General features: G+C 46.3%; 1 protein-coding gene across 2 annotated transcripts; it reads left to right on the top strand.

Moving 5' to 3' along the window:
- The first annotated feature begins 27,074 nt into the window (after window positions 1-27,074).
- On the top strand, window positions 27,075-47,354 carry LOC141117382 (acyl-coenzyme A thioesterase 1-like). Of its 2 annotated transcripts, none has more exons than XM_073610227.1 (3): window positions 27,075-27,843; window positions 32,201-32,403; window positions 43,514-47,350. In XM_073610227.1, the coding sequence occupies exons 1-3, from the start codon at window positions 27,183-27,185 to the stop codon at window positions 44,111-44,113; spliced, it is 1,464 nt and encodes a 487-aa protein (XP_073466328.1). In that variant the 5' UTR covers window positions 27,075-27,182; the 3' UTR covers window positions 44,114-47,350. The 2 variants fall into 2 exon arrangements, with proteins under 2 accessions (XP_073466328.1, XP_073466329.1); XM_073610228.1 differs by lacking the exon at window positions 27,075-27,843 and adding an exon at window positions 27,929-29,020 and having other exon boundaries at window positions 43,514-47,354.
- The last annotated feature ends 17,689 nt before the right edge of the window (window positions 47,355-65,043 follow it).

Here is a 65,043-nt window from a genome sequence, read left to right as displayed (position 1 = left end):
TAGACTTGAAAGACGCCTACTTTCATGTCCCAGTGGCAGCAGACTTCCAAAACTTCCTTCACTTTGCTGTAGGCGATCAACACTTAGTTTACCTGCCTTCCATTTGGTCTCACGACATCACCTCGGGTGTTTACCCGAGGAGAAGATTGTGGTGATCCGGGACAGGATCCGTTCACACTCGCTTCATCTCACCTATCCGCTCTTCAATGTCTGAAGGTGATTGGCACAATGGCAGCCACCATTCCCATGGTGAAGTGGGCACAATGGCACACTCGTAAATGACAAAGAAATTGGGGAAATTGGCGCTGCCCTATTTAAGTGATGTTTACTAGATAAACAGAGTCTACCACATCCGCAAGAATAATTAACAAAAATTAAAAATTATACAATAATTAGATTGAAAATGCAAATCCTCTGTAATGTATAAAGGTAAGTCCCGTGTAGACAACACGTCAATTATTAGGTGAACATTTACCTACATGCATAAAGAATTGGGTGACAGTGTAACACCCCCTAAGTGGGGCTAATATCAACAATAGTGAAAAATAAATAAACTAATTGAATTACAATTAAATGGAAAATACAAATCCTCTGTGATGTATAAAGGGTAGGTCCCGTGTAGAAGACACGTGAGATATTAGGTGATCAATTACCCGAATACCAAAAAATAATAAAGTAAAAAATTTTTGGGTGACAGTGTAACACCCCCTAAGTGGGGCTAATGGCATCAGTAGTGAAAAATAAAAAATAAATAAATGCAGACGTAATAAACCTTGCCAGCAAATTAAGTGTTAACGTGCACTAGTTCTAATGAAGTGATCCAGAAATTCCTGGGACCCTATATTTATCATGTATCAGACCCCAATGGGATACAGATGATAAACAGATTTTATACAAGCAGATATATGTATGGTTCATATGATAAGCAAAATGTACAAGCAGATGTATATATGGTTAGATGGTAGCTAAAAAAGCTATTTATGGTTGCATAGCATAATATATATAGTCTCTGTGAGGAAACAGGCAGCTTCAATATTTCAATGAAAAAAAAAAAGGCAGTTCTATAGGAGCCACATCTATATGCGATTATAGATGTTATAAGATAAAAGATGGTGACTTTCGTGCTCATTCACGCTGGTGACTCCAGGTGCTCCCCCCCCCGTGCTCCCCCACTCACCAGACTCAGTCACCCCTGCAGGTGTACTATGCAAAGGAGTGGGTATCTTGGGATGGCTGTCACTGTAGTTTTGCTTCGTTCCTCCGTGGGGTCGCTCCAGTGATCCGACTCAGGGTTTCAACCTGGTGCTCCAGGGCTGGGCTCCTCCACAACTCCCCACCTCCTGTCTACTTTATCCTCAAAAGAGAGTTCCGGAAAGAACGCAGTTGCAGAGGTGTCCAGGGGGGCCCCCAGAGTTTACTGCCAAAACAGTCCAGAAAAAATTGCCAGATCACCCGTAGGGAAGGATGTATATTTTGTAGTTGATAAATCAATCATCCAGAGATATAGCCATATCAGCTCCTTTCGCCCACACTCTCGTGTTGGGCCACAAAGCTTTTTTCCACACAGAAAGGGGAAATAAATGGTCTCCAATAATCCACCTTTACATATCCAGAGTGTAATGATCAAAAGCTCTCGAAGATGGATCCGGATGGCTATGTTCTAGATTTTCTTTCCACGCTTGGAACAGATCCTGAAAATCCTCTATCAGTTAAAGACCTCACACTCAAGACCGTCTTCCTGGTGGCAATAACTTCAGCCAAAAGAGTGTCTGAAATCAGGAACTTAGGTTCCAAAGAGCCTTTCCTGACCTTTTTTTCCGGATAGAGCAGTATTAATTCCCATGTTGGGCTCAAACCCTAAAGTGACATCTATTTTTCACGAAAATCAGGAAATTGTGTTGCCTACCTTTAGCACAACAGAAGGTCAAGATGTCCATCCCCTTGATGTGGGACATTCTTTGAGTCAATACTTGGAAGCTACGGAATCGTTCAGACAGACAGACTTTCTTTTCATTCTTCTACGGGGAAAAAATAGAGGAAAACGGGCCTCAATCAGATCCATCTATGCTTGGATAGTACAGACCATTCAAAGGGCTTATAAAGCGAAGGGCTTGGCTCCTCCAGAGGCAGTGACTGCACACTCAACTCGGAGTATTTCAACCTCGTGGGCGGCTTCTCTTCATGTCGCACCCGAAGTTATATGTAGAGCGGCTTCTTGGTCATCTATCAATACGTTTGTTTCCCACTATTGCGTTGAAACAGCAACTTTGTCATCCATTAATTTGGGTTTGAAAGTGCTGTCAGTGGACAGTGTTAAATAAATTTATTTTCTTGCTCAGCATTGTGCCCACCCGGGTGTGTTTGGCGAGTTATTTCCCACACGTATGCTGCCATGGAGCCTGTCAGGAAAACGGAAAATTTATATCAAATACTTACCGTCATTTTCCTTTCCTGGCTCCATGGCAGCAGGAGTCCCTCCCAATGCTTGGAGTAGGCTAGTTACGAAACACGGCTGGGAGCCCAGAGCTGAAATTTATAGGGAGGGGTCCTATTGGGTAGTTATGGAGGCGGGGTCAACCCACACGTATGCTGCCATGGAGCCTATCAGGAAAGGAAAATTACGGTAAGTATTTGATATAAATGTTCCGTTTTTCGTGCATAGTGGCATTCTTTGCTTAGTGACATTTTTCGTGCATAGTGACATTTTTTTTTAATTGCATAGTGACATTTTTCGTGCATAGTGACACCCCTCCACTCTGTACGTAGCACACTCCTGACCCCTGCACCCTGTACGTAGCACACTCCTGACCCCTGCACCCTGTACGTAGCACACTCCTGACCCCTGCACTCTGTACGTAGCGCACTCCTGACCCTTGCACTCTGTACGTAGCGCACTCCTGACCCCTGCACTCTGTACGTAGTGCACTCCTGACCCCTGCACTCTGTACGTAGCGCACTCCTGACCCCTGCACTCTGTACGTAGTGCATTCCTGAACCCTGCACTCTGAGCGTATACATAGTCCTACAGATACAACCGGCCCTTCAAGGGCAACCATACTGCTGATGCGGCCCCCGATGAATTTGAGTTTGACACCCCTGCCCTAGACGGTGTCCAACTACAAATCTACCCAGATATCTCACAAGCAACACTGGATAGACACAGGAAAATGAAAGAAATCACATCTGTTCTTTCCTCAGCCAGAATCAGATATAGATGGGGTTTCCCCTTCAAGCTGATTATCCCTCACAACAGCACACAACATATATTGCCACTTCTATCCCAGAAGGTCAAGATATCTTGGTTAAATTGGGGCTTGTAAACGCTAATAATCTTCCTCGCACCCCCTCTACTTCTCGTCCAGCTCCAATATGGAACTCCTTCATTGTATGGAGAGAGACACAGATCTAGACATCAAGCAGGGCAATGGAGCCCTAATAATATTAGCCCTAATATTAATTCATGTCACCTTATTGGGAGTGACCAGGAACTTTTACCAGCATTCATTTTTTTTCCCCTATCATTAGACTTATTTTTCTACTTTTGATTTCCCGGCTTTTGCTATTCTCCGGAGTAAAATATAAGGTCCTTCTGATCCTAACGGACATTCCTCATAGCTGTAATTGATAAACTAATCTAGCTATTTCTGTATGTACTAACCATTATCTTTTGCAGCTAAAAATTCTCTATTCAGCCCAGTAAGAAGTCAACACTGACATCTACAGCCTTAAACTGGAAATGTAATTACGCTCTATTCAACAGTACTTGAATTATTTTCCTTTTTTTTTTTTTATTTGTCCCAATAAAGGTCCAACACTGACACCTAAACTTAAAAACAGTATTGCGGACCCCATACGACAATCCAAGGAATTACAGCTTCCCACTATTCTCTCACTCAGCATTCCATAATTTAAAAAAATAAATGGAAGTTCCAAGGTCTACAAGGTATGGAAGAGCCCTGGGGCCATCATAAAAAAAAAACAGAATTCTGACTTTGAAACTCAGAATTCTGTGATTGAAATTCAGAAATGTAAGTTTAAAAAAAAAAAAAAAAAAATTCTACAGAATTCTGAGTTTCAAAGTCAGAATTCTGAGTTTCAAAGTCAGAATTCTGAGCTTCAAAGTCAGAATTCTGAGCTTCAAAGTCAGAATTCTGAGCTTCAAAGTCAGAATTCTGAGCTTCAAAGTCAGAATTCTGAGCTTCAAAGTCAGAATTCTGAGCTTCAAAGTCAGAATTCTGAGCTTCAAAGTCAGAATTCTGAGCTTCAAAGTCAGAATTCTGAGCTTCAAAGTCAGAATTCTGAGTTTCAAAGTCAGAATTCTGAGTTTATAAATATAGTAGTCTCTATTAGGAAGATTTTAGGACCATTGAGCAATAATGTAGTAACACCCACAGATCATCATTCTGCAGACATACAGGTCTTCTGCTCTGTATATGGATATGTAAATCTATCTTAGTTACAGCACACAGTATAGGGAAGCAGGCAGTGCTGGATTCTCTGGTTCCTCTGCTGTCTTATCCTTCTCTGTCATCTGCTCCAACCTAAAGAGCCATGCTGAAAACATGTGTATTGTGTGTGAGTGGGGGGGACACAGCTTCCATAGATAACAGAACACAATGGCCAGCACAGCACAGCTCTGCACCCCAACTTGTAGGAAACATTGCACTTTTGCCCCTACATGAGGGAATTGTGAATGGCTAGAAAGCAGCAGGACAATGTGTGTCTATGGTCATAACGGATTGATCATAACAATTACTTGTCTGGACTAATAGAGGTGTTTCACACACAATTAACCTCATATTAAACATAAAAGCAAAGCCAAACAACTATGGAGAGATAGCTTAGTGGTTAAAGCAGCTGACTTATATTGGTGAAGTTGAGGGTTCTAATAGAAATGAGGGAATTTTTTTATATATACGGTATATATTTTAAAATATGAGATAGTGAGGGCTTAAATTGTATTTTATCAATATATCCAAAATTGATTTCAAGGTATATTACCAAAGACACACTGATATATTGAGCACACAAAGTTGTAGTATATGCTGGCTACTATAAATTAGAGAGTAGAGATTTCCAAAAAAAAAAACTGTGTATATATTATTAGGGTGATCAGATGGGATCATTAGGGTGTCATATTCAGTTTCCCCTGGGGGGCAGTTCACAATTTCAGGAGACTGGTCATAACGAATCGATCATAAATCACTTGTTGGATTAATACAGTTGTTTCACAGAGAATTGACCTCTTATTAAACATAGAAAGAAAATATTTAGAGCCCTTAAGTGATAGTATAGTGGGTAGAGTACCAGGCTTATATCATTGAAAGCTCTGGTTCTTATCCAGTTCAGAGCATGTTTTTTAATTATATATATTTTCAATATATTGATTTTATATTAAACATATTTTAAACTATAAGTTACTGAGAACTTAAATTGTATTTTATTGATATATCCAAATTGATTTCAAGGCATATTAACAAAGACATATTGATAAAATTGTTGTATATGCTGACTACTATAAATTAGAGAGTAGGGATTTTTTACAAATCTGTGTATATATTGGGATGATTTTGGTGACATGGGGCCAGTTCTCAATTTCAGGAGGTTGTCCCTGGAAGCTGCATGATAACCATCATGTCTTATAATTCAACCACCGATGCAGGGTCATTTTTCCATCCAGTGACACCACCGATGCAGGGTCATTTTTTTCCATCCAGTGACACCACCGATGCAGGGTCATTTTTTTCCATCCAGTGACACCACCGATGCAGGGTCATTTTTTTCCATCCAGTGACACCACCGATGCAGGGTCATTTTGTTTCCATCTAGTGACACCACCGATGCAGGGTCTTTTTTCCATCCAGTGACACCACCGATGCAGGGTCATTTTTTTCCATCCAATGACACTACCGATGCAGGGTCATTTTTTTCCATCCAATGACACCACCGATGCAGGGTCATTTTGTTTCCATCCAGTGACACCACCGATGCAGGGTCATTTTGTTTCCATCCAGTGACACCACCGATGCAGGGTCATTTTGTTTCCATCCAGTGACACCACCTATGCAGGGTCATTTTTTTCCATCCAGTGACACCACTGATGCAGGGTCATTTTTTTCCATCCAGTGACACCACCGATGCAGGGTCATTTTTCCATCCAGTGACACCACCGATGCAGGGTCATTTTTTTTCCATCCAATGACACCACCGATGCAGGGTCATTTTTCCATCTAGTGACACCACCGATGCAGGGTCATTTTTTTCCATCCAATGACACCACCAATGCAGGGTCATTTTTTTCCATCCAATGACACCACTGCTGCAGGGTCATTTTGTTTCCATACAGTGACACCACTGATGCAGGGTCATTTTGTTTCCATACAGTGACACCACTGATGCAGGGTCGTTTTTTTCCATCCAATGACACCACCGATGCAGGGTCATTTTGTTTCCATCCAGTGACACCACCGATGCAGGGTCATTTTGTTTCCATCCAGTGACTCCACCGATGCAGGGTCATTTTGTTTCCATCCAGTGACTCCACCGATGCAGGGTCATTTTGTTTCCATCCAGTGACTCCACCGATGCAGGGTCATTTTGTTTCCATCCAGTGACTCCACCGATGCAGGGTCATTTTTTTCCATCCAGTGACACCACCGATGCAGGGTAATTTTTTTTCCATCCAGTGACACCACCGATGCAGGGTCATTTTTCCATCCAGTGACACCACCGATGCAGGGTCATTTTTCCATCCAGTGACACCACCGATGCAGGGTCATTTTTTTGCATCCAATGACACCACCGATGCAAGTCCTCGGGTAGAGTAATGTGAAGCCCTCGGGCTTTCACACTGGAGAGAATGCTGCAGCTGTTTGAGGGCGGATTGCAGGCGCTATTTTTAACGCTATAGCTCCTGCAAAACGCCCTCGGTGTGAAAGGGGGTCTTACATACTACAAATATATATATATATATATATATATATATATATATATATATATATATATATACACATACACACAGATACAGTATTTTGCTCTGCATGCCACTATTTTCCCAGAATCCCCTCCTGAGAGGGGAGGGGGCACAGTAACCAGTGTATATAATGGCAGTGCAGAGCAGGCCATGACCTGTATGTACTGGCAGTGATTAAACACAATGTAGTGTCAGGGCAGTGAGCAGAGTGTAATAGCAGTTCTGTTCAATCAGCAGTATATGATGGCAATGCCGACATCCCAAGTCTCCCATAATTGATGGCGGGGCTCACAGACACCCGCGATTGCGGCACCATCTCCCGGCTGTCAACCACAGCAGCCCGAGCCGCCCCTCCTCCAGGCCAGGGGTAGCCGTGGTATCGTTATGGAGATCGATTGTATGAAAGCAGCTGCAGCACAGGACTTCCTATGTGTCCCAGAGTGTTACTCCGCCCTCCTCTCATAACCCTCCAGCTCCCCCAATCACTGAGCGCCCCGCCCTCTGCCAGTACCCAGGGTGAAGTTTACAAACTGTGCCCCTCCCCCCTCTCAGGTGGGAATTCTGGGAAAATAGTGGCATGCAGAGCAAAATACTGTACGTGTGTGTGTGTGTGTGTGTATATATATTTGTAGTATGTAAGTTTAAAACTGGTGCACACATAAGGGACTAACAGTAGTGAAGAAGAAAAATGACCCTGCATCGGTGATGTCATTGGATGGAGAAAAATGACCCTGCATCGGTGATGTCATTGGATGGAGAAAAATGACCCTGCATCGGTGATGTCATTGGATGGAGAAAAATGACCCTGCATCTGTGGTGTCACTGGATGGAATAAAAATGACCCTGCATCGGTGGTGTCACTGGATGGGAAAAATGACCCTGCATCGGTGATGTCATTGGATGGAGGAAAATGACCCTGCATCTGTGGTGTCACTGGATGGAATAAAAATGACCCTGCATCGGTAGTGTCACTGGATGGGAAAAATGACCCTGCATCGGTGATGTCATTGGATGGAGAAAAATGACCCTGCATCTGTGGTGTCACTGGATGGAATAAAAATGACCCTGCATCGGTGATGTCATTGGATGGAGGAAAATGACCCTGCATCTGTGGTGTCACTGGATGGAATAAAAATGACCCTGCATCGGTAGTGTCACTGGATGGGAAAAATGACCCTGCATCGGTGATGTCATTGGATGGAGAAAAATGACCCTGCATCTGTGGTGTCACTGGATGGAATAAAAATGACCCTGCATCGGTGATGTCATTGGATGGAGGAAAATGACCCTGCATCTGTGGTGTCACTGGATGGAATAAAAATGACCCTGCATCGGTAGTGTCACTGGATGGGAAAAATGACCCTGCATCGGTGATGTCATTGGATGGAGAAAAATGACCCTGCATCTGTGGTGTCACTGGATGGAATAAAAATGACCCTGCATCGGTGATGTCATTGGATGGAGGAAAATGACCCTGCATCTGTGGTGTCACTGGATGGAATAAAAATGACCCTGCATCGGTGGTGTCACTGGATGGGAAAAATGACCCTGCATCGGTGGTGTCACTGGATGGGAAAAATTACCCTGCATCGGTGGTGTCACTGGATGGGAAAAATGACCCTGCATCGGTGGTGTCACTGGATGGGAAAAATGACCCTACATCGGTGGTGTCACTGGATGGGAAAAATTTCTGTGTCAATGGTGTAGCTAAGCGGAAAATGGCGCTGCATCGGTGTCAGTGGGGATAAATTGCAGCCAATCAGTGAAGGGGAGATATGGGCGTGTACATTGTAGTACACACAGATTATAGTGCAGAGCTCAGGGCTGAGTTATAAGACATGATGGTTATCATGCAGCTTCTAAGAGACAATCTCCTGAAATTGAGAACTGGCCCCATGTCACCAAAATCAACCCAATATATACACAGATTTGTAAAAAATCCCTACTCTCTAATTTATAGTGGTCAGCATATACAACAATTTTATCAATATGACTTTGTTAATATGCCTTGAAATCAATTTGGATATATAAATAAAATACATATATATATATATAATATATTTTAAAATATGTTTAATATAAAATCAATATATAACTAAAGATTATGCTCTGAACTGGATTAGAACCCACAACCTTTAAGCCTGTTACTCTAACCACCAGGTTATCACTTAAGGACTTCTAATCAATGCTTTTTATGTTTAATATGAGATAAATTGTGTGTGAAACACCTTATCAGCCCATATAATTAACCACTTCAATACCGGGCACTTAGACACCTTCCTGCCCAGACCAATTTTCAGCCTTCAGCGCTGTCGCAGTTTGAATGACAATTGTGCGGTCATGCTACACTGTACCCAAACTAAATTTTTATCATTTTGTTCCCACAAATAGAGCTTTCTTTTGGTGGTATTTGATCACCTCTGCGGTTTTTATTTTTTGCTAAACAAATAAAAAAAGACCGAAAATTTTGAAAAAAATAAAAGTTTTGCTTTTGTTTCTGTTAAAAAAAATTGTAAATAAGTAAGTTTTCTCTTTCACTGATGGGCACTGATAAGGCGGCACTGATAAGGCAGCACTGACAGGCACTGATACGGCGGCACCAATGAGGTGGCAGCAATGAGCGGGCACTGACGATGGGCACTGATATGCGGCACTGATGGGCATTGATAGGCGGCACTGATGGGTGGCACTGATGGGCACTGATAGGCGACACTGATGGGCAATGAAAGGCGGCACTGCTGGGAACTGATAGGCGGCACTGATAGGCGGCACTGCTGGGCACTGATGGGCACTGATAGGCGGCACTGATGGGCACTGATACGTGGCACTGATATGCGGCACTGATATGAGGCACTGATGGGCATCCCTGGTGGCACTGGCAGTGGTAAGCATTGAAGTGGGCACTGACTGGCAGCTGCCTGGGCACAGATGGCAGCTGCCTGGGCACACAGTGGCATTTCCCTGTTGGTCTAGGGGCATACCTGGTGGTCCAGTGTGGATCGCTTCCCTGGTGGTCCTGGGCGGCTTCCCTGGTGGTCCTGGGTAGGATCAGAGGGGGGGCTGTGCTGATAAACAATCAGCACAGACCCCCCCTGTCAGGAGAGCAGCCGATCGGCTCTCCTCTACTCGCGTCTGTCAGACGCGAGTGAGGAAAAGCCGATCACCGGCTCTTTCTATGTACATCGTGATCAGCCGTGATTGGACACGGCTGATCACGTGGTAAAGAGTCTCCGTCGGTGTTGCAGGGTGTCAGACTGACACCCCGCAACAACGATCGCCGCGATGTCATATGACGTCCGATCAGGAATATCAAACCTCTTTGCCGCCGTCATTCTGCAATAGGGCGGGCGGCAAGTGGTTAATTGCTATGATTAATCTGTTATGACCATAGACACACGTCCTGCTGCCTTCTAGCCATTCACAATTCCCTCATGTAGGGGCAATAGTGCAATGTTTCCTACAAGTTGGGGTGCAGAGCTGTGCTGGCCATTGTGTTCTGTTATCTATGGAAGCTGTGTCCCCCCCACTCACACGCAATACACACGTTTTCAGCATGGCTCTTTATGTTGGAGCAGATGACAGAGAAGGATAAGACAGCAAACCGAGGAACTAATTAATACAGTAGAGGAACCAAAGAATCCAGCACTATCTGCTTCCCTATACTGTGTGCTGTAACTAAGATAGATTTACATATTCATATACAGAGCAGAAGACATGTATGTCTGCAGAATGATGATCTGTGGGTGTTACTACCTTATTGCTCATTGGTCCTAAAATCTTCCTAATAGAGACTACTATATTTATAAACTCAGAATTCTGACTTTGAAACTCAGAATTCTGACTTTGAAACTCAGAATTCTGACTTTGAATCTCAGAATTCTGTTGATTTTCTTTTTTTTTTTTTTAAACTCACGATTCTGACTTTGAATCTCAGAATTCTGACTTTCAAACTCAGAATTCTGTAAAAAAAAAAAAAAAAAAATTTTTTTTTTTTTAAACTCATAATTCTGTATTTTTTTTTTTTATGATGGCCCCAGGGCTCTTCCATAGTGGTTCATATAGGTGCACTTGAAATTAAAACTAGCTCTAAATAGTGGGGGAGAGAATAGGTGTGTTCTCATGGAGACACCGAAACTAGTTGGAGTGAGCTGGGAGAGAATGATTATAGGGTATGGAACTCTCCCTTGTTAGCTCAGTTTTGCATACACATATTTTTAATATATATTTTTTAATATAAAGACGTGTGTTTATGAATATGCGTTATGAGGAATATTTATAGAACTTGGTCATTATATGATATGGGAGATTCCAACCATGTATAAGTTTATTAGTTTTTTATCGAATATGTTCATTATTTAAAGCATTCACATTCTGGAGCGTGACATTGGATTGGTCCACTGTCCGATTTCACGAGTCAAGATGTGGATTGGTGCAGTGGATGTCTGATGGAAATGTTACATGCAACTGTGCGCTGTAGGGAACGGTTTCTTTACAGCGGGATATATGCCGGTGTGGTCCTGTTCATTTTCATTTATGTATGTGACCACATTTTGAGTTTAGATATGGCTTAACCGCTTAGCTAATTGAGTTGAATGCTTAGATTAGTTTGAATCAGCATTAATGTTGTCCTTATTCCTGACTTGCTGCGCTCTGTATTCCCTGTGTGATGGGCAAATGACTACAGCGGGGACACGAGGTGTGCGCATGCGCATTGAACTTCCTATAAGATGTGAGATAGGAGGAAATAAAAGGGATGAGTGGCACCCTGTACAGCCAATCCCATGATTGAGTCAACTTATGACGAAACATGTCGGGGGCGTGGCTGTGATGTGTGACGTCTAACGCTGGAAGCCACACCGTAGGAGAGGTGATTCGATTGTACGGAGGGCCATTGAGGAAGAAGTGAGATCGGAAGTTTAGCACTAGCACACCTCGGGTCCGCCGTGACCGCCCAGTGTCATCTGTTTATCCACTGAGTTTGGAATTGCTGTGTACTGCACTTTATTTCTGCTGGTTTGAATCTTTTAAAATGTGAGTGAATTTTTTAAAGATTGTAGTGGTTTTAATAAACTTGCCGTGCTGGTTTACATTATTGGAGCACTTCATTATTTTTCATGTGGACCAATCTTATCATACACTGTTGGACATCAAACTGATCTGATTACCCTGGAGTGTGGTAAACAAGCGTTTTTTGCCTTGCATGAAAGTGCTGGCATTTGGAATCGGTGAGTGTGATTCTATAGGGAGTGGATTCACGTATCACGTTGATGAGGTGGAAGACACGCGAAAGTCACTCATTTATCAAGATTTGTATTATTTATGTATTTTTTGTCACACAAATTTTGGACTGATATGTTGCTCACTATTTATGGACTATGAAATTTACACCAACGGAACTGTTCACATTTAACACATGGTGGTGTGATTAAGTGGTTACACACTGCATTTATTTTGTATTTATATTTGGGTGTAACTGGTTTTGAATAACACTATTTTTACCACTGTTTTTTGTGTTTATATCAGGTTAACACTTGGTGTACACAATACATTATCAGTTATAGTGCATATAGTGGTGTTAGACATTGGTTTGCACTGTTAGATATTAGAGCGCCTCTTATTTTTTCTTATGTATCTTTAGGAGGGATCGTTTTATTGTGTCAATATGTGAGATTAAATATTGGGTCTATGTATTTATTTTAAAGGGGCAGCTCAGTATATATTCATTTATATATGTACATTTATATTTTTCACTATATTTTTCACGTTATTGGTGGCGCAGTGGAGGTATTTTTTGATTAAAGGGCAGTTTAGTACTTGAGATACCTATACAATTTTAAATGGCTTAAATTTATCTTTACATTTTTATTGACAATTCACAAAGCTTTAACGTCTGAACAAGGGTCTTTTTTCAGCCATATGACTGTAATGTTCAAACCACATTGGCCTTAGCTGAAAAGAACTTAAATTTTGAAAAGACATATACTTATCCTGGTGTTAGAGCTTGATGAACCGAGCCTCATTTTATGTAGTGACCCAGTCACAAGGTTATCTGGGTCAGAGGACTTTTTAGTTTTTACGACTATGCTTTGCATTGTAAATATGAAAGAACTCCAAAAAAATTTTACCAAAAAACTTAGTTTGGCCCATCTTGGGTACATTCCCATAGCTTCAGAAAAATGGGAAACCAGCTCTTCACTCAGCTGCTGTTGTGGCTGGCTGGTCGTTGGCTTTGATGTAGTGGCTGGCTGATCGGCCTTGACAAGCTCACTTCTGAAATTAGTTTTTTTATATATTTGTTTTTGGATATGTATTGTAGCAAAAAGTAAAAAAAATTTTTTTTTTTTTTCAAAATTGTCGCTCATTGTTTGTTTATAGCACAAAAAATAAAAACCGCAGAGGTGATCAAATACCACCAAAAGAAAGCTCTATTTGTGGGAAAAGAAGGACATCAATTTTGTTTGTAAACAGCATCGCACAACCGCGCTATTGTCAGTTAAAGCGACGCAGTGCTGTATTGCAAAAAATGGCCTGGTCATTAGGGGGAAAATCCTTCCGGGGCTGAAGTGGTTAATGTAAGCTGTAAACAACAAACATATACTGGAAATATAGAAAAACCTAATTTCAACTGCTTTAGGGTCGCCCGCATGTAGGGTTGCCACCTATCCAGATTTCACCTGGAAAGTTCGGGTTTTGAATCATGTGTCCGGGGTTCAGTCCACCTATAACCCGGACACAATATTCAGACCAGGCTGTGGCTCCCCAAATAACCAAGATAGTCATACACAAATCTGTTGCCGTGCGGGAGCTGCGGGCAGCTGTTTGGGGGCAGATATGACTGAAGGGTGGGGTGATAATGTCAGAAAGAGCAGTTTGGCCACACCCACTGTTTGCGCTCTCTGTGCACTACATTACTACTCTCCTTGGAACACCCAAATGTATCCAAGGTCTTTTATAATCCTATAGTGTTTACTGCAAAAAAAATAAAATGTTGCCCTGTGCTGCAAAAGTGTTTGGGTTTGGCTTAAAGAAAAGGTGGCAACCCTAGCTTACGGACACCCGCGGGTGCTGGACGATCTCCTGAATAGGTGTGCCCACAGGGTGTGGCGAGTATGTCTAGGCACACCCTAATCATCTGCCCGTGTTGATTTTGTCCCAGCCTGTGTCCCGATTTTCCAGCAGTGTGAACAGCTGCAGAATAGGGATGGGCGAATGGTTCAATCCGAGCATAAGTTGGGGCCGAACTTTCTTTGTTCGGTTGTTCTTTGTTCGGGTGATTCGACTGTTTGTTCGGCCCCCCGAACCGACCACAATGCATTGTGGCGCTGAACAGTGCATTGCAAGCCCTGATTGGCTGAGGCAGTGAAAGCTTCAGTCAATCAGGGCACAGAGCACTGTCAGTGTCATGATTGGACACTGTCATCATGACTTTATCCAATCATGGCTCATTCCCGCCCCACAGTATAAAAGTATTCTATCAATGGCAGCAATTTTAAGTGTGATTTCAACATGGAGAGGGATAGAACAGGGCTCTGTTCAGTGCTATCAGTTAGTTAGTGTGCTATACTGTGCTATTTTTCTTTAATTGTCAGTGTAGAATATTAGTTTAGTGTCAATCTAGGGATAGTGTGAGTATAGTGAGGAGGACCATCACTCAGCTTTGCATAGTGTGCAGCTAGAGTAGGGACAACTCAGATAGTTTCACTGTGATGTAGTGAGAGGGTGTCATTCATACATACATTAGTGTGCAGTAGGGACAGCTCATATAGTTTCAGTGTAGTGTAGTGAGACCGTATCAATAACCTTGACATTAGTGTATAGCTAGAGTAGGGACAGTTCAGATAGTGTCAGTGTAGTGACGGTTGAACACTATTTGATTGCGTTACTGCCAGTTTAACACCATTTACTTCTGTGTGCGTTACTGTCAGTTTAACGCCATATCGTTTAGTGTGTGTTACTGACAGTTTAACGCATATAGTTTTGTGCGTTACTGCCAGCTTAATGCCATATAGTTCTGTGTGTGTTACTGCCAGTTTAACGCCATATCGTTTTGCGTGCGTTACTGCCAGTTTAACGCCATATAGTTTTGCGTGCGTTACTGTCAGTTTAACGCCATATAGTTCTGTGTGTCACTGTACATTTAGCGCATTATATTGCAGTATATTATAGTGTATGCGTGGAGTGTGTCTGTGTAGTGTGAGTACTCAAATTAAAGTGCACCAAACACCTCTTTACATTGATTAAAGTGCATCTACGTACAGATTTCAACTTCTTCTTTACATTTGCTTATAAGCACCGCCCCCTCCCTCCCCATAATGTCTGAGAGGACAAGGAGAGGCAGAGGTTCCCTTGGCACTGTAAGGGGGCCAGCAACAAATGTGTCCACAGGCAAAAGTGGATGTGGTGGTCAGTCCTCAGGCAGGGCATTATTTCCTCTGTTTAGTGAGTTTGCCCATGCTAGCCAGCCACAGCATGCAGAGAAGGTGGTGGAATGGCTTACTAAACCTTCCTCATCCTCTGTCACGCACAGTAGAGACAAGCATGCAGTTGCCAGAGTGGATAAACCTGCCTCCTTGTCCACATCTATTCCTGCCATAGCCCCAACATCAGCCATTGAGGAATCATCTGAGTTATTTGACCACAGTGTCAGCCACTTGCTCCTTGATGATGCCCAGCCATTACTGGATTCAGATGTTGGCTCTGAGGTTGAGGATGACAGGAACATGAGCCTAGAGAGAGGAAGGAACACTGGTAGACAAATTGGCATTCATGTTCCCCAAGCCGTAACGTATTGCCAAGTTGTCTCCAGTGGTAATGGAGGAGATGGAGATGATGATGAGGTCACTGATGCGATTTGGGTGCCAGATAGAGCAGAGGAGGAAACTGAAGGTGAGGCGGCACAACCCCAAGGAGGCCCACATCAAGAAAGAGTAGAGGGCAGCCACCCTATTCCATCACATTCTGCAGCTGTTATCTCCCGGACCACTCCCCAAAGCTCAGCAGTCTGGGCCTTTTTCAGCACATCTGCAGCAGATTGCACTGTTGCTATCTGCAAACTGTGTCTGCAAACTGTGGCACATCAAACATGGCAAAAACACCAACCATTTGTGTACCACATGCCTAACAAGGCATTTAACGTCCAACCACTCAGCCCATTGGCAAGAGCACCTAAAAGCCACACAAAAGGGGCACAAATCTGTTCCTCCTCCTCCTCCTTACCCACTTCAGTCTGTCCCTGTGATACCGAGTCATTACCTTTCAACAGCCTCCACTGACAGGGATGATGGTATAGCACAGGGTGTCCCAGGTCCTAGCAGTACATCTGCCAGCAGCACACCACCAGCTGTAGACTGTAGTCGGCAAATTTCTCTGCCCCATCTGCTGCAGCAGAAAAAAAAATACAGTCCCTGCCACCCACATGTCCAGTGTCTGAATGCAAGCTTGTCAAAGCTGTTGGCTCTCCAACTTCTGCCTTTCAGCCTGGTGGATTATGCCACCTTCCATGAATTCCGTTCTGTACCACAATGGCAGGTTCCCAGTCACTACTACTTTTCACGTAAGGTGTTCTATCTCTCTACCATCACGTGAAAGGGAATGTTCTGGCATCCTTGGGCAAGGCAGTCAGCCATAAAATACACCCTACTGCTGATACGTGGTCCAGCAAGCATGGCCAGGGACCAGGGGCGGACTGACAACTCATGGGGCCCCCGGACAATAGGAGATTATGGGGCCCCCAGGCAATAGGAGAAGATTATGGGGTCCTCAGGCAATAGGAGATTATGGTGCCCCCAGGCAATAGATTATGGGGCCACACACACACACACACATATAGTATACACACACAGACACACAATATACACACACACACATACAGTATACACACACACACAGATACACAATATACACACACACCGAAAAGGTACTGGAGAGGCAGAGCAGCTATAATCTTGGGATTTTTTTAAAAACATAGATTTTTACATACTGTCCCTGGTTTTGAGGCTGGCATACCTGATGGGGCTCCGTAGTGGCATAGGGCCCTCGGGCAGTGCCCGAGTGCCTGAATGATCAGTCCGCCCCTGGCAGGGACGATATATTTCGTTCACAGCACACTGGGTAATGCTGCTTGCAACTCAAAAGGATGCAGGACGGGGCTCGGTGCTGCAGCTTGTTGTGCCCCTACCTCTCCATACAGTTGGTGGTGATGATGCCAGACCTGTGAGCTCTACCCCCTCCTCCTCCACTACCTCCATGCCCTCCTCTGCAGAATTGTCCTATGAACATCAGGTACCCCCTAAGTGTTCAAAGGGCTATTCCCAGAGCCAGGCTAAAAGGTGCCATGCAGTACTTCAGCTGGTGTGTTTAGGGGACAGGAACCACACCGGAGCAGAGATTCTTGCAGCTCTGCAGGGACAGGCCCAGAGGTGGTCCTGGAGCCAGGAATGGTGGTGTCCGATAATGGCTCAAACCTCCTGTCCGCCCTTAGACAGGGAAATGTTTCACATGTCCTTAATTTGGTTGGGCAGCGTTTCCTATGTACGTACCCAGGGTTGCAAGATGTACTAAAACAGACCAGAAGAGTCTGTAGCCATTTCAGGTGGTCATACACATCCAGTGCTTGGTTGGCTGAAATTCAGCGGGAATTCCACCTGCCCATAAACCGCCTGATTTGTGACATGCCCACCAGGTGGAACTCAACTTTGGGAATGCTGCAGTGGCTATACATGCAGCAGATGGCCGTCAACGAGTATCTGTGCCAGTACAGCACAACGACAGGTTCGGGCCGTCTTGGCTTTTTTCCCCACGCCAATGGCTGTCCATTAAGGATGCATGCACTGTATTGTCAAAAAACAAAAAAATGCAGCGCTGTGCGATACTGAACCTTACAAATGCATTAATAGTGCCATGAACAATGAAAATCAATGTTGCTAAAATCACGTGTCTGCTTTAGGGGATTAGCCCTGTGTTGTCACATGTAGGGGAGGGGCCAGGATGGTGGAGGAGCTCGAATGCTTGTTTGTACAAACTGCTGACACATACAAGTTTGGAAGTTGGTAGGAGAGGAATCCTATGCTTAATGCTTTTATAGTTTGGTGCGCTGCAAGAACCTAAAATGTGTAAGTACCCTGATGTTATGTTTTCTAAATAAATTTTTAAACTAGCGATAATGCACTATCCAGCCTCTTTCTTGTTTTAAAATGGAGGACTATTTCTCTGGATTTTTAAAATACCCCAATTTGCACTTTTGTCTCTGTGGATTGATGAAAATTGGGAGGAAAAACCGCTCTCTTTTTTTTGGACACTTGATATTAAGGAATAATTATACTTTTTTTTCACTGTGAGCTTGCTTGTTACACCCAAAAATATTATTTTATGTTCATAGTTATATTTTTTAGCAATATTGATTTTCATTGTTTATGGCACTATCTATATGCATTTGTAAGGTTCAGTATCACACAGCGCTGCATTTTTTTGTTTTTTGTATATATGTTTTCACAGATTATGGGATTGTGATCAATGCTTATGCACTTTGTTTTACAGGAATTGTTATACCACACCTGACGCTAGGTTGTAACCTCAGGTTACTTTATACCTGACTCTGATTGCAGTCTCAGGTTGCTCTAGAGTAGCTTGCAAGATTTATATATTTTTATATTCACTGTATTGTCACCATTTGAGGAGGCCACAAGGATGGTGAGCAGTGACAGTGCATGCATCCGTGACACAATCCCTGTTGTGTTCCTGCTGGAGCACACTCTGCGTGGCATTATGGACAGGGCACTGGAGCCTGAGGCAGAGCAGCAGGAGGAAGAGGAGGACTTCCTTTCCTCTCAAGGCCCGCTTTATCCAGACACCATCATTTCTATGTCACAGAACACACAGGAGGAGAGAGGGGAGGAGTATGAGGAGGAGGATTCTGGCACTTTCATAGGCTTCGAAGAAGAGGAAGACATGCGTCATTCCAGCCCCAGGACCCTTGGGAGTAGTACAAGGCTGGGAGGAGGAAGTGTCAGATGCTGTCATCCTGAGTGACCCAGAGGAGTCTGCTTTTCAAGCCTCGGCAAATTTGAGGTGCATGGGCAACCTCATGCTTCAAAGCCTGCGAAAGGACCCAAGAATAGGTGGCTTTCCAGCTGATGATCCACTGACTTACTGGGTCATGAGAATAAACCACTGGCTAGAACTTGCCCAGTATGCTATTGAGTTGTTGGGCTGCTCTCCATCCAGCGTGCTTTCAAAACGGGCATTCAGTGCTGTAGGAGGTTTTGTTACTGGTCATAGAACGCGTCTGTCCACAGACTCCGTGGACCGTTTGACTTTTATAAAAATGAATCAGTCCTGGATTACCAGCTATGAAGCCCCTGATGCCGATATCACTGATTAAGTCTTTTTGGGATGTGGAATCTCTGCAGGACTTCAAGGCTGCCTAGCTTTGAGGGTGTTCAATCATTTCATCTGGAAGAATGTTTTTGGTATAGGTTTCATGGACACAATTAACACCCAAAGACCAATTTTTCAGCACCTGTTTGACAGGTGCATATCATTGCAATTTTTTACAGCAAGGCCAATTCTTGCTTTCATCAAGAGTACCTCTATAGGGTTATGGTGGGAAGGCGCCCCCCACACCCAAAGAGTAATTTTTCTGCACCTGTTTGACGGGTGCATATCATTGCAAATTTTTGCAGCAAGGCCAATTCTTGCTTTCATCAAGAGTAACTCTATAGGGTTACGGTGGGAAGGCACCACTGACACCCAAAGACCAATTTTTCTGCACCTGATTGACAGTTGCATATCATTGCAATTTTTTACAGTAAGGCCAGTTCTTGGTTTCATCAAGATTACCTCTATAGGGTTACGGTGGGAAGGCGCCACCGACACCCAAAGTCCAATTTTTACACACCCGTTACTTCTATCCAAAGTCAAAGTGACACCAGAATGTATCCAAAAAAATCTCTAATCTTGTTCCCAGTGCACTACAATGTGGCTTCATCATATACACTGGCTTCCCAGCTGTTGCTGAGCAAAATAAAGGCAGCTTGCAGGGAAAGTGTCTTTTTTTTGGCTTTATAAATGCAATTATTGCTGCAGCAGATTCTAGACATGATACAGATCTGCCACTTTACAGGTAGACTAAGGGGGCCCCCCAGGCACTATATTGGAAGGAATTTTTCATTCAATCCACCACAGATTGCTTTTCAGAGGGTGGTACTCATGACTGCAAATGTGAAAAAGACCTAAACGCTGACACTTCACTTCGCTGTCCATTTCACACTCACCATTACCCAGAACATTACTTCCCAGACACTTCCCATGTAACCCCTTCCCCCCAACTTATATCAATGGCCAACTATTTCCCAACCCACAGATAACATATATCATTCATCAACCAATTCCCACCCCCGGCATGCATACACACCACAGGCCTCTCCATACCTTCTGCTGACAGGCATCACTCTTCCTACCCCCTAATTGACAGACATTATTCCAGAGACACTTTTTTTTCCCCCACCTCCCCAGCATCCCTCCCTGGTAATTCCACAGACACCACCACTGAACGTCATCCTTCCCCAACTGACTCACCTCCACCCACAGACATTCCCCACACTGTCATACCCTCCACACTCCTCTCCTGTACATACTACCCTCTGTCATACCCTCCACACTCCTCTCCTGTACATACTGCTCACTGTCATACCTTCCACACTCCTCTCCTGTACATACTACCCTCTGTCATACCCTCCACACTCCTCTCCTGTACATACTGCTTGCTATCAAACCCTCCACACTCCTCTCCTGTACATACTGCTTGCTATCAAACCCTCCACACTCCTCTCCTGTGCATACTGCTCACTGTCATACCATCCACACTCCTCTCCTGTACATACTGCTTGCTATCAAACCCTCCACACTCCTCTCCTGTACATACTGCTCACTGTCATACCCTCCATACTCCACTCCTGTACATATTGTCCACTGTCCTACACTCCGAACTCCTCTCCTGTACATTCTGCTCACTGTCATACCCTCCACACTCCTCTCCTGTACATACTGCCCACTGTCATACCCTCCACACTTCTCTCCTGTACATACTGTCCACTGTCATACCCTCCACACTCCTCTCCTGTACATACTGCTCACTGTCATACCCTCCATACTCCACACCTGTACATGCTGCTCACTGTCATACCCTCCACACTCCTCTCCTGTACATACTACCCTCTGTCATACCCTCCACACTCCTCTCCTGTACATACTGCCCTCTGTCATACCCTCCACACTCCTCTCCTGTACATACTGCCCTCTGTCATACCCTCCACACTCCTCTCCTGTACATACTGCCCTCTGTCATACCCTCCACACTCCTCTCCTGTACATACTGCCCACTGTCATACCCTCCACACTCCTCTCCTGTACATACTGCCCACTGTCATACCCTCCACCAGGGGTGGACTGACAACTCATGGGGCCCCCGGCAACAGGGGATCATGGGGCCCCCTGTGTCCCCGCCCACATTCAAGCCACACCCACACAAAGCCCCACCCCCCATCTTGCACTGCGTGGACACCTCAATTCTGGGTTGAACCTGAGATAAACAGTGCACAGGGAGCAGCAGAGCAGAGCATTGGATGTCAAGCAAGCACAGTACACAGGGGGCAGCAGGGCAGAGCATGGAGGAACCATGGCAAAGTATAGAAGTCAGCAGGTCATAGCACAGGGGGTCAGGAGGGCACAATATGTGTGTGTGGGGCACAGAGCAGGCCATGGGGCACAGAGCAGGGTGTGGGGCAGACATCGGGGCATGGGGGCACACACATCGGGGCATGGGGGCACACACAGGGCATGGGGGCACAGAGCAGGGCATGGGGGCACAGAGCAGAGCATAGGGTAGACAGCAGGGCATGGGGACACGGGGCAAGGGGCAGATAGCAGGGTATGGGCAGACTATAGGGCATGGGGCAGACATCAGTGCATGGGGGCACAGAGCAGGGCATGGGGGCACAGAGTGGGGTATGGGGGCACGTAGCAGGGCATGGGGGCACGTAGCAGGGCAAGGGGGCACAGAGCATGGCATGGGGTAGACAGAGCATGGGGCAGACATCAGGGAATGGGGTTACAGAGCAGGGCATGGGGCAGACAGCAGGGCATGGGGCAAAGAGCAAGGCATGGGGGCACAGAGCAGGGCATGGGCAGACAGGGCATGGGGCAGATAGCAGGGTATGGGCAGACTATAGGGCATGGGGCAAACAGGGCATGGGTGCACAGAGCGGGGCATGGGGGCACAGAGCAGGGCATGGGGGCAGACAGCGGGGCATGGGGGCACGGAGCAGAGCATATGGTAGACAGCAGGGCATAGGGGCACAGAGCAGGGCAAGGGGGCACAGAGCAGGGCAAGGGGGCACAGAGCAGGGCAAGGGGGCACAGAGCATGGCATGGGGTAGACATCTGAGCATGGGGCAGACATCAGGGAATGGGGCCACAGAGCAGGGCATGGGGCAAAGAGCAAGGCAAGGGGGCACAGAGCAGGGCATGGGCAGACATCAGGTGATGGGGCAGATAGCACGGTATTGGCAGACTATAGTGCATGGGGGCACAGAGCGGGGCATGGGGGCACAGAGCGGGGCATGGGGGCACAGAGCAGGGCATGGGGGCAGACAGCGGGGCATGGGGGCACGGAGCAGGGCATGGGGACACAGGGCAAGGGGGCACAGAGCATGGCATGGGGTAGACATCAGAGCATGGGGCAGACATCAGGGCATGGGGGCACAGAGCAGGGCATGGGGGCACAGAGCAGGGCATGGGGACACAGAGCGGGGCATGGGGGCACAGAGCGGAGCATGGAGGCAGACAGCGGGGCATGGGGGCACAGAGCAGGGCATAGGGTAGACAGCAGGGCAAGGGGGCACAGAGCATGGGGTAGACATCAGAGCATGGGGCAGACATCAGGGAATGGGGGCACAGAGCAGGGCATGGGGCAGATAGCAGGGCATAGGGCAAAGAGCAAGGCATGGGGGAAGACAGCTGGGCATGGGGGCACAGAGCAGGGCATGGGCAGACAGGGCATGGGGCAGATAGCAGAGTATGGGCAGACTATAGGGCATGGGGGCACAGAGCAGGGCATGGGGGCACAGAGCGGGGCATGGGGGCACAGAGCGGGGCATGGAGGCAGACAGCAGGGCATGGGGGCACGTAGCAGGGCAAGGGGGCACAGAGCATGGCATGGGGTAGACAGAGCATGGGGCAGACATCAGGGAATGGGGTTACAGAGCAGGGCATGGGGCAGACAGCAAGGTATGGGGGCACAGAGGGCATGGGCAGACATCAGGGCATGGGGCAGATAGCAGGGTATGGGCAGACTATAGGGCATGGGGCAGACATCAGGGCATGGGGGCACAGAGCAGGGCATGGGGGCACGGAGCAGAGCATAGGGTAGACAGCAGGGCAAGGGGGCACAGAGCAGGGCAAGGGGTAGACATCTGAGCATGGGGCAGACATCAGGGAATGGGGCCACAGAGCAGGGCATGGGCAGAGCAGGGCATGGGGCAAAGAGCAAGGCGAGGGGGCAGACAGCATGGCATGGTGGCACAGAGCAGGGCATGGGCAGACATCAGGTTTGATACAAAAATCTTTACCAGATCAAACTGTATAATCTTGAGGACACTGCTCTCCACAGCCAGTAGGCACAAAGCACTTTCATGGTTTCACTGTGGTTCTCAGATAATTCTTTAACAGTGCCAATTTGCTGAACAACCTTTTTTCTGAACAGCTAGTGACCATCATGCTCAAATACAGTATATTCCAAGAGCTACAGTATGTTAACACAGGGAAAGGTATCAGCAAGCCCTTAATGTAGTAAAACTGCCTTTTTAAGATGGAGTGAGACACGACTGCAGTTTGGCAAAGGCTGCAAACGGACAATTTCCTCAAGGGAAAGCACTAAGTTTTTTAGCCTGTTTTTATCTCTACCACTTCAGGTGGAATACATAATCAACTATTACTTTGAACCTCTCATACACTGATTGATATTCTACTCTGCACTCTTATAAGGCAACAACAATGGCTGGTTGCAAGCATGCATCGGGCACATACCATCCGTGGGATCCACCAGTCTTCGTCTTCCCGCGGTCCAGGCATGAGCCACTGAAACACACGTTCAACGTACTGGAATGCAGAACTGGCTGGGTGCATTGGAAGTACATCACACAGCGGGGGGAACTCAGCTGGAATGACAGGAGGTACAAAATATTGGCAGGACTTCTGTTCGTCTTCGTTGCTGATGAAGCGTTTGGGCTAGGTGAACACCTGATGCGGCCATTCCCCATGAGGACCCTCACCCCGGACCAGAGGGTTTTTAACTATCAGCTGGCCAGAGCCAGAAGAGTGATGGAGAATGTTTTCAGGATAATGGCCAGCCGGTTCCGCCTATTCCTCACTGCAATCAACATGGCGGAATATAAACTGAATCATATCGTCCTTGCATGCTGCATACTCCAAAATTTCTTAAGGAAAAATTCAAAAAAACACTATGTGGCCTCAGTTGGGCCTGAGGCCGGATTTCCCAAACAAATAACCCTGACGGCACTTGAAACTGGCCGTCCTGGCTTGCCCCCCCAAAGCACCCATGAAGTCCATCAAAAATATGTAGAATACTTTGTGGGTAGGGGGGGCCATTGATATGCCAGCAAATGTGCGATACATTTTTTAAATACAAATTTTTGTTAATCTGAACTAATATTTAATTTGATTTACTGTTTGTGTTTCTTTTAGCTGTCTCCTAGGTTCTCCAATGGGCTTTTCTTTTTGCCCATTTTCTTCAATAGTGCAAACGTAATTTTTTGGATACATGAGGTGACAATCTCTTCTTCAGCTAACTATTATGTTGCGGGTCTGCTACACACACATTGTTTTTGTTATTAATGTATGTAATGCATTAATGATTCAAAAAACTTAAAACATTTTCAGCACCATTAATTAATTGTTTAGAGTCCCGAAAATGGCCTGATTTCCTTCCTAGATGCAGAGTAGCGTGGAAAGCGGCTGTAAACATACCTCTCGTGATGCACTCCTCCTCGCCAGCCTCTCCTCTCTTCTCGTCCGTCCGAGGTGATGACAAATACAAGCACCTGGGATGGACGGGAGGGAAGGAGGGGCCAGCGGGGAGGAACACATCACGAGATGTTCGTTTACACTGCAGCAGTCTCTTAGCAGGGAGCAGTGATTCGGGACCCGATCTACCCGTCAGCTAGCTGTGATTGACGGGTAGATCGAAGTGGAATCTGTCATGGGGCCCCCTACTGGCCACGGGCCCTCTGTCCCTGTCCGAATTGCCCCATGGTCAATCCGCCCCTGCCCTCCACACTCCTCTCCTGTACATACTGCCCACTGTCAGACCCTACATTCTCCTCTCCTGTACATAGTGCCCACTGTCATACCCTCCACACTCCTCTCCTGTACATACTGTTCACTGGTATACCCTCCACACTCCTCTCCTGTACATACCGCTCACTGTCATACCCTCCACACTCCTCTCCTGTACATACCGCCCACTGTCATACCCTCCACACTCCTCTCCTGTACATACTGCTCACTGTCATACCCTCCACACTCCTCTCCTGTACATACTGCCCTCTGTCATATCCTTCACACTCCTCTCCTGTACATACTGCTTACTGTCATACCCTCCACACTCCTCTCCTGTACATACTGCTCCCTCTCATACACTCTTTCTCTCCTGCATACACTTGTGTTTGAACTTCGGGGTGCACACCCTAATGTAATAGGTTACGCACACGCACCTATGACCTGTCATTCAGCCACAGACAGAAGACAGAGAAGCCCGAGTGGCCAAATAGAGTACAGCCACAGTAGCCGCTTCGGCTGCTCTTTCCTCTGTCTTTGGCTGAGTGACAGGCGGATGTGATGAGGTCCTCGCCAGGGAATGCCAGTCTGTGTGAGGTGGAGGACTGTAACAAAGTCCCACCTCCTAGAAAGATGGAACACTGATCCAATAATACATCTGTGACGTGTATCATAGGAGGTGGGAATTTGTTCCAGTTGCTGCCAGGATTTTTTAAGCGATTCCATTTCAGAGCTCTATGTGGTCAGGCTGTATTCCATGGGAACTGGTATAGTTGTGTTTCATTGGCACTGGTAAGGCTGCATTTTATCCGGGGAGGGGGGGGGCGCGAGGCGTCACCTCCCTGAAATCATTTTTTGCAGGTTGGGATGTCCAAGATTAGCAAACCTGTGAGATCAGCAGGCTTGCCACTGCTTTTAAAGTTCAACATCTAAACTGTCTGACAGATTTTTAAATAAGGATGAGCTCCGGCGTGTTCACACAGCCCACGTGCAGAGCCCGCCAGGAAATCGGCGCTGCGCTAATCACAGGCGGTGAGACATTGTTCTGATGTGCGGCTGCAGAGATCGGGAAATGTCTCACTGCCTGTGATTAGCGCAGCGCAGTGCCGACGTCCTGGCGGACTCTGCACTTGGGCTGTGTGAACACGCCGGAGCTCATCCTTATTTTTAAATACTGCATTTCACTATATAAACTGTTTACTTTTAAAAATAAGTGTGAAATGCATGATGCCAGTGGGTGTAACAAGATGTCCGCTTGCTGCCTTCTCAATGTATCCTTACTCTGGATGAGTGTGGGGTGTAGCAAGATGGCGGCAACGTAACGTCACTTGCGTTACAAATTCTGACGGGTCGCCAAATCTGACGAAACACCGGTGTCCTCACAAAACACTCTTCTTCACTCCGCTCCTGTAGCGTCACATATGGCGACCCATCACCTTTGGCTACCCGCTGGACTGTGCATGCGCGACGTCGCCATATGTGTTCCAACACTGTGGCAATCTGCGCTTGCGCAGAATTTTGTGGTCACACCCCTGAGTCAGGCTCAAGCTCCACTATCCAAGTGGACATAGAGTTAGATTATAATTATGCTGAGCGAAGCAAGCCCCTCAAGGGACCCTGTGGCAAAGTGGTCTTACAGCAGTGTCGGAACGCATATGGGGGGGGCGTCCCGCATGCGCACTCGAGCGGGTAGCAAAATGTGACGTGACGCCCCCACTGAAGCCCCGCCTCTAGTTTAATTCCCATTGCAGTTTTTATATTATCGCGTGCCAAGTTCTTCCGCATCTTTGAGCCAATCGCGTCCTGCCCAGGTCCTCCGTCCCCGGTACAGCTCCATCACCAGGAGAAGTTGGCTGTCATGCAATGGATGAGCCGCTCTCTGGTCAGGTTCTTTGCTGGATGGACAAGTTCTCTGCGCTCCGTGTCCGGCTCTAATCTCCCCCGCTTTGGGCGCTCCATATCCGGCTCTGATCTCCCCCGCTTTGGGCGCTCTATGTCCGGCTCTGATCTCTCCCAGGCTCGGCGCTCCATGTCCGGCTCTGATCTCCCCCGCTTTGGGCGCTCCATGTCCGGCTCGGTAGAGTTGCGGGTGTCCCCGGAGCGCTGCCTGTTCGATGATCCTCTCCGGTTGGAAGTGATCGGGCTGATCCCCGGACAGGAGGTGTCTCTCCGCACCGAGCTGACCGATGAAGGCGGGGAGCCGTTCACTTCCCTGGGTCGGTACCGAGCCGGGAGCGGAGGGGATCTGGAGCTGAGCCGGAGCCCGGCGCTGGAGGGCGGCACGTTCACCGGAGTAGAAGCGGAGGGGCCCCTGTGGGCTCTGGAGCCCCGGAATGGTATGAGGAGGATGGTGAAGAAGGACGTGCGGAGCCCCCTGACTGTCCGCTTCTCCCTCCACCAGGAGCCGGCCGGAGATGTGCTCAGCACTGCGGTCCAGGAGAGGAGCTTCCTGGGGGAAGGAGTCAGCAGGATCCCGGTGAGGGAGGGCAGAGTGCGGGCCACTCTCTTCATACCACCCGGTGAGTGACCCCGGGATATGGGGGGAACATTGGGGACACCGGGTGTGACATTGGGGGATCGGGGTCACCAGGTGTGACGTGGGGATGATTGGGGTCACCGGGTGTGATATAAGACTGGGGTCTCCGGGGCAGGGGACTGAGGTCACTGGGGTTGTTCGGTGTGATTTGGGGGAACCGGGGTCACCGGGTGTGATGTGAAAGAATAATCAGACTGGGGTCACCAGGACAGGGGATCGGGGTCACCAGGTGCAACATTGAGGCACATCAGGGTCACTGGATGGGACATGGGATTGGGGGTCACCTGGTGTGTCATGGAGGGACATCGGGGTATAACATGGAGGAATATCGTGGTCACTGGGACATTGGGGTTACTGGGTAAGGCTTGGGATTGGTTTCATCGGGTGTGACATGGAGGAATGATCAGGGACAGAGGAGGCTGTATGCGGTCCAAACCTATGACATTGGGGGACATCAGGGTCGCTGGATATAACATGGAGGGACATTGAGATCACTGGGTGTGACTTGGAGGGACGTTGGGATCATAAGGTAAGACATGGGATCAGGTTCACCAGATATGACATGGAGGGACATCAGGGTCACTGGGTAATACATGGGATCGGGGTCACCAGATATGACATGGAGGGACATCAGGGTCACTGGGTAATACATGGGATCGGGGTCACCAGATATGACATGGAGGGACATCAGGGTCACTGGGTAATACATGGGATCGGGGTCCCCGGGTGTGACATGGAGGAATGATCAGACTAGGGACGGAGGAGGCTGTGTGCTGTCTAAACATACACAGGACCAGGGTTGACAACCTTCCTGCTACTCTTTTACTGACTAAACATAGAACATTTACTGACAGAGTACTTTTTTTCCCGACAACCAGAAGCATGACAGATCTCATATTAGAAACAATGACAGTCAATGTTTGAACAGTAGAGACACAATATGAAAATATTGACAACAACCAGAACAAGTAACTTGCTAGGTTTACGTTTATAAAGTCAATAGAGCGTGATAAGAGATCAGCCACCCTGCTGGGACAGTTGCATGCACAGGACAGCAATGGGGATCACCTGGTTGTAACAAGTGGTGGCTTAAAAGAGGACAATTAAACAGAGCTGCACCCTGACCACCTACCTCCTAAATGAACATAGCAGCTACTTGGGTAAGTACAAATTGCTGTGATCTCGACGCTCAGCTGCACTGCGGCAATTTTAGCTTCACATACCAAGTTTCACAGGCAGCACCACCTGTCAGACTTGCCTATTGAGGGCACTGCACTAAATACATAAGCAAATCACTTGGCTTGTGGTTATGATGCAGTACTTCAATGCAAAATTCCCATTTGGCTGGATAAAAAACAGACACTCAGGAAGCAGCAGTATCACCTTCTGAATGGATGTAAACTGCCTCTGCAAAGCATTCCACCATGGGTCGCTTCATAGAGGAGCAGAAGGGACTGCTGCGCATGGGAAAGAAGCCCACCTTAAAACCCAAACGACTTGTTCTGACTCCCATACACTCCATTTATTTTGTGGACATATAGCTTGGTTTGAGATTGCATCCCAGTGATGGTCAACTGATCAGATTTTGGGAGCCTCAGTTATAGCTTCTGACCCACCAAAGGATTGTGCATATTATTTAGTGCTAGACCTACTACAGGACACAGTGAGAGACAGCAGACGTGGTACAGGAGACGGTGAGAGACAGCAGATGTGGTACAAGAGACGGTGAGAGACAGCAGATGTGGTACAAGAGACGGTGAGAGACAGCAGATGTGGTACAAGAGACGGTGAGAGACAGCAGATGTGGTACAGGAGACGGTGAGAGACAGCAGACGTGGTACAGGAGACGGTGAGAGACAGCAGACGTGGTACAGGAGACGGTGAGAGACAGCAGACGTGGTACAGGAGACGGTGAGAGACAGCAGATGTGGTACAGGAGGCGGTGAGAGACTGCAGATGTGGTACAGGAGGCGGTGAGAGACTGCAGATGTGGTACAGGAGGCGGTGAGAGACTGCAGACGCTGTACAGGACACAGTGAGAGACTGCAGACGTGGTACAGGAGACGGTGAGAGACTGCAAACGTGGTACAGGAGACGGTGAGAGACTGTAGACGTGGTACAGGAGATGGTGAGAGACTGTAGACGTGGTACAGGAGATGGTGAGAGACTGCAGACGCGGTACAGGAGGCGGTGAGAGACAGCAGACGTGGTACAGGAGACGGTGAGAGACTGCAGACGCGGTACAGGAGGCGGTTAGAGACTGCAGACGCTGTACAGGAGACTGAGAGACTGCAGACGTGGTACAGGCGGTGGTGAGAGACTGCAGACGTGGTACAGGAGGCGGTGAGAGACTGCAGACGCGGTACAGGAGGCGGTGAGGGACTGCAGACGCGGTACAGGAGGCGGTGAGGGACTGCAGACGCGGTACAGGAGGCGGTGAGGGACTGCAGACGCGGTACAGGAGGCGGTGAGGGACTGCAGACGCGGTACAGGAGGCGGTGAGGGACTGCAGACGCTGTACAGGAGGCGGTGAGAGACTGCAGACGCTGTACAGGAGGCGGTGAGAGACTGCAGACGCTGTACAGGAGGCGGTGAGAGACTGCAGACGCTGTACAGGAGGCGGTGAGAGACTGCAGACGCTGTACAGGAGGCGGTGAGAGACTGCAGACGCTGTACAGGAGGCGGTGAGAGACTGCAGACGCTGTACAGGAGGCGGTGAGAGACTGCAGACGCTGTACAGGAGGCGGTGAGAGACTGCAGACGCTGTACAGGAGGCGGTGAGAGACTGCAGACGCTGTACAGGAGGCGGTGAGAGACTGCAGACGCTGTACAGGAGGCGGTGAGAGACTGCAGACGCTGTACAGGAGGCGGTGAGAGACTGCAGACGCTGTACAGGAGGCGGTGAGAGACTGCAGACGCTGTACAGGAGGCGGTGAGAGACTGCAGACGCTGTACAGGAGGCGGTGAGAGACTGCAGACGCTGTACAGGAGGCGGTGAGAGACTGCAGACGCTGTACAGGAGGCGGTGAGAGACTGCAGACGCTGTACAGGAGGCGGTGAGAGACTGCAGACGCTGTACAGGAGGCGGTGAGAGACTGCAGACGCTGTACAGGAGGCGGTGAGAGACTGCAGACGCTGTACAGGAGGCGGTGAGAGACTGCAGACGCTGTACAGGAGGCGGTGAGAGACTGCAGACGCTGTACAGGAGGCGGTGAGAGACTGCAGACGCTGTACAGGAGGCGGTGAGAGACTGCAGACGCTGTACAGGAGGCGGTGAGAGACTGCAGACGCTGTACAGGAGGCGGTGAGAGACTGCAGACGCTGTACAGGAGGCGGTGAGAGACTGCAGACGCTGTACAGGAGGCGGTGAGAGACTGCAGACGCTGTACAGGAGGCGGTGAGAGACTGCAGACGCTGTACAGGAGGCGGTGAGAGACTGCAGACGCTGTACAGGAGGCGGTGAGAGACTGCAGACGCGGTACAGGAGGCGGTGAGAGACTGCAGACGCGGTACAGGAGGCGGTGAGAGACTGCAGACGCGGTACAGGAGGCGGTGAGAGACTGCAGACGCGGTACAGGAGGCGGTGAGAGACTGCAGACGCTGTACAGGAGGCGGTGAGAGACTGCAGACGCTGTACAGGAGGCGGTGAGAGACTGCAGACGCGGTACAGGAGGCGGTGAGAGACTGCAGACGCGGTACAGGAGGCGGTGAGAGACTGCAGACGCGGTACAGGAGGCGGTGAGAGACTGCAGACGCGGTACAGGAGGCGGTGAGAGACTGCAGACGCTGTACAGGAGGCGGTGAGAGACTGCAGACGCTGTACAGGAGGCGGTGAGAGACTGCAGACGCGGTACAGGAGGCGGTGAGGGACTGCAGACGCGGTACAGGAGGTGGCGAGGGACTGCAGACATAATACAGGGGACGGTCAGGCATTATTAATAGCAGATTTTGGCACCTATTATATTAGAATGGAGAGATTCAGTGACCATTACCAGAGTCTGTGCAGAAGAGGCAGCATAACAATTCCCGCACCTCCATTCCCATGTAAGATCCTTTTGAATATATAGATTTTTTTTTTTTTTTTTATCTTGTCCATGCCTTTGTCCTTTGCTGGAATATGTAGCAAGATATAAAGTACATCAAGCATGAACAAGAAAGGCCAAGAGTACACAGCAATTCAAAGATCATATATCCATATGTCCTATGGATGCTGAAAACATGATTTCTGTTCCATACAAGACATTGTTTAACAGTTAGAATTACTTTACAGTTACATTTGGCTAGTACAGTGAAGGAGTTCCGTTTGCAGATATAGTAATGTGTGTGAATTATGCCCACAGGACCCGGCCCATTTCCCGGCGTAATTGAAATTCAAGGGACAGGCGGAGGACTCCTGGAATACAAAGCGAGCCTATTAGCCAGTAGAGGCTTTGCCACGATGGCATTGGCGTACTACAACTATGAAGATCTCCCAAAGGATATGAAAGCTTTTCACTTGGAGTATTTTGAAGAAGCGGTGAATTACATGCTGCAGCATCCTAAGGTGAGCATCATTGTGGGAGGCATGAATATATATAATTAAAGGATCAGTTCTCTTTCGATACATTTTACATGTTTAACCTGTGTTTAGGGTGAAACATGTAACATGTAACATGTGCCAGCTCCCTCCACCTCTTCCCCTGTGACATGTCCTCAGACTTTTAAACAGAAAACCTGTACAGAAGTATGGTCTGAAAGCCAGAGGACATGTCTGCAAGAGCCTCCATTGCACCCGTGATCTACTGATCAAAGGTGCAATGCTTTCCAGGCTCCAGCTGGAAATAATAATAAATGCACTTTTTTCTGCAAAAATATGTGCATTTATTAATTTTTTTCTATAAAGGTGAAATGATCCTTTAAATCAGAGATCGGCAACCCATCGATCGTGAGCGGGTGGCGGGTAGATCGCATGCCCAAGGTGCAGACCCGCTGACAAGTGACCTCCCCACAGCAACGCTGCTTGCAGATACAGTGTCTGTACAGCGCGCCTGCACTGGATCCTGTGCTCCTTCCCCGCTGTCTCCCACAATCCACCCCTCACATTTTTCCTGTCCGCTTAGTATTTCAGGCACTCAGGATAGATGTGAGGTGAGGATTAGTGGAAATGTAGTACGCCAGGTCAGGTCAATTTACTTCAAGGGCCACTAAAAGGAACTTGTTAAAGAAAATAAAAATGTATTCTACAACACCAGCTGATGAAGCATACAGTTTTAAGGGGGATGCTGGCAGCTGGACACGGGACATGTCAGAGTCATACATGTTAGCAGCCATTCCTAATATCTGAACTCTGCACTACTTACTCATGACCTGTAAACATTACATTACTTATTCATAACTTGTGAACTCTGCTTTAGGGCTCATTCAAATGGGCGCAGCTTTTCACTTGTGCCCGCATCCACCTCAGAGATGCATGCAGGCAGCCCATAGAAATGGATGCGCACACAGCACTTGCAATTCTAAATTTTACCTTTGTGCAGGAGCGGGTGCACAGATCCAAACACAGACGCTGAATGGACCCACTCCTACATGCATGTCAAATTTCGACATGCGACTGTGTCCGTGCAGCCACTGCATCTGCATCCACTTCTATGGGCTGACTGTACGCAGCTCTGAGGTGGATGCAGATGTAGCAAAAAGTGGCTGGGCATGGAGGACGGGACTTCATCTGAATGTGCCCTTATTCCTGACCTATGAACTCTCCGTCAGTTACTCCTGAGTGTCCTCCCCTGTGAACTCTGATTTACTAACTTCTGAACTCTGTTACTCCTAACCATTGCACTTTGCATTTCATTACATACACCCCTGCACTTTACTTTCCACAATGTATACTTCTCTGACAGGCTGAGCCCAGCTAGCCAGGTAGAATCCAACCAGCCAGCCAACAGGGCTAGAACTCAGGAAACACATCCTACTGACCTCTGTACACTGCTCTACGTACTACTGACCCCTGTACTCTGCTCTACGTACTACTGACCCCTGTACTCTGCTCTACGTACTACTGACCCCTGTACTCTGCTCTACGTAATACTGACCCCTGTACACTGCTCTACGTACTGCTGACCCCTGTACACTGCTCTACGTACTGCTGACCCCTGTACTCTGCTCTATGTACTGCTGACCCCTGTACTCTGCTCTACGTACTGCTGACCCCTGTACTCTGCTCTACGTACTGCTGACCCCTGTACACTGCTCTACGTACTGCTGACCCCTGTACACTGCTCTACGTACTGCTGACCCCTGTACTCTGCTCTATGTACTGCTGACCCCTGTACTCTGCTCTACGTACTGCTGACCCCTGTACTCTGCTCTACGTACTGCTGACCCCTGTACTCTGCTCTACGTACTGCTGACCCCTGTACACTGCTCTACGTACTGCTGACCCCTGTACTCTGCTCTACGTACTGCTGACCCCTGTACTCTGCTCTACGTACTGCTGACCCCTGTACTCTGCTCTACGTACTGCTGACCCCTGTACTCTGCTCTACGTACTGCTGACCCCTGTACTCTGCTCTACGTACTGCTGACCCCTGTACTCTGCTCTACGTACTGCTGACCCCTGTACTCTGCTCTACGTACTGCTGACCCCTGTACACTGCTCTACGTACTGCTGACCCCTGTACTCTGCTCTATGTACTGCTGACCCCCTGTACTCTGCTCTACGTACTGCTGACCCCTGTACTCTGCTCTACGTACTGCTGACCCCTGTACTCTGCTCTACGTACTGCTGACCCCTGTACACTGCTCTACGTACTGCTGACCCCTGTACTCTGCTCTACGTACTGCTGACCCCTGTACTCTGCTCTACGTACTGCTGACCCCTGTACTCTGCTCTACGTACTGCTGACCCCTGTACTCTGCTCTACGTACTGCTGACCCCTGTACTCTGCTCTACGTACTGCTGACCCCTGTACTCTGCTCTACGTACTGCTGACCCCTGTACTCTGCTCTACGTACTGCTGACCCCTGTACTCTGCTCTACGTACTGCTGACCCCTGTACTCTGCTCTACGTACTGCTGACCCCTGTACTCTGCTCTACGTACTGCTGACCCCTGTACTCTGCTCTACGTACTGCTGACCCCTGTACTCTGCTCTACGTACTGCTGACCCCTGTACTCTGCTCTACGTACTGCTGACCCCTGTACTCTGCTCTACGTACTGCTGACCCCTGTACTCTGCTCTACGTACTGCTGACCCCTGTACTCTGCTCTACGTACTGCTGACCCCTGTACTCTGCTCTACGTACTGCTGACCCCTGTACTCTGCTCTACGTACTGCTGACCCCTGTACTCTGCTCTACGTACTGCTGACCCCTGTACTCTGCTCTACGTACTGCTGACCCCTGTACTCTGCTCTACGTACTGCTGACCCCTGTACTCTGCTCTACGTACTGCTGACCCCTGTACTCTGCTCTACGTACAGCTGACCCCTGTACTCTGCTCTACGTACAGCTGACCCCTGTACTCTGCTCTACGTACTGCTGACCCCTGTACTCTGCTCTACGTACTGCTGACCCCTGTACTCTGCTCTACGTACTGCTGACCCCTGTACTCTGCTCTACGTACTGCTGACCCCTGTACTCTGCTCTACGTACTGCTGACCCCTGTACTCTGCTCTACGTACTGCTGACCCCTGTACACTGCTCTACGTACTGCTGACCCCTGTACACTGCTCTACGTACTGCTGACCCCTGTACACTGCTCTACGTACTGCTGACCCCTGTACACTGCTCTACGTACTGCTGACCCCTGTACTCTGCTCTACGTACTGCTGACCCCTGTACTCTGCTCTATGTACTACTTACACTGGCCAAAGCTTAGAGCACACAGTCAGGATAGCTTTGAAGCCTAGGCCTGAAACTAGTTGAGCAAGTACAACTCTTAATTGTGTGGGTGACAAATTACTCTCCAGACATGAAAAAATTGTAAATCAAAGTGAACGCTGAGTTTTTCACTGGAACTAACCTTTTAGATTGGCCAAATTTAAAATCGGCACTGCTGACTGCTGCTGATCTCTGACATCTGACTCGCTGTCTGAGAGACCGTCCCATCCTCACCCCCCCCCCTCCCCCAAGCTCAGCAGGGTGAGCTTCCACTTGGATCTTCTAGGCCTGTGGTGGTTGTCTCTGGCTAAAGAGGGGCCTCGCATGCAGCCCCTGACATCACAGAAGGGCTGCACATAATGTTAATATACTGTATGTGATGCTTGGGAGTACTGCCACTATCTGTAGAACTAAAGAAATGAGGGTCACAGAGTGAGGACATGATATATTGTTGGTTGGGGATATGCTGCAGAAGACAATATGAAACTAGGAACATGTTACATGTGGCTGGTAGAGATCAATGGTATTGCCCTAATCAGTGTTCCCACTACAGACTACTGAGGTCCAGGGGACACACACACATTTACCAAAGGACCTAGGCGATCCAAGTGGAAGAGGGAGCGGGTACCTGTCGAAATGGATTTAGTTTTTTTTTTTTTTTTTTTTTTTTTTTCTTTTTTGAAGCACATGATTAGAGCCTGAGGCTTTAATTGGCTTCAAAAAGGTTAGGTTTGGGGCACAGAGCACTGCGTTCCAGCCCACCCACTTGTTACATTAGCGAATCAATACTCACTATTGTCTTCTGGCTTGTCCTCCCGGCCAATCAGGACAAGAAGTGGTCCTAAAGACCGAAATGGCTGGGAGGAGAAGTCAGAGAACCCGCGACCTAGATGGGGGTAAATGTGGTCCGGGGGGGGGGGGGGGGGGGGGCGGATTGGGGGTTGGTTGGCTGCTCCCCCCCCAAAAATGGAGCACCAGCTGCCACTGGGAAATAGTCTTTTTTTTATTGTTCAAAAAAAAAATTGACTAATGTATTGGCTGCTTTATACTATATCTGATATTTATTTACGGCCGCCTGCTATTGGACATCGGTTCCCTCATGACTGTGAATGATTTATACTGTATTGTGGACTATTGGTTTGTTGCACAGCAGGACAATGTAGCTTTGGCTTTTTTTTTTTTTTTTTTTTTATAGATTGCTTTACTCTACATGAGCCTTGATGGTTGTGTTTAGGGGTCTGAATATAAGGTGTGTGGGGTGTTAAGGTATGTAAGGAACAGCGTTGTTCTTATTTTTAATAGGTGGGGTTTGGGTGTGTGCATTTTTTTATAAACAAAATTAATTTAAAAGTGTAGTATGGGAAACCCCCCCACGAATCATCCAGGTGCATAGGCGTGCGCACAGGGTGTGCCAGGGCACACCCTAATCTCCCCCATGTGCATCACTCTGCCTGGCCCTGGAAGTTCCGTATGGGTTCCCGGCAACAGAGAGAGGAGCCCAACTCACAAACCCTGGGCACCTCTGCTCTGCAGCTATTTATAAAGAAAAAATATCCCCAGGTCCCATTGTTTATCTGCCTGGTGGGGCCGAAAGGGGACTATTTAAACACTTTTGGGTGTAGGTGGAGTTATTTTACTGCACTGCGGTTCCCGACCATTAAATGAAAGTCCCGGCGTATTCTATAACAATCCACCGGGGCTTTAATCTAATTGCAAGAAAAGGCTGTAGTGTATTGCTCCACCTGCTTCCAAACGTGGATAAATAGTCCCTTTCTGCCCCAGACTCCGTTGCCCTGCTCAGTTCAGTGTGGGTCAGGGAAGCTGGATCCCAGTGATCGGTGCTGTGCCCAGCTCTCATGACTGACATGGAACAGCGGGCGCAAGTGCAGAGCATGGCTGGCTGTGTCGATCCCTCCCGCGTGTCCCCGGGTCCCTCCCTTGCAGTTCCGACTGCCCCCTCCATGCTGATTAGTCCCCTCGCCCCATACTGACCTACTATTAAGAACCCCCACCCACCCATAATGATAACCCTGTGCAACACTGTACCCCTCACTATACACCCTCCCCTCCACCCCACAGAACACATCACCCCTCACCCCATACTGATCTACCCCGTAGAACACTGTACCCCTCACTATACACCCTGCCCCCACCTCATAGAACACTGCACCCCTCACTATACACCCTGCCCCCACCTCATAGAACACTGTACCCCTCACTATATACCCTGCCCCCTGCTGCGCATGCGCAAGGCTCCTCTCTCCTACTGGCCCAACGGCAGGGGGAGGAGGGAGCCGAGCGGTGACATCTACGGCCGCGGCTGTAGCGCCTTGAATTGGGAACAGGATAACTGTCAAAAACAGGTATCCGCTCCCCCCCCCCCCCCGAAAGAGGCCAAATGTGGCCCCGGAGGGGGGAGGAGACAAATGAGTGGAACTCCGCTTTAAGCCATGCAAAGTGATAGTTTATAGATATGCTGGACAATACTCAGATGTGTTAATGAAACAACCATGCAGTTGTTTGCTATTGTTAGTCTGGAATAATTGGCTCATGCATTCAGTGTAAAAAAATCAGCAAATGGGTAAGAATGAGTTAACAACTTTCATATTTTCAACTTTCATCCAGACATGCAGGACTAAATATGCTGGGTCGCCAGTCAAAAAAAAAAAAAATTTCTGACCACTCAAATATTGTTGCTTCAATCCACCCAATATTTCTCAATGTTGTTCTGACCTAATTCAGTCCTACTTTCTCCTGCAAGGTCTTGCATGACATGCACTTGCAAGAAGGCAGTAAATTTTTAAGCATCTAATCCAACCTTTTCAACACAGAGGAACCTTTGAAAAAACTTTCTGGTCTCATGGAACCCCTGCTTAAGGCTACATCTACATCTCATGATACATTAGTGTGATGGTCAGTGGGAAGAATGCTCCTTATACTTGAGGTCATTGGGAAGAATTACACCCTCATGCCCCGTACGCATGATCGGAAATTCGGCCAGCAAAAGACCGATGAAAGCTTTTGGTTGGAAAATGCAACCGTGTGTATGCCCCATCGGACTTTTGCTGGCGCAATTCCAGCCAGCAAAAGATTGAGAGCAGGTTCTCTATTTTTCGGTCGGAAAAAGTTCCTAGTAGAAAATGCGATTGTCTGTATGCAATTCCGACGCGCAAAAAAAACATGCATGCTCGGAAACAATTCAACACATGCTCGGAAGCATTGAACTTCGTTTTTTTCGGCTCGTCGTAGTGTTGTACGTCACCGCGTTCTTGACGGTCGAAAGTTCAGAGAACTTTTGTGTGACCGTGTGTATGCAAGGCAAGTTTGAGCGGAATTCCGTCGGAAAACAATCCAAGATTTTTCCGACGGAAATTCCGCTCGTGTGTACGGGGCATTACAGATAGCAAAAAACGATCAATGGTGTCAGTGGGAACTTATCTGAGAGGCAGAAATGGCTCATTGCTCAAGGAACCCCTAGCAACCTCTGGCAGAACCCTAGTGTTCCATGAAACTCTAATCAAATGTTTCTAAGTCCTGGCACGCCATCCACGGTAATGTAGACATATAACAATTATTAGTAAGTATCCAATTTGAAATCACGGTGTGTGAGCACATAATGCACAGAAATGCAGTCAAACTAGATATACCACAACCAACAGAAATGTGAACTAACTCACACAACTGGACATGCAAACGTATGTTCGTATCTTTGAAAGTTCTCAACTTGAAGGTTCATATAGAGTGGACTAACTGTAATCTAAACGCACTGGGTTTACACTTTTTTTATCCATCCAGGCTGCTCCATACAAGTTATGTGCTGAGGAACTTCTTCAGTTATATGCAAGGCAATTAGAGAAGCTGAACTTACATCTGTATTGACAGTCACCTCCAGCACTATTGCTGTGTCCTCCAGATATTCATGATAGACCGCCAGCATGCCTTAGCCACAGTGTAAAAATTTTTCGTCCACTAAATAATTACTATTTTAATTGACTAAATATGACTAAAATACAACTAAAACTAAGATGGCATTTTAGTCAAAAGACTGTAAGTAAAACTAAATTTAAATTTTGACATCAAAATTAACACTGTACTACCACATAAGAATAGTATCTACTAAGCTGCTAAAAGAAAAAAAAAAGAAAAAGGATTTTCTTATTAAGAAGAAAAAAAAATGTAGGTAATCTATTCAGGTAATCTTTAATTGGCATTACAGACAATAGAGTTTACAGTTTTTTTGGGGTTTTTTTTGTACTTCTGTTTCTATAAAAGCAATATATTTGTTTATGAAACTTTGTTTTATTTATAAAGAGATTATATATTGCAACAGCTAAATCTGGGTCTGTAGTGCATGTTCAAACCTTAATACCATAAATAATAAACAATGTTATTAGATTTTTACTCCAGGAGTATATATTAAGTTTGGAAATTCTAAAGAAATGCTTACATAATGCATTTATATTTAACTAAACCCATTAGATTTTAGTCGACTACAATGTACTGGAGATTTTAATTGACTGAAATGTTTTGGAGAATTTAGTCGACAAACTAAAACGATTCAGATAACTAAAACTTAAATGGCATTTTAGTCGAAAGGCTATAACTAAATCGAAATTTGTCAAAATTAACACTGCTTAGCCATTACCCCACTTTAGGCAATAAACATCACATGTCAGAGTTTCTTCCAGCCGGTCCTCAGCCGGCAACCACACGTCAAGGGGCTGGGGGGCCACTGATGCCATAGGTGTGTTTGGTCCATAATTGGATCTTGAGAAGGAATAGGTAGCCCTTGATAGGTGGGGCTTATAAATTCCATTTACCCAAAACATCACCTTTTTAACCTAAGGGGGAAGGGAACACAAAACGTATCATATACAGTTGTGCTCATAAGTTTACATACCCTGGCAGAATTTATGATTTCTTGGCCATTTTTTCAGAGAACACAAAACCATTTATTTCACTCATGGTTAGTGTTTGGCTGAAGCCATTTACTATCAATCAACTGTGTTTACTCTTTTTAAATCGTAATGACAACAGAAACTACCTAAATGTCCCTAATCAATCAGTTTACATATCCTGGTGACACAAAGGGGTTTGAATGGCTATTAAAGGTAACCATCCTCACCTGTGATTTGTTTTCTTGTAATTAGTGTGTATAAAAGGTCAATGAGTTTCTGGACTCCTGACAGACCCTTGCATCTTTCATCCAGTGCTGCACTAACGTTTCTGGATTCTGAGTCATGGGGAAAGCAAAAGAATTGTCAAAGGATCTGCGGGAAAAGGTAGTTTAACTGTATAAAACAGAAAAGGGATATAAAAAGATATCCGAGGAATTGAGAATGCCAATCGGCAGTGTTCGAACTCAAATCAAGAAGTTGAATATGAGGGGTTCTGTTGAAACCAAACCACGGTCAGGTAGAACAACTAAAATTTCAACCACAACTGCCAGGAAAATTGTTTGGGATGCAAAGAAAAACCCATAAATGACTTCAGGTGAAATACAGGACTCTCTGAAAACATGTGGTGTGGCTGCTTCAAAATGCACAATAAGGAGGCACTTGAAGAAAGATGGGCTGCATGGTCAGGTCGCCAGAAGAAAGCCATTACTACGCAAATGCCACAAAGCATCTCACTTACAATACGCCAAACACAGAGACAAGCCTCAAACCTTCTGGCACAAAGTCATTTGGAGTGATGAGACACATTGGGAGAGGAGTCAACAAGGCCTACGATGAAAGGTATACCATTCCTACTGTGAAACACGGAGGTGGATCGCTGATGTTATGGGGATGTGTGAGCTACAAAGGCACAGGAACTTTGGTCAAAATTGATGGCAAGATGAATGCAGTATGTTATCAAAAAATACTGGAGGAACATTTGCATTCATCAGCCAGGAAGCTGTGCATGGGACGTACTTGGACATTCCAACGTGATAATGATCCAAAACACAAGGCCAGGTTAATCTGTCATTGGCTACAGCAGAATAAAGTGAAGGTTCTGGAGTGGCCATCTTAGTTTCCTGACCTCAGTATCCTTGAGCCACTCTGGGGAGATGTCAAATGTGCAAGACAGCCCAAGAATTTACAGGAACTAGAGGCTTTTTGCCAAGAGGAATGGGCAGCTTTACCATCTGAAAAGATAAAGAGTCTCATCCACAAAAGACTCAAGCTGTCATTGATGTTAAAGGGGGCAATACACGGTATTATTAACTGGGGTATGTAAACATTTGATCAGGGTCATTTGACTAGTAAAAACAGTTGATTGATAATAAATGGTTTCAACCAAACACTAACCATGTTATCATTCATATTCTCTGAAAAATGGCCAAGAAATCATAAATTCTGCCAGGGTATGTAAACTTATGAGCACACCTGTATGCATATTTTCTACAGCACTGGCGTTATCAGATGACAATACCATATCTATTACAATCAAATATCCCCACCTTCCTACTGTATAAGGGAATGCTTGTAGTTGTAACTCCTTATTAAGCCCCAGAGGAACTATCTCCTTTGAAATACATCAACCTAAAATGTACTCTCCTTAGGAACAAACGTAGAGTATATCCTTATAGTTTTCAAAACCATCTCCACTGCATGTAGGGGAGAGACACAAACCCTTATTTAAGAGGGAAACGTGGTTCTCTGAAAGTTTTATCTCCTTTTAATTATTATTATTATTATTATTATTGTGGAGAGCCCTCACATTGTCAAGCATGTTCTCTTGTGTATTTGTGGGGGATGAGTGTCTCCTGAATGGCGGTTGTTTCCACACCCCAACTTTCTTGTCCTCTTGGTTCTTTACCTCCCTGTTCTACTTTAAAAAAATAATTGTTTTCCCTGTCTTTCACCACCCACCTCTTCCTGGGTGCCTAATCTTCCAAATCTGCTTCTCGATCTACTTCGCCTTATATGCCCACCTAGGTCAAACACCTGCCTACTTTCAAAGTCTTGTAATTCTTTTTGATATTTTTTTGTTGTGTACAGTATATTTGAGAATATATACAACCTCTAAAATTTGCCAAAATGAAGGGTTTTTTTTCCTGAAGGTATATTTCTTGTTTTTTCAGTCTAGCCTGTAGTGTCCTGGAACCGAGAGGTCTTCTGTCTTCAAAAAAAGCTCCATGTAGTGGAGTCCAACAGCAACTTGGTCCTAGAAATGCCAAACTGAAACAAAAATGTATGTTTTTCAGCTTACCAGTCTTTGAATGTGGTAGCTGCAATAGGCTAATAGCATTTCCATCAAGTACAGACAATACCTGTTGGCCTCTCCAGCTCACTTTCTTTGAGCTAAAAAAACCCCAGCATAAGCAATGTTATCTTTATTTTGTAGACTACTAATCGCACCACCCCTCATGTAATGGAGATGTACAAAGCTAGATATGTTTGAAGTCCAGCCTGGGTGACCACCATGATACAGTAGAGGAATTAGTGTAGCCATGAAAGGACAGGATGTTTGGAGGCTCACCAGGGTAAAATAAAGGGAGAGTGGGGATGGGCTAAAAAAAGAAAACTGTCAGTCACCACATCTATGGATTGGTAAGCGACAATAAAGCTAACCCATTGTAAAGGCTTTTTTTTCACAAGCTGCAACTGCTTTGAAAATATAAATCACAATAAAAGCACAGTTTGTTGCCTTGGAAAGAAGACATTCCATCTGTAGTTTCCAAGATTTTTAGGTGGATGTGTGATTAAATGTGTAGTTGTTTGTTCTGGATTGCTTTCCCCTAAAAAGCTTGTTGGCCATCTGTCACAATAGTAAGCTGATAGAGCTATCTCTTTCTTTCTACTTCAGATTAAAGGTCCAGGAATAGGTCTTCTTGGCCATTCTAAAGGTGGAGATTTGGTGATTTCTATGGCTTCCTTCCTTAAAGGTATAACTGCAACAGCTGTTGTAAATGGATCTGTGGCCAATGTTGCAGCAGACCTTCACTACAAAGACATCACATTGCCTGCCATTGGCTATGACCCAAAAAAAGCTACGTTCCCACAGCCAGGATTTATTGATATTGGGGACGTTTTTAACAATCCACTAGAAGAACCAAATCGTCAGAGCCTTATTCCTGTTTGGAGAGCAGATTGCAAGTTTCTCTTTATCGTGGGAGAAGATGACCGGAACTGGAAGAGCGACTTTTATGCCCAGACAGCCTGCAAACTTTTGGAAGAACACGGGAAAGAAAAGCCAGAGGTTGTGTACTATCCCAAAGCTGGACATTATATTGAGCCTCCTTACTACCCACTATGTAAAGCTTTCATACATAAGCTTGTTGGTCTTCCATGTGTTTGGGGAGGGGAACCAAAAGAGCACAGTTTTGCACAAGTCGATTCCTGGCAGAGAATTCAAGCTTTCTTCCATAAGCACTTAATTCAGGAACGCCCCTCAAGCAAATTGTGAGGGTGATACCGTAGGAATTAGATCATAAAACGATCATTATTGAAGATATTGTGTTCTGATAACCATACATGCTAAATACAGGTTTATTCCACATATTACTTTTTTTTTTTTTTTTTTTTTATTTCACATGCCAATTTTATATCTTTACCTACACTTACATTATGATTAAGGTGTTCAGCAAAAGTTAATGTCATGGACTGGGACAAACTAGAACATTTCCAAGGGTGCATGAGCAGTTGCAGCAACAGTCTGAGGAATTCATGATGTAGACACACTTTAGAATTTCATTGCTCCTCTGCATGACCCTTGATGTCATTACCCAGATATGGCCATGCTTGAAAAGTGATCTCAATTAGCATCCCCACTCCTTGGTTTACTTTCAGCTATTGGCGGTGGAATCTCCTATATGGCAGCCGAATCGGACTGGGGATGAGTCATTGATTGCTATGGCATCTTCCCAGCAAATATGCCCAACTCTTAAGTACTGGCATCTCTCTCCATTGGCCAACTCAGAGCTGATTGCAATTACCACCGGTTAACTTATCTGCGGACTGGCGGTTATTCTTTTAGACTTTCTCACAGCCATAGTGACAGATTCTAAAAGTGTCAGTAGTAGAAACTATCTGGATATGGCGTATTCGTTTCCGCTGGTACCAAAAGCTGGTGCAAAGCTTTTTTTTAAAGATCACAGATCACTTTAAAGGGGCCATACCTCTAGTAAACTGTTTGTTGCTTTATTGAATTCACCCCATGTCTTTCATTTAAAAAAAAGTTAACAAAAGATAACTCCTTGCAGCACACCTGGCATTGTTATAGTTTTCCCAATTCCTGGAACTATCGCTATAGCTGGTCAGCATAGTTTGCATGTAAATGTGGAGAAAATTACAAAGATGTGAATTAAAAAAGTTATTTAAAATATATTATGTTTGACAGGTGTCCTGTCGAACTTAACAAAGAGTGAAGATGCTTGAAACTGTTCCAGTATATGTTCTATGCAAGGGTAACTTTGTGTCTTCCTTTTTAGAGTATACTAATTGTAATGGCATTTTAAACTGTGTAGCGTCTGCACTTACTTGAAAAATATTGGTTGTATTTTATGACGACAAGTATTAACCACAAACCGTTATCAAAAAATAGGAGTGGGGTGTGGGGAGGCATATATTGCTTTTTATAAATCAGCCACATAGTTTATCTCTCATTTTGTGCAAGTCAATCAAAATGGCCTATGATGGACTCAAGTCCATTGGAGCTAAGGTAAGTATTTTAGACCTTAGCTCGGCTTTAAGGCTCTTAAACAGCAGCAGTTTTTTTTTTTAATTGGAATTCCGCTTTAAATAAAGTCTCATGGTGTTAAAACTTAGTGAGTTCTCAAACATTTGGTTTTAGTTTCCGTAAAAGGTCTTCTTAAATTTTAATATTGTTTTATTAATAAAAATTCATTCTAAGTTCAAATGAAAAATGCACTTAAAAAGTTACCTTCACCCAAGAATGACCTACTCTGCTTCCTCCTGCCTCCGTCTTACAATTGGAAAAAGGACACAGACATGCCAGGGGTCTATAGGACCTGGCAGATACCTGTGGCATGTCTGCAAAATTCAGCGAAACCCCCAGGCATATGCAGAAAGCAGCAGATCTTTAACGGTCTATGGGACTTGACAGAGACAATAGGTGTGTCTGCGCATTCGTGGGTTATTGGTACTAGATGGCGGTCTGGAAACAAAGTGATTAAAAAGAACTTTGGCTGGAAGAAGGCCAACAATGGGCTCCATGGACAATAAGTTTGTTTGTATTTTCATACAAAAACAATTACCATGGACTAGAAAAAAATGTTTAGCTACGTAGAGTGAAGTTTCCTCTTTTTTAACATATATTTTGTTTTGCACTAACATTTGCACTAATTATAGAGGGAACCGTACAGGATAGTATTAATATCCATGGAAAGGTTCTGGTATGACCATGCAGTCAGTGGGCTAGTCTCACATTCCTCCCTGAAAAAATACTCAACATTTATATTGTACACAGATTAAAGTGTACCTGTACTGTATTTTTACAGTGTAAGCTTCCAGACAAGTATTAATTTAGGCATCCAGAGTTGCCTTCAGATACCTGCTGATTATATTCTGGAACATCTTTGGAGCCTTGAAGGAAAAAAAAAAAGTACTTTGTTATGCAAGTACTAACGTTGCCTGGTTAACTTATCAGTTCTCCTCTCTTTGTTGGTCCCCCAACATGGCAGTAGGCTTTACTGACCAATTGTGAAACTTGGAGTTTGTATATTTTCTCCATGCATCTTCCCATAGCCCAAAAAACACACTGCTTATAGGTTTCTGCCTAAAATTGTCACAGAGGGAGTGTTTGTATGTGTTTATGGTTGGATTATTAGATTGTAAGCTCCCTTGCGATAGAGTGACATTACGCAAATGGTGTAGACTTTTTTTGTAAGGCACTTTTGATGTCATTAAAGTGGTTGTAAACCCCCCCCCCCCCCCAAAAAAAAAAACCTGCAAGACAAAGGCATAATGAGCTAGTATGCATAGCATACAATAGCATACTAGCTCATTATGTATTACTTACCTTAGATCGAAGCCCCCGCAGCGGTCCTCGTTCACTGCTCCGGCCGGCGACATTGCTCCCGGAGTTACTTCCAGGTATTGCGGGCTCCGGCGCTGTGATTGGCCGGAGCCACGATGACGTCACTCCCGCGCATGCGCTTGGGAGCCACCAGTAACGGCACAGTCTAACTTAAGCAACAGCACGTACGTGCTGTTGCTTCAGTTTTTCTTCAGTGCGCATGTGCCGATGACGTCTGCACATGCAAATACAGGGGATATGCAGGTTTAGGAGATATCCAGCTTAGCTACATATAAGCCTTATTATAGGCTTACCTGTAGCAAAAAGTGTGTTTTAAGGGTTTACAACCACTTTTAAATGTGGGTTATAATAAACCCAGGGCATATTGGGGATGATATGTTTGTAGCTTACAAGTGTTAAAAATACAACAGTCTAAAGGTTTTAAATCGTGTCTGTATGCAGCAAAACAAAACTGTATTACTTTTATATACTATTCAGAATAATACTTGTATCATCTATCCTATCAGCTTGTTATGTTAATGTAGCCTCTGCACATTTTGCCAAAATAATTTGCTGCATTCGGGGTTTTCAAAGTAGTTTGATCTTCATTTATGACAAAAATATTGTTTCTGATTTGATATGATCAAGGTTTGCTTTTCTCTTTGCTTATAACAAATTTATATCAAAATAAAGATATATATTTATATAAAAGACAATTTTTTCGAACAAAGGCCTGTTTTATTTTCTGTGATGAATGTCTAGAACTGGACACTACTGTCTCGGTGCTTAGAAACAAATGTACTGATTTTGGAGGCCAGGAAACTAGCGTTTTCAAAAGGGGTTATCAATCTCAGTCTCCATATTTTTATCAATACAAGCGTCCTTTAACCTTGGTTCACACTATTTCATAAGAGTTTGCGCATGTGGTCACAGCAGCCTATTCATTTGAATTGGCTGCTATACTAGCGAGAAACACAGGTAAAGAAGTCCCAGAACTGTTTTTAAAATGTACTGCACAGAACCTAATAGTGCACAGTGTATTCCAATGCATGGGGTGCCATTAAGAATAAATGAGGCCCCTGTACATCTGCTTAAAGTGATACTAAAGTCTGTTTTTTTTTTTTTTTCTTTGTTTAAAAATAACAAACCTGTTATGCTTACCTGCTCTGTGCAGTGGTTTTGCACAGAGCAACCTAGATTCTCTTCTCGGGTCCCTCACCATTGCTTCTGGCCCCTCCCCCCTTCCGAGTGCCCCCACAGCAAACAGCTTGCTATGAGGGCCCCCGAGCCGCTGCTCTGTGTCTATCAGAGACGGAGCCACAGTTTGGCCCCGCCCCCTCTCCTCATTGGCTCACCAACTTTGACTGACCACAAACTATAAACTTCCCATGACTACTTGTCTTTGCAGCTTTAAGTGAAACTCAAGTGCTGTGAGTTTTCTTCAAGACTGTCCATAGTTTCCTTTTTCCCTGGTGCCATCTTGTTATCTGCAATAAAGTAGACTTCCACCTAAATTTTAAAAGAAATATCAGCCTGAGCAATGGTAGGAGATGCATTTGGATGATTATTTTGGCAATTTCCAGTTGGGTGTGACTTTTTTTTTTTTTTTCTTTCATACTGCTTGCCCCATCACAAACACTACGAGAGACCTTTTATAAAGCAATTTAACAACACAATTAGACACAAATTGGGCTGCCTCTTCAGTAAATTCTAGGTGACATGTTTACAGTGTATTAGTGACTTGGGATGAGTTCAGGCCATGTTCAGATCCTATTCTGGACCCTCCTGATCTGATACTGCATAAGTCCAATCAAAAGTGGTCACAGGATTCCCTGTCCCGGAGCTGCACATATACAAAGGGCATGTATATGTGCAGCTGCGGGGTGGGAAATGCCTCAGGTTTATGAATGGCTTTGTGCAGTGACAGCTTCCTGATGGGTTTGGATCAGTATCTGAACATGCTTGAGCTCATCCCTGTTGGTTACCCCTTTGCCTGTAATTCTGGGAAGCCAACTGCAAGAAATTTGTAAAGGTCTGCAACAGATTTATCACTAATGCCTCGTTTCCACTGAGCAGATCGGTTCGGTACGGTACGCTATTTTGAGTGTTTCCGTTATGAAAGAAGCCCATACAACCAAACCGCACCATTCAGGGTCCTGCTTCAGATGTGGGGCCATAGAAAATGGTACGGTTCGGTTAAGGCGGAGCTACGATACATTCCACTGATTGGTGGACGTGTGACGCCATGCTAGGCATTTTTTCTAAACCCACGTATGGCCCCTGTCGGTCCGACTTGCAGTGGAAACGCTCACCTGAATAGGCCGGACCATTCTAGGCCTTCCAAACTGTACCGATCCGCTCAGTGGAAACGAGGCATTAGACTCCTTTCACACTGGGGCTGCGCCCCGCTAGCAGCCGAACAAAGGGTTAAAAGTGCCCATGTTGCTTCGACAGCGCTGCCCATTCATTTCAATGGGCAGGGCATTTTGGGAGCTCCCGCACTGCCCCAAAGATGCTGCTTGCCGGAGTTTTTTTTCCCATCCTGCAGGCGCACCGCATGAGAGGCGTTTTACAGGCTCTATTTTTAGCGCTAAAAGGGGTCTTAAAATGAGACTGCTAGGCAGTGCAATCTACTTTTTCTGTGAATCACACGGTTTACATTTTGGTTTAACTTTATTGGAAGTGTACAATCCATTCAGGTCTCCGCTCAGCGTAGTGACTTTCAGTCCGCTGCAGAAAAATCCTGCATGTCACGTTTTTTCCACTCCGCACATCAAACCAGTAATATGTTGGGAATGAGGCACATAGAAAACAATTATTTTCTATGTGCCCTGGATCAATGCTAGTCACTGCAAGGACACATAGAAAACAACTGTCAGATTGTGTGAATGAGCTCTTAATAACCTTGTAGTACAGTATATCTGTTGCATAATCTGTCCTGCTGCGCCTGTTCAACATTGCCTTGCTGTGCAACAGAATTGATAAATGCCCCCCCAATTAATGGAATTGGTGTGAGGCCTAGCAGTTCACTGGGAAATCTGCTTGCCTATGGCTGTTGTCCAGTTAAAACCCATGTTATACGTCGGTGTTCAAACTATGGAGGGTTCTCCTTACTTTCTGTGCTGGAGTCAAAACAGAACATGAGAGGTAATCTCCCCAAAGTGAGGGGAATTCGGGGAATTCACAATCCGTAACAGACACACACTGGGGGTTATTTACTAAAGGCAACTCCACTTTGCACTACAAGTGCGTTTGCTGTAGATCTGAGGGGGACATGCAAGGAAAAAAAAAAATGCATTTTAGGTTTCATATGATTGGATGATAAAATCAGCAGAGCTTCCCCTCCTTTCAGATCTTCCCCTCAGATCTGCAGCTACTGCACTTCCAAGTGCACTTGTAGTGCAAAGTGGATTTGCCTTTAGTAAATCAACCCCAATGTCTCCATTTGAGGATCTCCTTTTTTCAGAGACAATCATAACATTTTAGCCAATGTTCACTAGAAGAGCCGGGGGCCACGGACTCTGTGACTGGCTGGAGATACGCAACATCACTCCTGCACATGCGTGCGGGAGCCAGCAGTCACGGCACTGGCTAGTGAAGAAACAGAACGGAGGGCCGTATCTTCACAGTGCATGCACCGATGACATCATCAGTGCAGTACAAAGTAAATATCTCCTAAACGACGCACGTTTAGGAAATATTTACTGTACCTATAGGTAAGCCTTATTATAGGCTTACTTATAGGTACAACTTGAAAATGGAGGTTTACTACCTCTTGAACTCTGCCCCTCTCTATCCAAAACAGGAAACATTTTTTCTTGCACGCCGCATGAAGGTAAATTGTAACCTAAGTCATTCAAACACGCTAACAGGTAGCTTAATGGCAGAAGATACCATGTACTGTATGTCTCTGCTGCAGTAAAAGCTTCTTCCCTGCTTGATATGTATGTATGTATGTATATATATATGTATGTATATATATATATATATATATATATATATATATATATATATATATATATATATATATATATATATATATATATATATGAAGGTCAGTATGGTGGCCTGAATTTATGGGAGGAGCCCGGGGGGTATTTAAGCAGCCCGCTCACCTGTGGTGCTTGTTGGTTTCCTGTGCTCGATATACGTCACTAGGCCGACTATTCGAATACCACCGTCCGCAAGTTCTTGTCTCGCAAGTTCCCGCATTCGCAATTTCCGTGCTCGAGAATTTCGAAGTCCGTGTTACCGATTCGTAGTTCGTACCACGCGTCTGGCTCGGCTGTCGCAGGTAGGGTCCCGTCGGACTTTTGTTTTCACGCATTATTAGATATCATGTCACTAAACCGTGATATCAAACTCACGAATCACTCGGAAAATTTCACAACGTAACCGCAATGCATACCACTCGCACCATCGTTATGTTACCATTTCTCGTTATTTGAAAAACCACCGCGACGTAGACGTCGCTTCATTTCAGGCATGTCTAAATTGTTACCATGCGTCAGTAGACAAGCGTGTTGTGATTCGCAATTCGCAATTTCTTATCGACCCATGTCAGTTCGATACCAAGTCATTTCTCATTGCAGAACATTTCTAAACATTTCTAACATTTCAAACCATTTCGAATCATTTCATTAATTTCAGTCACGTACCGCGCTCCGATTCAAATCCAGTCGCATCTAAAGATTCGCTCCGGCGTGCCCCAGTAGTTACGGCCTCATTTCAGTACATGCTCCAGAGTCACGTTCATTGTCAGTCGCTCGTTACGACTCACTGATTCGTACCTCTGTCATGGTTATCATTTCACTGCCACGTATCACGCTCCGATACGAATTCAGTCGCATGGAAATGCACCAATTCGTCTCGGCGTGCCCCAGGTATTTGCCACATTTCAGTACATGCTCCAGAGTCCGATTCGCAGTCAGCCGCAACAGCGGCATGATTGAGTCGCACCTCTGTCATGGCAACAAACTGTTACACCTGCACTTACCGCGCTCCGGTTTGAATCCAGTCGCATCTTCGATGCACCGATTCGTTACAGCATGCCCCAGGGCTCGGCCTCATTTCTGAACATGCTCCAGAGTCCGGATCGTAGCTAGTCGCAGACATCGGGCGACCGATCCGCATCTCTGTCATGGGAATTATTACCATTCATTTCACTCCCACATATCGCATCACTGTTTCGAAACCAGTCGCATCCGAGATGCACCGATTCGTCACGGAATGCCCAGTTGTTTCGGCCGTATCCATACCTATACCAGATCTCGGTTCGTTGCCAGATGCAAATGCGGCACAACCAATTCGAGCCTCGGTCAAGGTGAAAACATTTCTGTCATTTCGTTGTTTCATACTGCGCTCCGATTCGAATCCAGATGCATCAAACATGCACCGATTCGTCCTGGTGTGCACCAATGTTTTTTCGGTTGCCTCATTTCAGTACATGCTCCAGAGCCCGGTTTGCGGTCGGCCGCAGTCACGGCATGACCGAGCCGGACCTCTGTCATGGCAAAAGATTTCACTCATTTCATAATCAAGGCAAACATTTCAAATTATTTCGTTGTCACTAGATTGCAAATCACCATACAAGTTACTGCTTCAAGTTAGCCAGCAAACCCTTCACGAATTATCACCTTTTATTTTCCTCCAGGTCAGTCAAAGTTCAGTAGGTCCACCCTGCACCAGGTTGGACGATATCCCCCCAGGTAAAAAAAAAAACAAAAAAAAAAAAACTAAGGGAGAAAACAAGTTGGGTAAGTATGGCTCAGGGAGAACAAAGCAAACTTGAAATTCATGTCACCCCCAATAGGTTACAGTCAACCAAAAACACGATCTCAAGGACAGGATATCTTTACCAGATTAACCATGTCCCAGGCCGGCAGCGAAGACCTCACGGCCCCTCTGTCACCTTCTCCGGTCTCAGAGAGCGGCAGCGTGCAGTCCCTCAGGGGATGGACTACCCCCAAATTGACGGCAGAGCTAAGACGCAGAGGCGTGCCCTTCTCCGCTACAGCTAGGAAAGGCGAGCTTTTCAAACTCCTCTTCCCCCCCACCAGCTACAGCAGGACCCAGTACCCAGCAGGCATCTCTCCAGTCGATATCCTCTGCCATCTCACAACTTCACACTATGGTGTCGTCCCGTCTTCCTCGGTCACGGACGTACAAACCAGGGTGGCACTCCTGGAGGCTCGGCTGGTCGTGGCTATCCCCGACCCAACCGCAACCCAAGCTTTAACACCCCTTCCTGCAGGTACCACAGGGTGGAGCCCCATTGTCTACCCCTCCCATTTGGTTCCAACCAGCATCAGGAAGGACATCTTGGACGGCAGGGACGTCAACCTGGCCTCTCTCCTGATTTCTGTTCACGATCTGGCAGAAAATAAGGCCTATACCTGGGGTGACATATCGGTGGTCCTTAAAGCCAAAGACCCCAGACTGAATCGGAAATTATCTGTCCCAGAGTTCACCTTGGCCTTTGGCATGCTGAGAGATGTCCTATGTTCAGCCGCTCCCAGCAGAAGGGAAGAGCTGGACTTGTACCTCCATACGGTAGTAGACTTGGGCTACAAGTATTGAGGATTTTCCTTTTACGACTACCACCGTTCCTTTTCCGCAAAGGCGGCAGCCAGACTCACACAGTTTCAAACGACAACAAATTGGAGTCTCATGGACACAGAACTGTTCTGCCGCCATTTTGCCGGCTTACGCTCACCCTTGTGTGCGATTTGCCAGTCCTCCACTCACACTGCCACTTGGTGCGCCAATGTGACAATCAGACGTCCCTTCGAATTTCCCTCTACCTCCGATGCACTTCAGGGTCAGTCAGCCCCAGAACAAACGCCTCAGGTGGACAAATTCGGACGCCCAGTCCGAACCGTGGGAGGGGCAGCCATCTGCAATAATTACAACTACGGGTCCTGCAACTTCAGTCAGTGCCGCCTACTCCACATCTGCACCTTATGCCAAAGAGCGCACCCAAGAAACTTGTGCGAAGTCAAACAACAGAAGAGGGCATCACTAAGCCGGATCAACGTCTTGTGGCTAGGACTCTACCTCACCTCACACCCCACCCCCTCCCTGGCCACCTACCTTATCCAGGGGTTCACAGTAGGGTTTCACACCGGCCTCATTTCACTACCCCACAGTACCTACAAATGTAGGAATCTTCGTTCAGCGGCCATTGACGAACAGGCCATAGATCGGCTCTTACAGACAGAAGTAGACCGAGAGTTCGTTATAGGCCCCTTCACTCAGCCCCCTTTCAGCACTTGGAGAGTCAGCCCTATTGGGCTTGTCCAGGGCAAGTTCTCAAATAAATTACGTTTGGTGTATGACCTGTCTGCGCCTCATTCTTCCCACATTCCCAGTCTCAATTCCCTGATCCCCTCCGAAGAATTCTTCCTAAAATATTCCTCCGTGGACATGGCAATCCAAGCAATCATCAATGCAGGTACAGGCGCCTGGCTCTCCAAAGCCGACATCTCGGATGCCTTCAAGCTCCTGCCTATCCACCCATCCCTTTGGTGCTGGCATGGCATCAAGTGGAAGGAGGCATACTATTTTGCCACAAAACTGACGTTCGGTTCGAAGAGTAGCCCTTGGCTCTTCGACATATTCGCTCAGTCCCTTGCTTGGATACTCTTACACAAAGCTCAGTGCCAAGAAGTCATCCACTACCTGGACGACTTTCTACTAATAGAACCACCCAGCAGGCCCCCAGGAGACCTCGACAAACTCAGAGTTGTATTCGGAAATCTCAATGTTCCCATCGCCGAGCACAAAGTCGACAGCCCAGCACACAACATCACCTTTCTTGGGGTCAACTTAGACACCTGCACCATGCAGGCCAGTCTTCCCCTCGACAAACTAACCCACATTAGGGCGGTCCTTCACAAATTCACCCACACTAGGGGGTGTACCAAAAAGCAGTTGCAATCTCTCCTGGGAATGCTTAATTTCGCCATGCAAATTATTCCACAAGGCCGCACCTTCGTGTCACGTCTGCTGAGATTCCTGTCAGAAACACAAGACCCCGATCAGATCCTAAATCTAGACTCCGCAGCAATAGCGGACCTATCTATGTGGGAGGAATTCCTGTCCGCCTGGAATGGCATATCCCTATTTATACCCATGGTTTCGGCCCTTTCACCCCAGGTGGTGACAGATGCTGCAGCTTCTACAGGCTTCGCTGCAATTTTTGGCCACCAATGGTTTTCAGGACCCTGGCCTCAACAGATACTGTTGATACCCGGCTTTACCCGAACATCCTCCCTCTTCGAGCTCTATCCCATAGTGGCAGCCACACAGCTCTGGGGTCACCATTGGACAGGGCAAACCGTGGTCTTCACCACCGACAATCAGGCCACGGCAGACATCAACAAAGGCAGGTCCAAGTCCCTATCAGTCATGTCCTTCCTGCGCAGATTGGTACAACTGTCTTTACAACATCAGTTTAACATCCACTGTTCATTTATTCCAGGCAAATACAATTTAGCTGCTGACGCACTGTCACGTTTAATTACACCTCCTTTTTTAAACAGGTTCCCGGAGCCGATCCAGTGTCGGCCCCTATCCCTGTCTGGTCACAGCTGACCCTGGACTAGTAGAACATTTACAAGGAGCAACGCAGCTCATCAATCACTCTCTCATAACACACTCAAAGCCTACCAGACAGCTTGGAAGGCGTTCAATAAATTCCTGGCACCCTGCCGCAAATGAACAACAGATGTCAAGCAAGTACTGGCCTTCATTTCATATTGCCACACTCAGCTGGCCTTATCTTATAACACCATACGGCTATATCTAGACGGCATACAACATTTCTTGACTCTTCAAGACCCTGCAAAGTCTTCACTGTTCTCATCCCACGCTATCCGAGCCATCCTACGTGGCATTCAGAAACACCAATCAGTGATCAGTACCAAACGCTTACCCATTACGGGGCCCATCTTCAGGGACATGTCGACCATCCTGACTACCTCTCCATTTGGTCTTCTCCCCAGTACGGTCCTACAAGCAGCCATATATTTGGCCTACTACGGGTTCTTGCGACCTGGCGAGTTCACCTGTAACAATCCCGCAGGCCAGGTACTACGCAGACGGCACTTGGTTCGCTACCAAGACCATTTCGTCCTTCACCTCGAGGTTTCTAAGACCCAGCAAACAGGCTCTGGAGTGGACATTCACCTTTACAAAACCAATAACAGCTGGTGTCCAGTCACCGTACTCAACCGTCTTCTGTCACTCCTGCCGGAACAGCCGGACACCAGTCCTCTTCTACTATTTCCAGTCAAACCCTTAAGCGCCTGTCAGTTTGTGAAACACATAAGGATACTTCGCAACCTTCACCTTAACCCTAGTCAGTATTCCGGACACTCCTTTCGTATCGGAGCAGCCTCCGCAGCATCCCGCCACGGGGTCCCAGACCACGTCATTAAAAGTCTAGGCAGGTGGAAGTCAGCCTGCTTCGCCCGGTATATTCCTAATCCTCAAGTAGAGATGGCACAGGCATTTTCAAAATTGGCCCAATGAATAACTGAAAACCAATAAAATATTATACCCCTACCTGAATGTTTTTGCTCCCTTATTTTGGCATACCGTCCTTAAGACCAAGGCACACTTTCAGGTCTATTTCATATGGTAAGTCCACACTCCCAGGTCTATTTCCGATGGTAAGTCCTATGTTAACTATAAATGTTATCTATGTCCATATCGGACATAGGGCTCCAACCATAAATATATATATATATATATATATATATTTTATAATGTGGGCAAATGCTGACATTGCATTGCTGGAGCACTTTGCAAGGTAAGCATGCCATAATGTGCAAATAGGCTGTGCATACGTGCACATTAGGACAAAAGTTCATAAATTCTGCGCTTTATGGCTCTTCTGACTGCCTACCCACAAATTTACAAAAAAAAATAAATAAAAAAAACACCTGTAACGCAATTGTATAATGTGCTAGTATGCATCGCATAGTAGCATATTATGGAATACTTGCCTTAGAACAAAGCCCTCCTGCGGCGCCAGGTCACTGCTGAGAGGGCTGACATCTTCCCCCGATCTTTCTTCCTTGGTTCCGGCACAAAGCTCTGAAGTAGCGCATGTGCGGTGATGTCACTGGCTGCATGCAGGATGAATATCTCCTAAACGGTGCAAGTTCAGGAGATATTCATTTTACCTACACGGAAGCCTTATTATAGGCTTACCAGCAGGTAAAAGTTACAAAGCAGGCTTTACTATCTCTTTAACTTGCCATATCCTTTGGTAGACATTCTGTTTGCCAAAATGCACCCATTGAAGTCAATTGGACTATGCCAAAACTGTTTGCCACAGTTGCGACACAGATTTTCAACGTAAAATCCCCCTCAAAAGGCATTCAGGAGATGGCAAATCGCCTGCAATTTGTCACTCCGCTGTCTCTGAAAAAGCAGTCTAACTATGGATTGCATTTCAGGGGGAGTTGGTAAAGTCCACCGACCATGTGAAAGAGGCCTAAAACCTGTAAAAACTTTGAACTTGCAATGAGAGGAATTGGCTCATTAGAGAAAGCTGATATCGGTAAAAGAGATGTAAAGAAAAGGGGCAGCAGAGACAAAGATAGAATGATAGTTTTGCTGAAGATTTGATCATGAATTTGTGGAGACTCGAGGCTCAGGTCTGACATGCTTAAGACCATGAAGTCACCTCCACCTCCATTTAGAGGAGTTATGTGGCTCCCTATTTGGCTTTGCTTGAGGCTGAAAGTCAGAGACAGCTGGTGCCCTTAACTGCTTGACTTCACATACTGCACACTAGAAGAAAAAAACAGATCAGTTTACATAAGCTTCTCATCAGGTTATTATTGGTTTTACATTTAGTTTTTTTAAATCCACTACCAATGCAAAAATGGACAGTTTGTCTATGTACATCCGTTTTTTTCGTCCGATCCGTTTTAGGGCTTTGATTCGTTCCAAAAACGGATGTGGACGGAAGTGGATGTAAATGCATGATCATCCATTTACATCTGTTTCCATTTCCATTGAGATGCATTAATGTCTGTTTTTTTATCTGTCAATGGATGGATGAAAAACTGACAAAATGGAACGCCCGTTTGAAAGAGGCCAAAGGGGAATGATGTGTGACAAGGTTAAGCAGTTGACAGATCAACAACTGTCAAACTTCAGATGACCTCTGCCTGAATGGCAGCAGTTCTCATAATTCTATCCTGACATAAACCCAACTGAACTTTCAGTTTAAATCCGCTAAATACATCCCAGGTGCAATAAAACAAAAGGTGTGCAAAGTTTTACAGTTTGTTTTCATTTTAAGGGCCACCTTACACTGTAATGCAGAGTGGCAGGAGAGATTCACCGCTTTGGTCACTCCGTGGTGCCGGCTGTGCTAGGGGGCCGTGTGGTGTGCGGTTCAGTGCATCACACAGCTCTCTTTTATTTCATTTGTAGCGGTACCCCCGTAAGGGCTGCTGATTTGGTTACTTAGCAATCCACCAATCACCCTGCTGCCATCCTCCTCACGATCAATTAACTCAAAGAACAGTCAGTTTCATGGTTTTGTCATATTTATTGTGAGATACTACTTGAACTTGGAAAAAGGGTGACATGAGATGCCCATAGCATTTAACACATTGCACGTTGTATGTAGTTATTCAGTGGACGTGGCCTTTCACTACTTGCACCTCAGTCTCTTTCATTTAAATAACTCTTCTGCAGACTATTACTTCTACTTTCCTTGTACAAATCCTTACTGCAAAACATTTTATTTCTTCACTTCCATTTGAACAAAGAAGACTCACTCTGAATAATTCCTCCTTGTAGACCATGATGGGATTGTCCATGCGAATCAACGAGCCAGAAGCGCACACTGCTTCTCTCCGATGGCCCAGAGAATCAGACATCCACACAGTCTTTGGAAGGTACTACCATTGTGCTAACCAGGCCAGAGATGACTCGATATCTCCACACGACAGCCTGATATATGGCAATGAGCGGACCACTGCTTTCAGCCAGTCCCGAACTATCAACGCTGCGTTCCCCGGCCACAGCATTCTGCACTGACCTTTCTCTAGGAGGATGATAGTTCTGTGTCCCCAGTCACAGAACGCTGCTCTACTCTCCTCCGCTTAACAGCTACTTCTTCCTTCCAGATCTCCTCCAGCATGCAAGTCCTGTGTTCCCCAGTTACAGCAGCTTGATACTTCTTTAAGGATGAAGATCTTTATCTTAAGCTCCCTCCTAGCGGTTCCTCCATCCTTCCTCCGCATCCTACTCTAGCACCTACTTTTAGGTAGAGGGTGCTACATATTTTTTTATGTTTTGTAGAAGCTTTATTTGAAGTGTACAAAACATGAACTTCATTCATTGCAATATCTGGAAGTGCAATGAGCTGCCCAACATTGCAGTGAGATTAGGGACCTGCACTGCGATAAAATGCAGATAGGCTAGGCTGAGTTGCAGTGTAAATGGGGGCACATTGGAAAAAACTTTCCTGTGTGTCCCTGCGGTAAAATGTCTGTCACTGCACATAATGTGAATTGGCGCTTAAGCAGCCACAGCCTCTTAGTAGAAAAGCCAGTCCCTACCAGCGGCTGCAGAGTGGGACACATGCTCCCCCCATTAAGCCGGACCTATGGCTCCGCAATCAGAAAACCCATGCTGCTCTCTGATTGAAAAGCTCTAGTGCTGACTCAGCAGGGAGCATGTCAGACCTTTGCAAAGAGATCACTTCTTCTCTACTAAAAGCAAGGGTCTCACTTTGCAGCATGCTGACAGCTGATAGTTACAATTCAATTCGGCTTTAAATCTGTCCTGGAAATGATGATCAATGGATCTCCATGATAAAGGCATTCAGAGGGGAAGCCGATCGCACAGAATCCCAGCAGGACCCTGAAGATTGTGGCTATCACTGTAGTAGCGTTAACTACTACAGTGGCTGGACTTCAAGGAGGAAGAGGAGGTCTGAAGATTTCGACTAAACCCCCCCCTCCCCCCTGTATCCTTTGGCAGTTCAATAAAGCTTCAGGCCTGTGAATATTTTTTTTCCCTCCCCTACCCCCCCCCCCAATCACACCCGTTGCTCATTGGAATGCTATTTGACAGTATATGACTTGAAATTTTGTGACGTTTTTGAAGTAATGCTTTTCAGGGTAATGCGGCGTCATGCATGATGTGAAGTTTCGGGGTACTATTACTCTGTGCAACACATGAATGTAATTTATTTGTATGCTTGGAACTGTATTGTTATGTAGTGTATTTATGCGCTGCGTCGCAGTACAGAGTAGAATGTACCCTGTTGAAGTATTTGTTTTTTGTATATTTTCTTACAAAATAATGTATACATTTTCAACAAAAAGTGTCTGTCAGCTTCTGCAGTGGCCTCTTGGGTATGAGATTTACATACTGCCAAGCTGGACCACCATACTTGGAATCTGCCTTTTTCTTTTTTTTTTTTTTTTTTTATATTATTTTTATTAAGTATTTCACATTTAAAAATAGCAGCAAATTGGTGAATACAATAGGAATCATGCAGGGCTGTAAAACAATAACATGTAGGTATCCTAACAAAAAACAAATACCTCCCATGTACCCAGTAAAACCCTTCCCACCCCTTCCCTTCCAACTCCGAAACTTGTCTCCCTTCCAATTCCGAAACTTGTCTCCCTTCCAACCATGAAGCCCTGAAGGGTTGGAGCAATGAAGCGGTATAATTCAGTTTCCATAGCAAATGTATAGTAGCTGAATGGGCTCTCAGCCCATCCAGGTCTGTAGATATCTCATAAATGGATTCAAAACCTAATATAATAATCTCTGAGACCATGAAAGTAGAGGACTCAAATGTTAATGCCATCTATTGATCAGTTTTATCCAAGCCCTTGTCCTGCCTGATGTATAAGAATAAATTCACAGGTAATTCCCAGTCCCCACCCAAAAACTACTAATTTTAAATACAAAGTTATTTCAGCTTGAGTCTGAGTGGCTGAGCTGGGTTTAAATGTGTATAAGAATGTTAATATAGGCAAATTTAATTTAATTACATTGTGTTTTTTAAATGTAGCACCCTCTGTAACGATATCAAGTACGGGACATGACAAGCTGTAGCTAGCTGCCATCTTGTGTGGAAGTAGCCATGACAGTTTTGCTAACCATGTAACCTCACAGAGAACTCTGAACTCCGTCTTCCCCACCTTAGGAATTCAAAGCTTTTTAAGTTCAACAGAAAAGGTTATCTCAACAGAGAAAACAGAACCAGATCCAAGTCAGTAGAAAAACATTTGTTGTCAGGGCAGTGTTCAGGCCTGTCGTAAAACTGTCACCCTCCCCATTCAGAGACCAAACAGGCCTAGGTCGTAAAGTCTTCTGAATACACCTCACTAGAATAAGTATGAAATTTCAGCATGTTTCATAACTTCTGACTTAGTAATCGCACAGCCATAATCTGGACATATTTAGCTTCCTCAGATAATATGGAACGTTTCAAGTCCAGACACCCCTATGTCAGGTCATATGGGAAACCCCTGGGACCACTTATTCCTCCAAAGCAGGCTATACGTTATAGATATGGCATGTTTAGACTTGTTTTGAAGGAAATCTCAAGTTGAATAATAATATGGATATTTGGAGTCTGTCAACACTACAGATGCAGATATATGAATATGTATTAAAGAAATCTACCTGGGACATGGTCATGAGTGTAGACACCTCCCAGCAACCAACCCCTAAAACCAGCTGGCCAGATGATTGGTTACTGGTCGCTGTCAACACCCCCTTTGATTTGACAGAAAAGAGGAGATGCCAAGACAATGGGCAGTTCTCCTTTTACCATCCAAGAAGAAACATCTGCCAAGTCGAGAACCGATTACCTAGCTCATCGATTGAACTCTGATCAACCCTCGGACATTAATTGCAAGTATTCTTTCTTCCCAATTCTACCTTATTGCTTTGTGGCTGTATATTGTCTTTATCTTTTTGAAACATCTTTTTTCTGTAAATATTTTATTTGCATCAACTCTGACCTTTTCATAATAAACCCTTATGTTGAAAAGTGTTAACCTTGTCTCTAAAGCTCCTAATGCAAGCTATAAACGAACCTGCCTCTTGAAGGGCGCTACTGTTGTAGAGTAAGACTCTGAGCAGACCTGTCTGTGGTGACAGTGTGTGTGGCAGACGCTTATTCTAAAATTATAATTGGTATTGCAAAATTACGAGTCTCCCCCGGCTCGGTCTTTTAAACGGGGGTGGTGGCAGTTAAAGGGTTAATTGTGTAATTAGCCCAGTGACAATCACTCTCAGGCTGCTCGCACCTAGATTGTGGTCCCGCAAGCTGGAAAATCTTTGTGCTGGGCGCAGCTGAGAGTGGCATTGTTACGTAAGTGACAGCGTGGTGTGAGGTTGGCCGGTCCTTTGTCGCGAGTTAGCGAGGAGGGCAGGGATCTGACACCCGCGTTCGTCACATATTGGCTGGCAGCGTAGCGGGATAGTTTCGCATTAAGAGCATTCAGTGCATTGTTAGGAATTAGCTCTGCACTGAAGGATTGTAACCTTTGTGGAAACAGTCCTTAGAGACAAGCTGGTGCATATTTTTTGATTTTTATTTTTTCAAGAGAGACATACAGCAACAGCTCCTTTCTACACCTTCTTCCTATCTCTTCTTTCTGTTCTATCTTTTCTGCTTGCAAAATGTCTGGGTTATCAGCATATAAAAAGATGAGCAAGAATGAACTGACTGTTGAGTGCGCAGAAAGAGGAATTGACGTCGGTGGCAAAAATCGTGAAGGCTTGATACATGCCTTACAGGAGTTTGATATCCGTGCAGACCAGAACCTGGGGGAAACTGGACCAGAAAGGGTTTCCGCTACTCCAGAGCCCAGTGGTTCAGAGGCAGCCTCACCAGATGGGCAAGCACAGACTGACACTGGAATACCACGGATTGTTACCTCCAAGCCACCACAAGAGCAGGCCAGCATCAGATTGCCTGAAACCATCATAGACTCTCTTCAAATGCAAGAAACTCTACAAAACCTCAGGGAGACGGATCCTGTGGTGTACCTGCAGTTTCTGGAACGCCAGGCTGAGCGAGAAGAGCGCAGGGCTGAGCGAGAGGCGGCAGAACGCCAGGCTGAGAGGGAGGCTGATCGTCGGCACGAACTGGAGATGGCTAGGCTCCAGCAGCAGCGACAGGCTCAGAACCTCGGATCCCTAGAGCACAGGGATGCCTCTCTGCCAGTGATCCCGGCAGCCAAATTTCCAGTTATGGAAAAGGACAGTGACATTGACGTGTATCTACTGTCGTTTGAAAAAACTTGCCGTCAGTACCATCTGCCCCCAGCACAATGGGCCCGGTACCTGACGCCAGGGCTACGAGGCAAGGCCCTGGATGCTTATGTCGAACTGTCAGAAGAGCAGTGCGACGATTATGAGGCCCTAAAGGCTGCAATCATCCAAAAGTTTCAGCTAACCCCGGAAGTGTACCGGAAGCCTTTTAGGTCCTTGCAAAAGGGGCCTGGGGACTCATACATGGATGTGGTAGGTCGCTTACGCACCACATTCCGGCAGTGGACTAAAGGCTTGGAAGCCGATTCTTTTGAATCCCTGGAAGATCTTATGATTGCAGATCAACTTTTGCACATCTGTCCTACAGACGTCAGACAGTTTGTGCTGGAGCGAAAGCCAGCCTCTGCCAAAGCAGCAGCAGAACTGGCAGATACCTATATCCACTCTCGGGTATCTGACCATCGCAAGGCTCCTCTGAATGGCTGGAAAGGAGGGAAATTGCACACGGCAACCCCTCCTCTGCCTACCAAACAACTTCCTCAGCGGCCGGAACCTGCAACTCCTGGAGCCAAGGCCTTCCTAACTGACAAACGCAAATGCTACAACTGTGGGGGAGCCGGACATCTCAGGGCGCAGTGCCCTGAGCAGAAGAAGACGATATCACCTGGCCATCCGGCTAGCAAACCTTCCGCTGTGCTGCTCGTCAGTGGGAAACCTCCCGGAACCAATGCCAACTTGCAGCCAGTCATTGTAGGCCACCGGACTGTAACAGGCTTTCGTGACACCGGAGCTGAAGTCACATTGGTCAGACCAGAGGTTATAGAAGAAACAGACATCATCCCAGAGAAGTTCCTTACCCTCACCGGAGTTGGGGGGACCCGTTCCTGTGTACCCCGTGCCTATGTTTTTATTGATTGGGGTGCCGGGAGTGGGATGAGAGAGGTGGGTGTCTCGGAGGAGATCCCCACTGCGGTGTTGTTGGGTTCTGATTTAGGTACCCTTGTTTCATACTATGCCCCTGCTAAGAGCACCCAGGATGCTCCCACGGATCTCTCTGGACCTACCAAGGTACTGTTTACAGATGTTGGGGTAATATCTGGGCAACCTGTAGATGGACAGAGGGAGGGGGAGGGTGGAGTGGAAGTGCAAGGTCCTCCTTCTTCAGAGACAGGAGAGGAGGCCCCCTTGCCAGTGAAGGTAACTGATGTATGTTCCAATGATGCTGAACTGATAAGGGTTAAATGTGATAATAATGATGATGAGGATAATGATAATGATGATGATGATAATGATGATGATAATGCATTGCCAGTACTGGTGGTCACTCGCAGTGCTGCAAAGGCAGCCGAGGTGCAGGCCCTGGTCGCAGAACAGCAGGAGGAGGTCTCTGGGCCCTCTCCCTGTTCTGACCCAGTGGACTCCACCTCTGTTGAGCCTCAGCAGCTGTCCATGTTTGCCACAGGACTGCTGGCTGGGACCTGTTGTTCCGCCTTTGAAACAGCACTGCAGACAGACCAAACACTAGCACAGCTCAGGAGTCTAGCTGATCGCCCCCCTGCAGAGGATGACAAACAAAAGGTCTATTGGGACAAAGGTAAACTGTACAGAGAAAATATGCCTGCAGAGGGGAATGAGGCTGACCTAGGTAGCAGGCAGCTGGTTGTACCCAGCCAATTTAGGGGACAGCTGCTAAAAGTGGCTCATGAGATTCCCCTCGCAGGGCACTTGGGGATCACTAAGACCCGAGGGCGGTTGATACATAACTTTTATTGGCCTACAATGCTCGCTGATATAGCTGACTACTGTCGGTCCTGTGTTACCTGCCAGCGAGTTGGCAAGGCAGGGGATGTACACAGGGCTCCGCTAAAACCTTTGCCTGTGATTGACGAACCTTTTAAGAGGGTGGCAGTGGATATCATTGGGCCTTTGGCCATCCCTAGCAGTTCAGGCAAACGTTTTATCCTTACAGTTGTCGACTATGCCACGCGTTATCCAGAGGCGGTGGCTCTCTCCTGCGTCCGGGCAGACAAGGTCGCTGATGCTCTGCTGGGAATCTTCACAAGAGTGGGATTCCCGGCTGA

This window comes from Aquarana catesbeiana, linkage group LG13 (assembly GCF_042186555.1).
Source record: "Aquarana catesbeiana isolate 2022-GZ linkage group LG13, ASM4218655v1, whole genome shotgun sequence".
NCBI lineage: Eukaryota > Metazoa > Chordata > Amphibia > Anura > Ranidae > Aquarana > Aquarana catesbeiana.
The sequence above is the reverse complement of the archived record's forward strand: the minus strand, read 5'-3'. Positions and strand labels throughout refer to the sequence as shown.

Excerpts from the sequence above, each read along its gene's own strand:
- LOC141117382 (XM_073610227.1), top strand. The coding sequence starts at position 27,183 with ATGCAATGGATGAGCCGCTCTCTGGTCAGGTTCTTTGCTGGATGGACA. Across the intron at positions 27,844-32,200 it reads CACTCTCTTCATACCACCCG|GACCCGGCCCATTTCCCGGC; the intron begins GTGAGTGACCCC and ends TTATGCCCACAG. Across the intron at positions 32,404-43,513 it reads ACATGCTGCAGCATCCTAAG|ATTAAAGGTCCAGGAATAGG; the intron begins GTGAGCATCATT and ends TTTCTACTTCAG.